The 72,089-nt window shown below is 35.1% G+C and overlaps 2 protein-coding genes and 1 non-coding gene across 6 annotated transcripts; 2 read left to right on the top strand and 1 right to left on the bottom strand.

The window, feature by feature from the left end:
• Positions 1-33,993: 33,993 nt before the first annotated feature.
• LOC121231310 (small nucleolar RNA R71) lies at positions 33,994-34,100 on the top strand. Its single transcript, XR_005929371.1, has one exon. It is a non-coding gene; the product is annotated as a small nucleolar RNA R71 (small nucleolar RNA).
• Positions 34,101-46,527: 12,427 nt separating this feature from the next.
• On the bottom strand, positions 46,528-48,564 carry LOC107897724 (glycylpeptide N-tetradecanoyltransferase 1). The gene is made up of 2 exons (XM_016823280.2): positions 48,313-48,564; positions 46,528-48,093 (listed from the first exon to the last, which is right to left on the bottom strand). Exon 2 carries the CDS (start codon positions 48,048-48,050, stop codon positions 46,746-46,748), a length of 1,305 nt encoding a protein of 434 aa, XP_016678769.2. The 5' UTR covers positions 48,051-48,093; positions 48,313-48,564; the 3' UTR covers positions 46,528-46,745.
• A 97-nt stretch (positions 48,565-48,661) lies between these two features.
• On the top strand, positions 48,662-52,410 carry LOC107895807 (THO complex subunit 6). 4 transcript variants are annotated; one of them, XR_005928482.1, is made up of 14 exons: positions 48,662-48,969; positions 49,073-49,104; positions 49,217-49,315; positions 49,548-49,624; positions 49,781-49,829; positions 49,939-50,001; positions 50,325-50,385; positions 50,468-50,521; positions 50,638-50,718; positions 51,072-51,111; positions 51,265-51,373; positions 51,751-51,861; positions 51,977-52,093; positions 52,169-52,189. XR_005928482.1 is itself a non-coding variant. In XM_041115278.1 (14 exons), exons 1-14 carry the CDS (start codon positions 48,775-48,777, stop codon positions 52,256-52,258), a joined length of 1,182 nt encoding a protein of 393 aa, XP_040971212.1. In that variant the 5' UTR covers positions 48,662-48,774; the 3' UTR covers positions 52,259-52,410. The 4 variants fall into 4 exon arrangements, 2 of the variants coding, with proteins under 2 accessions (XP_040971212.1, XP_016676520.2); XM_041115278.1 differs by having other exon boundaries at positions 51,265-51,377; positions 52,169-52,410; XR_005928483.1 differs by lacking the exon at positions 49,781-49,829 and having other exon boundaries at positions 49,956-50,001; positions 52,169-52,188.
• The last annotated feature ends 19,679 nt before the right edge of the window (positions 52,411-72,089 follow it).

Raw genomic sequence — 72,089 nt, 5'->3', positions numbered from 1 at the left:
GAAAAGCCTGAAGAAGAGTTGAAAGATACAAGGTAGACTTGTGAGAAATTTAATTTCATCACTGACAAATTGAATGTAATGATATTAGTTGGAAAAAGAGATCAGATGAGAGGAAGCCTAAACTTCATAGGTGAAGGGAAGGTTGTTATGAAAAATCCTAGAGTGTTTGCTAAAGCAGGAAGTAATAACTATCTAGGAGAATGCTCTAAACAAGTAAAAGCATAAGAGAAACTTAAACTCCAGAAGAAAATAACAAGATGTGCCTTTGACTATAGAATTTATTCAGAAAATAAATTGACTATATTTTGTCAGAATATCAACGTATGAGAGATATGTCTTTGACCTAGCTCTTAGTCTTTATATATAGAAAAAATAACAAGAGTCTCATTAGAAAGAGATTTAACTGAGTAATAATATTTTTATAGAAAACAAGACTCCTTCTAGGAGCATATGTATGAAGGGATGTGGCATACCCTCTTTGGGACTAGGGTTTGCCAACCCTCTCTATTAAACTAGACTTAGCTAGGCCTTGCCATTTATTGGGTCAATTATATGTGTTACCTGGTCTTCAAACCAACTCATATAATTTTTCCAACCCGATAAACATTTTTTCCTACACCCCAAAATATTATTTCTTCATTTAGTTAACTAAATTAATTAATTAAATTGATTAAATTATTTTCTCAACCCAATTCTAATTCATTTAAAGTCATGACAACTCTAGTGTACTAGAATCTATAAGTAAATCAATTTAATTAACTTGTTCTCATGAAACTACGATGGCTTTATTAATTTAAATTCCACTTTGAACATAATTTATTTAATTAACAATTAAATAATAATTCAAAGAAATTAATTTAATTCCCAAGTCATCTCTTGCTCATAGCGAGAAAATGCACTCAATACATATAGTGATACATGGGATCTATTTCTTTAGTTCGTCATTTCATATTTTCCATATTATTGATTAATGCAAAACATCTTATAAGCACTCATAATTCCTATATTTTTGAACCCCTGTTACTTTAATTTTTATTGTTCCTTGAGTGGATTATCATGTCTTAGCTTCGTTTGTGCATTTAGTGTCATTTCTGCATGTTTTTCTATTTTCTCTATTTTTCGTTTGATTTTATGTTAGGTAGTTGCAAGTGATTATTTCGAGTATTTCCATGACATAAATTAGGTATGTACGAGCTTGGAATGCAATGTTGCAAGTCATTGGGAATGAAAAAAAGCAAGTTCAAAAGAATGCCTGAACAAAGACGAGTGGATCGCGGCTCAGGGCTAGCCTAGCAAGCTACGCCCCAACCCAACAAGTTGCACCCCAAATCCTCACACCCTCGCATTGTAGCTTTATTCTTCCAAGCCATGGTGTCACTGTCTATATCATGTGGGTCCGATTACTATTTTAAACCCAGGATACAAGGCTAAATTATTATTTTCGAATATTTAATCCAAGCAAGTTTGTAACCCTAATTTTAAGTCAGATAAACTTTATAATTAGGATTTTTTAGGGGAGGCGAGATTGTCTCCTTTTCAACTTTATTTTGATTTTGTGTTTTTTTCCTTTATGGATTGCTAAACTTTTCTTTTCTAGTCAAAGTAATATTCAAAATTTTATTTTATGAAGTTTTTGAGATCGAATTGTTATTAATCTTTCTTTATTCTTTAGTATTTGCATGCCTTTTGGTTTAATTACAATTGTTTAGGTTTGTTAAATATTTGGTCGGTATTAATTGTAACAGCCCGGTTTAGACCCTAGTCAGAGCAGTGGTTTCGAAACCACAAATCCAAGGTCGTAAAATTATTTTAATATTATTTTTGGTAATTACAGCATGTTATTTGATATGTGTGAAAATTTCGTGATTTAATTTTACCGATTAGTTGTCTAATTTGATAAAATGACGTAATCACGTAAAATGTAAAAGTGGCATTCTAATTGTTAAAGTGCTTAATTGCTTTGATTAATTAAAGATGGGATCCTTATGTTGTAATTTGGCCATTATATCATGGGATGGACGGTTATGGGCTTATTTTATATGGTTTTCTAATTAAATTACAAAGGTTAAAATATTAAAAGGTATATTAATAAGAAATAAATAAAATAAATCAATAAGTTAGTGGGTGTTCATCTTTTATGACCGAATATGAAAAGAAAAGGGAGCCATTTACTTTGTTCAAGGGTTTGGCACTTTGAAGTTAAAATTGAGGTATGGATTTTGTTCGGTTTTTGATAATTTTTACGTTTTTGAGATTGTTGCTTCGTGTTTTAGCTAGCCCATGCCTTGATTTTCAAATTCGATGATGATTTTGAGATTTGCCATTGTTGATAGCTTGTTGTTTTTGTGGTTTGATGATGAAAAATAAATATGTTTTGATAGATTACCATGTTTAATTAAGTGATTTTTAGTAAAATTGTCTATTTGGGATTAAATTGTGAATTTTGTAAATTGAGTGGTCAAAATGTGAAATAATTGAAAGAAATGGGCTTCTATGAACCTTATTAAAATTCGGCTATACTAGAGTTTAATGAAATTATGTGTATTTTGTGTTTTGTGAAGTAAAGGCTAAATTGTGAAAAATGTGAAATGTTAGGGGCTAAAGTACAAATTTCCCTTGTATGTGTTTTTGGGTGAATTTGAGTACATGTGTGATTAAATAAGTTTAATTTATATTAATTTAGATCAAGAAAAGAGGAAATTAGAATTGGATCGGGGGAAATCTAAATTTGAGTACAAATTGCCCTTATTAAATAAGTTGTAAAATAGTCATCCCGGTTCATTCGTCTTTATCCGAGGTAAGTTCATAAGTAAATAAATGTTGTTAAATTGAAATTTAGGTGCATTATATGTGCCAAATTGAGTTGTAAATAAATATATATATGTTGCTGAATTGAATTGAGCTTTGGGGAATTTGTTCCGAGCGTGGATTGATTAAATATGTGAAATTCAGAAAGTTCCAATAAGGTGACGATGTTTGAAAAGCCCCGTACGAACCATAGGAATAGTTAGGATACATATGTCATGACATAGGATTTCGATATGTGTTATCGTGTAAGACCACGTCTGGGACGTTGGCATCGATTTATGATTTACGTGTAAGACCACGTCTTGGACATTGACATCGTATATGATTTCATGTAAGACCCTGTCTGGAACAGTGGCATCTATATTTGATTACATGTAAGACCACGTCTAGGACGTTGGCATTGTACGAGCTTATAAGCTATCCGAGTATCCTTATTGATTCTGAATGGTTCAACGAGTATTCGAAGAAATAAATAACTATGTGAAATATTATCCGATTCAGGTATGTGTGATTTGTTTATGAAATTCAGAAATGAAAGGTGAGTATGTTTCATATGATCTTACATGAAATATATTACAATGAATAATATAAATGTATACAAATGAATGATATGTTATATACGCTCATTATATGAAATTGTGGTTCTGTGTTTCAGACATGAGAATTATGAAACATGAAACATGGCTATGATGTATGATTGCTTGGTTCGAAAACTTTAACGGATAATGAAATTAAAATGATTGAGTTGGAGTATGCTTGGTATGTGATATATGATTAATAAAATAAAGTTGATCTTGGTTGGCTATATGAGTCATGTATACGAATTTGGAATATGTGAATAAGAGAATTATGGATGTTTGAGTTTGGAAGTGTTTATAAAGAAGTTGATATAACTTTATTTATGATATGTAATAAATGACCATGGTTGGTTGGCGATGTAATGAATATGTGCGAGCTTGATTTAAATGATTGAGCTAATGGTTATTATTCGAATTAGAAAGCATGATTATATGTTGATTGATAAATAAAATACGTGGAGTTACTTAATATGGTCATATGAATATACGAGTATGATGAATGTATATGTGGTTGAGATTTGCTAAATTCGACCTAATTAAATTGAATTATAAATATCATTGGGATCATTTATTTGCTTATGGCTTACTAAGGTTTCAAACCTTACTCTATGTGTTTTTCCTATGTTTATAGAGTTTCGAAGACTTGCTCAGGTTGGAAGTCGTTGGAGACCTCATCACACTATCCGGTTATCGCTTCGGTAAATAAAAGCTTTGATTTTTTGGTTATGTGGCATGTATAGGCTAGTTTCGATATGGTTTATTTTGATTTGTATATATGTAGCCTTGCAAAAATGGCTTGTTAATGTTGTTAAAGTTTGTGTATATTCGGGCATGGTATAAGCTCATTGTGGGACGTATGTTTCATGGTATGTATGTATGGTGTCTTAGTTACATGTTTTGGTTGAGTAATGATTTAGTTATGGATTTGGTATAATCTTGGTATGAGATTGATATGGTAATTTGAGATGTTGATCACGTACTAGTGAATGAATTTGTCATGTGATTTTGGTATGTTTTGGTATAGAGAGTGAACATGAAATTAATTGATGATATTATGGATTGATTAATACATGTTTGGAGTTGAATTTTGCTGAAAATGTTGCATATATGATGCTTGATGTTGGACTTGTAGGGAGGACTTAAATGGGTGGCAAATTAGCATTACAGATGTCTTATAATTGCTTACATGGTTAAGCACATTGGCGTGTGTCTCAACCGTGTCCTTAAATGTTTAGTTTCGATTCAAGTCAAGCTTGCACACGGGCTAGCCACACGAGCGTGTGATAGGCCATGTGACCCAAGTCATTGTTGAACATGGGCTAAGAAATTGTCTAAGGCACAGCAGTGTGAGGCACACGGCCTAGCCACACTGGCGTGTGCCCCTATTTGAAGAAAAATTTTCAAAGTTTCGTAAAAATTTTGTATGTGTTCGGTTTAGTTACGACCTCTTCCTAATGCATGTTTAAGGTCTTATTGACCTAAGAAATGGACTTTATGGTGATATTTGACTATGATATGACGATGTATATTTTATGATTGTGAAGTACTCGCGAAATGTTTTGATATGTCCGGTAATACCTCTTAACCCTTATCTGGCGACGAATAAGGGTTAGGTGTGTTACATTAATAGCTTAGAATGATTGTTTTGTCAATTAAATAATAAATGAATCAATTGATTTCTAATATTTGTGGCGACTGCATGATTATTTGTGTAGTGTGGACATGTGGTCTAACTTAAATAAACCCTTATTGTGCGTTTGTTGGTTAGAATCGAATCTCTTTCGTTCTTAAGGTTGTTGATAGAGTAAATTCCTAAGTGATCATTATAGGGTTATTTGCCAATAAGAGAAGTAATTAATGGCGATTGTCTTGATTATCGAGATGGTGAGAAGAGATTAGGTTATTAGGTGATCGTCGGCAGCTATAATCAATTTATTAAAGAACATTGAAATTCATCTTTGCATCAATGATCAAACCCTTGAAGTAAACGAAGAAATTACTTTAACTACAGTTTCATCTTATTGATTTTTCTTAAAATTTTAATCATTTCTTTCTTTTCCTTTTCCAAATCTTATTTGTAATTTTTAAGTTTTCCTTAAAAAAAACCCCCATTTTTTATTATATTTGTTTTAATTAAAGGAATAAAATTATTACCAATCTTTGTGGATTCAATCCTACTTGCCGTTTCTACTAATTATTCTTTTTCAAGGAGGTTTTATTTTTTTTGCGGCTTTGACAACTATACACCATCTAGGTTAAACCGAGCTAGAGGAGGGATCAATTGGACGTATATAATTAGGGCTCAAATAATTTGTAATTAAGTTCCAACTATTCTTCTATTAATTATAACATTATATAGTCACAGAATTATTGCACTAAAGTACCATGACTGAGCTCTCCATATTATGTATCATTACAAAAATTACTTTTTCAAGTGCTCATCCTATGGCGTAGTCATATGTGTGTTACCCTTGTAGGATATGTAACAACCCATACTCGTTCCGATTGCCGAGTCTGAGCTATAAGGTGCCACATTCATTTTCAGAGCAACTATAATCAAATTTAATATGATTCACATCATCAAGCATACAAACGTATTAATGTTAGATTTATAAAATAAATTTAAAATACAACTTAATAAACTAGGATCTGTCATGTCAAATCATCAAGAATAAATCAAGAACAAAACTAGATGTGGAAGCTTACCTGAATCCATGGATTCCTTGAAACTTTCTGGATCTTGGGGATTTGATCTTCCAAATTAGCATACAAGAAATTCAGAGAAATCTGCTCTCTCTTTTCTAATGATGGGATATTAGAAAAGATATCTTGTGTGGAATTTGGGGACCATAACCCTAATATTTATAACCTTGGTATATTAGTTCTAATCAAATTCTAATTAGCCCATCATTAATTAGAATTTGATTAGAAGAGTATCTACACATATTTGACCCATACTTTATTTAATAATTAAAAGCCCAATAAAATTCTAACCAAATTAGATCACTTTTAATTTGGGCTAACCTATCATGATAGTAAATAATAACATGTAATTATCCTTATTATATATGTGATGTCCAAATTTTCCAACAATTAATTATAAGCAAACAATAGAATAAATAATCATTCACGGATCTATTACAAGCTTACGAAAGCTTTAAGTTTAACACGAGATTGAATCAAGCTTAAATTGTAAAAAAATTCAAAGTTATAGGAACAACATCGAGACGTGAGGGAGTTCCTCGTCGTGATGTAATAGACTATTTTAGGTCACGTCGGGACGGTGGGTTCCTCATCGCACTGTGACATTATAGGTCATTTCTCATTGTGACGTGATACTTTGATGTCGCGATGTCACATACTATTTTTGCATTTTATATAGATCAGCAATATACAATTTACCAAATCCAAACACATACATACTACTCAACATTCAGCTATCATATGTCAACCTCAAACATCCAAAACATGGTTTACATTACCTTATTACAACAACAAATTAAGCCTTAACACGATCAAGTAGGCTATCTAATATATGTCACCTATGGTCATTTTCAACCATGCCAAATTCATCAAAATCATTTACCATTGCGACATCAAACACATCACAACCATAAGATTTATATATGAACATATAATAACTCAAGTAATTAGATTCACATTTATCAACCTCTATTCAAGTTCATATAGAGATAAAGCTATGCAAAAAGTGACTCAACTAGGTACATGCCAAATTAAAACCAAAATGGGATATACAAACTTTACTGAGTCCGAGATTGTTGACTGGATGCTGAAGTCGATGTTTGAGATCTCAAATTGAACCTAACCTGCGTATGAAAAACAATCTGGATGCTAAATGATAAAACTCGATGGTATTTCTATAATTCAAGTCAATATAACATAAATGTTATTCAACTTTAAATAATCAATTCAAGTCTATTGTTCAACTAATTCATACACAAAATTGTATTATGACTTAGTAATAATTTCTTTTGGTATTCGTATCTCTCTTTCTAACATCTGTTTAACCATTTTCCATACGTCTCACTTCATACATATTTGATCATTACATATCACCATTTATAACATATGCTCATATATGTACACATCAATTTACATATTTAATTTCATCTCATCAATTCAATCATTTACAAGTCTATTGGCTCATAAATACTCAATCGACCCTCGAGGCTCGTTCTAATTAATTTGCATGGTCTTTCACATGCTATCGACTATCACATTTCATATGTGAGCAATTATACCAATCCATTCATATTTCATTTTAGTCTACCATATAACCTAACCTAACCAAACCATGTCATATAATCCTATTGACCTGACCCAGATTTCAAATGAATTAACCAACTTACATTTCAATATCTCATTGTAATGCATCATCGGATAAACTGAAAGAAATATAATGGCACACGTAGTGCATCATCGGATAAATTGAAGGAAATATACTAGCACACGTAATGCATCATCGGATAAACCAAAGCAATTATACTGGCACACATAGTGCATCATTGGATATGTCGAAGCAATTATATTGACACACATAGTGCATCATTAGACAAGCCGAAGCAATTATACTAGAAAACATAGTCCATTTTTGGACAAGCCTAAGCAATTATAATGGTACACACATTGCATCACCAAACAAGCTGAAGTAATTATACCAGTACACATAGTGTATCATCAAATAAACCGAAGTATAACCTGTACATTTAATAGAAAACCAATTTCCAATTTCATTATATATTTATTTCAGATTCTATCAATCTCAATTCACCATTAATTCACCATTCCAGTACTGTATACAACATATCTCAATCCAATTTGAAATCAATTTCAAAAATCAGATAAACCATGCAACTCTTTACTCTGTTCAATTTAGTCCCCTATCTCAGTATACCATATCAAACATCTCACATTAACTCGTACAGACATTATATACTTACCTCATAACTAAATCATGTAATTTAAAATGAATAAGCAATATTAAATTAAATCGAATCACAGAAACATAAACCGAAAGCTTGCGTCACTTGTCATCAGTTATCGCATTTCCTTTCCCTCTTGATGGTCTTACATCATCTTTATCTACACATAATAATCCAAAAAAACATAATATTAAATTCTAACTCAAATCATAGTCAATTATAAAGCCATATGTAACACCCCTAACTCGTATCCGTCGTCGAAATAGGGTTACGGAGCATTACTAAAAGACCATAACATAAAAAAATTCATTTCCAAACATTTCATTAATCATATCATAGTCCATTCAAGCACATTCTTATCATTCCTTATTTGAGCCCTTAAGGCCTTAGAAACACTTTAAAAATGATTCAGGACTAAATTAGAAACATTTAGAACTTTATGGAAAAAGATAGAAAATTTCACGCTGTAGGGGTTACACGATCATGTAACTCACACGGCTGAGACACACACCCGTGTAACATTCAAAATAGGGACACACGACCGTGTCTAAGCTCGTGTCTATGCTCGTGTAACGCACTGACTTGGTCACATGACCAAGCTATACGCCCGTGTGCCAGGCTATGTGTTAGGTCATGTAACTTTCGAAATGCATTCTTTAAAACCTACAGGGACACATAATTGAGACACACGCCCGTGTCTTAGGTCGTGTAGACAAGAAAATGGTCAAAATCAAGCCATTTCTTTCACCATTTCAAACATGAACCTACAAGTAACTTGCACATAGCAATAAGACTTTAAAACATGCCCTGATCATGCATAAAATGACTAAATATCTATGCCAAATGTCCATACAACCAATATACCAAAAGGTACCTCAAACACAATTCATCAAACCTATTTAAACGTGCGTATTTTAACCAATCATCAACCATTCACACTTAACCTATTTTCATACCAAACTTGCCATATTTGACCATATTTATACCATTACAAATAAATCATATCTACCTCAAAGCATAACTCAACTTGGCCACTCAAACATGCATTAACACATGGTCAAAGTTACACACATCAGTAAGACATCAAAAGTACCAAGGTTACATCAACCAAAATGACATATACATGCCAAACTCATCAACTAATATAAACCACAAGTACACCTATACATGCCATTATAACCTTGATCAAGAAGGACTTAAATGGGTGGCAAATTAGCATTACAGATGTCTTATAATTGCTTACATGGTTAAGCACATTGGCGTGTGTCTCAACCGTGTCCTTAAATGTTTAGTTTCGATTCAAGTCAAGCTTGCACACGGGCTAGCCACACGAGCGTGTGATAGGCCATGTGACCCAAGTCATTGTTGAACATGGGCTAAGAAATTGTCTAAGGCACAGCAGTGTGAGGCACACGGCCTAGCCACACTGGCGTGTGCCCCTATTTGAAGAAAAATTTTCAAAGTTTCGTAAAAATTTTGTATGTGTTCGGTTTAGTTACGACCTCTTCCTAATGCATGTTTAAGGTCTTATTGACCTAAGAAATGGACTTTATGGTGATATTTGACTATGATATGACGATGTATATTTTATGATTGTGAAGTACTCGCGAAATGTTTTGATATGTCCGGTAATACCTCTTAACCCTTATCTGGCGACGAATAAGGGTTAGGTGTGTTACATTAATAGCTTAGAATGATTGTTTTGTCAATTAAATAATAAATGAATCAATTGATTTCTAATATTTGTGGCGACTGCATGATTATTTGTGTAGTGTGGACATGTGGTCTAACTTAAATAAACCCTTATTGTGCGTTTGTTGGTTAGAATCGAATCTCTTTCGTTCTTAAGGTTGTTGATAGAGTAAATTCCTAAGTGATCATTATAGGGTTATTTGCCAATAAGAGAAGTAATTAATGGCGATTGTCTTGATTATCGAGATGGTGAGAAGAGATTAGGTTATTAGGTGATCGTCGGCAGCTATAATCAATTTATTAAAGAACATTGAAATTCATCTTTGCATCAATGATCAAACCCTTGAAGTAAACGAAGAAATTACTTTAACTACAGTTTCATCTTATTGATTTTTCTTAAAATTTTAATCATTTCTTTCTTTTCCTTTTCCAAATCTTATTTGTAATTTTTAAGTTTTCCTTAAAAAAACCCCCATTTTTTATTATATTTGTTTTAATTAAAGGAATAAAATTATTACCAATCTTTGTGGATTCAATCCTACTTGCCGTTTCTACTAATTATTCTTTTTCAAGGAGGTTTTATTTTTTTTGCGGCTTTGACAACTATACACCATCTAGGTTAAACCGAGCTAGAGGAGGGATCAATTGGACGTATATAATTAGGGCTCAAATAATTTGTAATTAAGTTCCAACTATTCTTCTATTAATTATAACATTATATAGTCACAGAATTATTGCACTAAAGTACCATGACTGAGCTCTCCATATTATGTATCATTACAAAAATTACTTTTTCAAGTGCTCATCCTATGGCGTAGTCATATGTGTGTTACCCTTGTAGGATATGTAACAACCCATACTCGTTCCGATTGCCGAGTCTGAGCTATAAGGTGCCACATTCATTTTCAGAGCAACTATAATCAAATTTAATATGATTCACATCATCAAGCATACAAACGTATTAATGTTAGATTTATAAAATAAATTTAAAATACAACTTAATAAACTAGGATCTGTCATGTCAAATCATCAAGAATAAATCAAGAACAAAACTAGATGTGGAAGCTTACCTGAATCCATGGATTCCTTGAAACTTTCTGGATCTTGGGGATTTGATCTTCCAAATTAGCATACAAGAAATTCAGAGAAATCTGCTCTCTCTTTTCTAATGATGGGATATTAGAAAAGATATCTTGTGTGGAATTTGGGGACCATAACCCTAATATTTATAACCTTGGTATATTAGTTCTAATCAAATTCTAATTAGCCCATCATTAATTAGAATTTGATTAGAAGAGTATCTACACATATTTGACCCATACTTTATTTAATAATTAAAAGCCCAATAAAATTCTAACCAAATTAGATCACTTTTAATTTGGGCTAACCTATCATGATAGTAAATAATAACATGTAATTATCCTTATTATATATGTGATGTCCAAATTTTCCAACAATTAATTATAAGCAAACAATAGAATAAATAATCATTCACGGATCTATTACAAGCTTACGAAAGCTTTAAGTTTAACACGAGATTGAATCAAGCTTAAATTGTAAAAAAATTCAAAGTTATAGGAACAACATCGAGACGTGAGGGAGTTCCTCGTCGTGATGTAATAGACTATTTTAGGTCACGTCGGGACGGTGGGTTCCTCATCGCACTGTGACATTATAGGTCATTTCTCATTGTGACGTGATACTTTGATGTCGCGATGTCACATACTATTTTTGCATTTTATATAGATCAGCAATATACAATTTACCAAATCCAAACACATACATACTACTCAACATTCAGCTATCATATGTCAACCTCAAACATCCAAAACATGGTTTACATTACCTTATTACAACAACAAATTAAGCCTTAACACGATCAAGTAGGCTATCTAATATATGTCACCTATGGTCATTTTCAACCATGCCAAATTCATCAAAATCATTTACCATTGCGACATCAAACACATCACAACCATAAGATTTATATATGAACATATAATAACTCAAGTAATTAGATTCACATTTATCAACCTCTATTCAAGTTCATATAGAGATAAAGCTATGCAAAAAGTGACTCAACTAGGTACATGCCAAATTAAAACCAAAATGGGATATACAAACTTTACTGAGTCCGAGATTGTTGACTGGATGCTGAAGTCGATGTTTGAGATCTCAAATTGAACCTAACCTGCGTATGAAAAACAATCTGGATGCTAAATGATAAAACTCGATGGTATTTCTATAATTCAAGTCAATATAACATAAATGTTATTCAACTTTAAATAATCAATTCAAGTCTATTGTTCAACTAATTCATACACAAAATTGTATTATGACTTAGTAATAATTTCTTTTGGTATTCGTATCTCTCTTTCTAACATCTGTTTAACCATTTTCCATACGTCTCACTTCATACATATTTGATCATTACATATCACCATTTATAACATATGCTCATATATGTACACATCAATTTACATATTTAATTTCATCTCATCAATTCAATCATTTACAAGTCTATTGGCTCATAAATACTCAATCGACCCTCGAGGCTCGTTCTAATTAATTTGCATGGTCTTTCACATGCTATCGACTATCACATTTCATATGTGAGCAATTATACCAATCCATTCATATTTCATTTTAGTCTACCATATAACCTAACCTAACCAAACCATGTCATATAATCCTATTGACCTGACCCAGATTTCAAATGAATTAACCAACTTACATTTCAATATCTCATTGTAATGCATCATCGGATAAACTGAAAGAAATATAATGGCACACGTAGTGCATCATCGGATAAATTGAAGGAAATATACTAGCACACGTAATGCATCATCGGATAAACCAAAGCAATTATACTGGCACACATAGTGCATCATTGGATATGTCGAAGCAATTATATTGACACACATAGTGCATCATTAGACAAGCCGAAGCAATTATACTAGAAAACATAGTCCATTTTTGGACAAGCCTAAGCAATTATAATGGTACACACATTGCATCACCAAACAAGCTGAAGTAATTATACCAGTACACATAGTGTATCATCAAATAAACCGAAGTATAACCTGTACATTTAATAGAAAACCAATTTCCAATTTCATTATATATTTATTTCAGATTCTATCAATCTCAATTCACCATTAATTCACCATTCCAGTACTGTATACAACATATCTCAATCCAATTTGAAATCAATTTCAAAAATCAGATAAACCATGCAACTCTTTACTCTGTTCAATTTAGTCCCCTATCTCAGTATACCATATCAAACATCTCACATTAACTCGTACAGACATTATATACTTACCTCATAACTAAATCATGTAATTTAAAATGAATAAGCAATATTAAATTAAATCGAATCACAGAAACATAAACCGAAAGCTTGCGTCACTTGTCATCAGTTATCGCATTTCCTTTCCCTCTTGATGGTCTTACATCATCTTTATCTACACATAATAATCCAAAAAACATAATATTAAATTCTAACTCAAATCATAGTCAATTATAAAGCCATATGTAACACCCCTAACTCGTATCCGTCGTCGAAATAGGGTTACGGAGCATTACTAAAAGACCATAACATAAAAAAATTCATTTCCAAACATTTCATTAATCATATCATAGTCCATTCAAGCACATTCTTATCATTCCTTATTTGAGCCCTTAAGGCCTTAGAAACACTTTAAAAATGATTCAGGACTAAATTAGAAACATTTAGAACTTTATGGAAAAAGATAGAAAATTTCACGCTGTAGGGGTTACACGATCATGTAACTCACACGGCTGAGACACACACCCGTGTAACATTCAAAATAGGGACACACGACCGTGTCTAAGCTCGTGTCTATGCTCGTGTAACGCACTGACTTGGGTCACATGACCAAGCTATACGCCCGTGTGCCAGGCTATGTGTTAGGTCATGTAACTTTCGAAATGCATTCTTTAAAACCTACAGGGGACACATAATTGAGACACACGCCCGTGTCTTAGGTCGTGTAGACAAGAAAATGGTCAAAATCAAGCCATTTCTTTCACCATTTCAAACATGAACCTACAAGTAACTTGCACATAGCAATAAGACTTTAAAACATGCCCTGATCATGCATAAAATGACTAAATATCTATGCCAAATGTCCATACAACCAATATACCAAAAGGTACCTCAAACACAATTCATCAAACCTATTTAAACGTGCGTATTTTTAACCAATCATCAACCATTCACACTTAACCTATTTTCATACCAAACTTGCCATATTTGACCATATTTATACCATTACAAATAAATCATATCTACCTCAAAGCATAACTCAACTTGGCCACTCAAACATGCATTAACACATGGTCAAAGTTACACACATCAGTAAGACATCAAAAGTACCAAGGTTACATCAACCAAAATGACATATACATGCCAAACTCATCAACTAATATAAACCACAAGTACACCTATACATGCCATTATAACCTTGATCAAGACATCAAAATCTACCAAAATAATCGCTGGATAGTGTGATAGATCTCCGACAAGCTTCCAAATCGATCGAGCTTCCTATAATCTAAAAAGTAAAGGTAAATAACTATGTAAGCAATGAATGTTTAGTAAACTCGTATAAACTTTAAACATAACATACTATTTTAATAATAAACTTATGAGGTAATTATAAACCTATACCAATTCCACAAAGTTTATCAAACTTTATAACCATCAACTCATAAATGAGTAACTTCATTAATATCACATATATTTTTCATTCCTAACATAATAGGATTTATAAAACATATTATTCAATCATTAGCCTTTTCATAATACTATGAGCCACCATTTACTTTCACTATTCCATTTACTTACTTTCCATTTCATTTACTTAGCATAATCTTAAATAACAACATCAATTTACTAATTAGTATATTTATTCATGAACTAGGTAAATTCATCCATAGCATATGTAAGTTTTTTACATATAAGTACATCATTCAACTCATTAATCCCTTTTTCATCATATTACATCTCAACTCAGAACTTATCGTTTTGTTACCTTTTCTTACCTATTTCATTTGTATAATACAAGACATAAGTATAAACATCACCCACATGATAAACCATTTTATTAGAAGATAAATACTTTGTAACAGCTCGATTTTAGGCCTAGTCGGAACAGTGGTTTTAGAACCACTAATCCAAAGTCGGAGAAATTATTTTAATATTATTTTATGTGTTATAGCATGTTTATATGAATGTTTGGAAATTATGGTGAACTAATTTTAACGATTTCTTGCTTAATTTCGAAAAAGAACTAAATCGCATAAAGTGCAAAAGATTTGTTTTACTAGCTGAAAGTGTTAAATGGCTGATGGTCACTAAACTAACTAAAAATTCGACTAAGGCAAGCGCACCTATCGAATAGTGGTATAGTTATGGTGAAACCGGAAATATCGTATCCACAAGGACTAAAAGTACTAGTAATTACTATCTTTTTTTTATCTAGCCTAAAAATTAAAGGAATGTTTTTAACTAAAACTAATTATCTAATTAACTAAGATTACGACAGAGATTAAAGTTGGAAAATACTTTTTAGAAAACCGATGAAGAAGACAATACCCGAGGAAGAATCCACCTAGACTTTACTTATCACTTCTGAATAAGACGATTTATTTACTTGGCTTAATCCATAGAAATCCCTGATTTATGTTAATATGTCTTTCGAGACTAAAACAACTAACTCTAGGTTGATTAATCGAAATCTCTTTCTAATTAAAACCCCTATTGTCGGATTAACTCGGTCTATGGATTCCCTTGTTAGATTTGACTCTAATCCGGCAGATTTATGTCGTCCTATCTCTAGGATTACATGCAAATCTGCTTAATTATGAATGATCTACTCTTAAACAGGGACCTTTTCTCTACTGAATAAGCACATCAAAAACCTAAATTAATATCCTGGAATATTAAAGAAAGGGTTAAAACTCACAATTAAGAATAAGAATAAGTATTTATCATATAATTCAAATAGTAATAAGATTGGTCTTAGGTTCATCTCCCTTAGGTATTTTGGGAGTTTAGTTCATAATAATGGAAAACATCTCAAAATTGGGAAAACAACAAAACATAAAGAAACCCAAAGAACTTCTAAGGCAATTGAATGGAAATATTCAGTCTTGAAGTAGATCCTGCTTCCGAGCTTATTCCGATGACTGTCCTTGAGTATTTTCTATCTTCTTCTCTGCGTGTCCCCTTTAATCCTATTCTAGGGTGTTTATATAGACTTTGGAATGCTTCAAAACCCTCAAAATTAGCCTTTTGCGAGTAGAATTAGACTCGGGCTCGATAGGGGCACGGCCGTGTGCCACGTACATGTGAAGATGCTCAAGCCGTGTGTAATTCTGAGTTGGTTTTTAGTCGACATGGCCATGACACAAGGGCGTGTGGCCTACCCGTGTGCCTCACACGGACATGTGGTCTACTCGTGTGGAAGTGCCTAGGCCGTGTGAAACATTGAATTAGGGTCAATTTGTCAGCTTTTTGGCCTGTTTCTTGCTCTTTTTGCTATCCTAAGCTCTCCAGAGTATAAAACATGAAATTAAAGGATTAGAATTTCTCCCTTTTCATTGACTTCTTTTTATCGAGATTTGATATGATTAGCTACCTAACTAATGTTCGTTCATTCCAGTTGCTGAATTATTTCTTATTATGTACTTTCCATTATTGTACTTGTTCTTATTCTGAAAAAAAACGTAGATTTATATTCATATGATTACATATTGTTATTAAGAGCTTGGATAAGTTAAAGTTATTATTTCGAGAAAAGAAAGCTCATTTCATTAGTTTTGGATAGTCTTAATTCTGACAATAGTCTTAATTCTGACAATAAAGCTAATTACTGAATTACAAACAATTGTCAAAATTAAAACTATCCAAAACTAATGAAATGAGCTTTCTTTTCTCGAAATAATAACTTTAACTTATCCAAGCTCTTAATAACAATATGTAATCATATGAATATAAATATACGTTTTTTTAAGAATAAGAACAAGTACAATAATAGAAAGTACATAATAAGAAATAATTCAGCAACTGGAATGAACGAACATTAGTTAGGTAGCTAATCATATCAAATCTCGATAAAAAGAAGTCAATGAAAAGGGAGAAATTCTTAACGAATCAAAAAGGGCTAAGTTGTGGGTTAACATTAATGGAAAAATCAAGAAACAATGGTTAAGGCTCAAAGAGGTTCACTAAGTGTCAATTATGTGGGTAGGCTTTTTATGGGGTAAATGGGTTAAAACCTAAGTGCCTTTATCATCTCGGTATATCAAATCAATGGTGTAGTCCCGACATGTATGATCGAAGCAAGTTCTAGAATAACAAATCAGTATTGACACACTCATAAGCAACAATAAAAGTGAGCAAGAAAGGATATATGCTCTAAAGACTCAAGATCTCACAAAAATTATGGGTTTTTGATATCAACCCTATAAATTCAATACTTCAAGATAATACTTCAATTCAAGGAAACAACCTAGCAATTTTAATTCTCAAAAGTCAACTTATCATGATTGATTCTCTAATGCCTTTAAAGTTTAAACAATCAACGCACAATTTCCTATGATTAAATTCAAAACATATCAATAAAAATCATAAATCAATCAGAATTCACTCTAATAGTAATATGACAACATTATTTGAGAATGAGATAAAAATTCAGGGATAATAAAAATAACCTCCTTACACTTAAGATGTACATTGTCCTAAATGTACAAAGATAGATAATAACAATAGAAGCATAATATCATAAGAAAAGGGAGAGAAGCGAAACTGCCCTAAATTTTTGGATAGGATCCTTGGAATAATGGAAGCGAAAATTGTAGATATGGCTAATGATGTGCGTGAGTCTAAGCTACTATGAAAAACATAAACACAACTGTGAAGGGAATTAAAGGGTTACTCGATAATAGCCATAAAGATAAAAATAGTTTAAAAGTATAAATGATAAGTCTGTAAAATGAACATAAAATAAAAATAAAAGAAAAGATAAAAGAAAAGCGAAAAAGATAAAAATCAAAATAAAAATAAATGGACTCAAAAGTCTTCATCGGTGGATGGAACTTGAGGTGGTGGTGGTGGAGGTGAGATGTTGAAGTGCTGGCAAATCTACTACAGAGTCACCTTAATGCTGTCGAACCTCGCAAAAATACTTTTGCTCGAAGTGAGTAAGTCTCTCGGATATATCGATCACGATGGCAGCAGGAAGTCGGTGACTCGGTGGTGGCGGTGGGTGTGGGTCCTCTTGAGGGGGAGAGATATCGTCAGTAATGTCCTCTTGCTCATTCTGGTCATCAGAGTGAACAAGTCTGTATTGAAGGGGGTCGAATCTACGGCATCGCTCTATCATCCTCATGTGAATCATACTAGAAATTCCTTGAGGAGACATCTGGCCTACTAGTGTGAGTGTCGATGACATCTTTGGAGTGTCGAAGAGGCTAAAGTGCAGAGCGAGACGAGTCACGTAGGGGCCAAGGCATATGGGGCCCCTCCTATGGCGGTCTGTCTGGTGGTGAAAAGCAAGGGCAATAAAGTATGCCAAATCAAATACATAACCAGTCGCCATGCTCTATAAGAAGTAAGCATCGGTGGTGCTAATGACACCAATGCTCTCTCTCCTCCCAGTCAAGGTGTGAGCCAAGATAGCATGGATGTAGCGTAGTGCTGGGGGAAGAGAAGTCGCCTTTAAGCGACTTGCGTCATAGGGAACAGTACTTGTTGTAAGGTCAGTCCAACAGTAGGAGGGCGAGTAGTGTATGTGACAGTGAATATGTAGAAAAGCCTCGGAAGCCACAAACTCCTCCGTGTAGAGGCCCAAAGTAGCTCCAAACTCTGGTCCACTCATGTGTCTTACGAGTCCACCAAGTCTGAAAATGATAGTACTGGCCTCGTCGTGGGTATTCATCACGTGCTGAAGATGGAAAGTAGTGCAAAATTCCAAGGTACACTCCGAATAGGTGGGTCAATAATCCCAAAAAATCGATCCCACAAGGTAGTGGCGAGATGGAATCGAACAAGGTAGGCAAGTTGGACCTGCTCCAAGGCGATCCAATCTATGTAGCGGCCCACTCTTAATGGTCGTACTCGAAGAAGCTGAAACAAGTCGTCTTGTAGGCCTGACGAGAATCGAAGCAGAGGGTGACGAGCTTCGGTTAAGGCGCTCGAGGAGGTTGCGCTAGGACCCTTCCGTTTTTCGAAGCGAGGACGGTAATTTTCTTGCCTCATATGTTTGTCATAGTATTCCTGAAAATGATAGAAGTTAAAAACAGTACCAAATATTCAACCACAAGTCAAAGGAAAAAAATAAGAATCTAAATAGCAAAAATAAAACTATAGTCGTAAAAAGAATATGCCCTAACAGTAATCATAACAAAGACCAGAATAATAGAAAAATATATAGGAACATAAAAATAGCACTAAGGAATGAAAATTAAGAAAAAGATCATAGAGAAAACAATATAAATAAAGTAAAATATAGGAAAATATAAATACTAGAAATAATAAAATAGGAGAAAACAAATATCAAAAATGGAAGAATCAGAAAACTAAAATAAAACAAAACAAAGTAATAAAAATAATAATCATAATAAATAAAAAATATAATGAAGAATAACAGTAATAATAATGAAGAATAATAAATAAATAAATAAATAAATAAATAAAATTGACCAAAATTAAAATGGAATAACAATTAAGAAATAAAGAAAGAAATAAGTAAAACTGGAATAAAATAAATGTGAGGGTAAAAGAGGAAACCACAGGCAGTGATCTGAGGTGCGGACGGTGGCCGCTGGTTGGGGTGGTGTGGGCCAAACAGAGGTTGGCGTTTTGTGTAGGAGGTGAGGGGGTTGACGGGGTGGTGGGTGGTCGGTTGAAAAGGAAGAAGGGGGAAAAGGGAAAGGAAAATGTAACACCCCGAACCCGAGACCGACACCGGAGTCGGACACGAGATGTTAACAAACTTTGAAAAATTTTTCCAGACACTGCCCAGTCTGAGTACTAGTCGCTTCAAAAATCATATCTTGAGTTTCACAACTCAAAAATCAGTTTTGTGATTTTTCCCTGAAACTAGACTCATGTCCCCACCTATGGATTTTTTTCTAGAATTTTTGGTCTGGCCAATTAGTACAGTTTATTAGTCAAAGTCTCCCATGTTACAGGGGTCGACTACACTGACCTTTTCCCATTACGACTGGGATATCTCTCTGCACAGAGCTTCAATACTGATGCCGTTTGTTTCTATGGAAACTAGACTCAGAGAGGAATCCATACATATATGGTATGACCCCTAATTATCTCTGGTCAATTTATAGTGAATTTCCAAAGGCGGAACAGTGAATCCAGAAACTGTTCTGGCCCTGTTACACAAGAACCCGAATATCTCTTTCTGTACTGTTCCTATAATTGTTTCGTTACTTCCATATGAAAGTAGATTCATAAAGGTTCGATTACATAATTTATTCACTATTTAATTCCACTCCTACGAATTCTTGTGATTTTTCCAATCCACACCACTGCTGCTATCAGCTTCTGTTTTCAAAGTGAACCTTACCTAATTTGGGGTTTCATGGACCAACTAGGGCCTTGTCATACATAAGCCCACATATGATCATACTTAGCCATTCTAGTGGCTGATCATTTGCTCAACACTTCCATTCCAACATAGTTACATCATGAAACCATCTATACATTCATAAATACGAATGGTCTAATGCCATACTCCACTTCTACAAGCCATTTTCGCATGGCTGTACACTTATACATTTCATAAAGTACTCGAAAGACAACAATGGGTAGTCCTATACATGCCATATCAAAATTCAACCAAAATAGTACCCAAAAGAGCCTTTGATAGTGTGGGCGACTTCGACTTCAAGATCCCGAGTCCGATAGCTGGAGAACCAAAAATCTATAAAACAGAGGAGCAATGTAACGAGTAAGCAATTTATGCTTAGTAAGTTTGAGCAAGGAATTCCAGCATGCACAAAGAATAGCACACATTTAGCTAAACGGAATATTTCATAATACGCAATTTACCGATATCAAACTTGCTTCACAACATTAATAACCCTTATGTACATACACAATAAACTAACTTGGCCGAAGGCCGGTAGCTCGTTTATCAACTGAGCGAACATTTATTGTAAGGGCTCGATTAAATTCAACACATACGTAACATATCCCCATATTGGGATGTTTTTCGAGTATTCGCTGGAATTTTACAGCAAGCTCATTCATTACCAAATCACGTACCTTCGGGATTTAACCGGATATAGCTCCTCGTTCAAATGCCTTCGGGACATAGCCCGGTTTTAGTAACTCACACAATGCCTTCGGGACATAACCCGGATTTAACAACTCGCACGAATGCCTTCGGGACTTAACCCGGATTTAACAACTCGCACGAATGCCTTCGGGACTTAACCCGGATTTAATAACTCGCACGAATGCCTTCGGGACTTAACCCGGATTTAATAACTCGCACGAATGCCTTCGGGACTTAACCCGGATTTAGTATCTCGCACAAAGGCCTTCGGATCTTAATCCGGATATATTCACTTAGCACAAAGCCTTCGGGACTTAGCCCGGACAGCATTCAATTAATCATGCACATCTAACAATAATTCATAGCACATTCATATTTCATTTTCGTTTACGAAACTCAAACACAAGGCACATATTGTCCTTGCACATTCGGCTCAATAGCCACACATAGAGCATGATTTAATCACATCGAAATTTAAGATCTCTTACTCAAGAACTTACCTCGGGTGTTGTCGAACGATTCCGCTAGCTATTCAACCACTTTTTCCTTCCCTTTATCGGTTTTATTTCCCCTTTGCTCTTGAGCTTAATCAAACAAATAAATTGATTTCATCATTTTAGGCATCAAAAGATGAACACAAGGCACTTAGCCCATATTTATACATTAGACATTAAAGTCTCATACATGCAAAAATCATGCATCAACACAACATATTAGCTAATTTCTTTCCCCTTGGCCGAATATGCATGTCCATTTTTGGGGTCGATTTCAACACTTAATACACACATATACACACTAGTAAAGCATCCTCCCCCTTTTCATCGATTTAACACATGCATTGCTCATCAACATGCAAAGTTACATTCGGCCTTAGCACACATCTTGCTAGCCGATTCTTCTCCCTTTAGCAACCAATGCACATATGTGCTCACACAAAAATGCTAAAAAGGAGGTTCAAGAATCATCAAGCCATCATCACATGCATCATTAACAAGCTTCATATTTTGCATGCAATGGCATTAACACAACCTCCACCTAGGCCGAATCTTAACTTATCCTCATGCCTCATCACCACAACATCAAACACCAACCAAGAATGATGCATCCATGGTCAAGTGCCATTTCCATCACATAGCAAGATTTAGACCATGGGCTAGGTAGAACTCAAGCTAACAACTAAAACATGCATGCATCTCATGGAACATCATTAAACATACCTTGGCCTAGCTACATGCATGGCCGAATCTCTTCACCTTTCTTCTTCTTTCCTCCTTAAAATTTTTGGCCAAGGATGAACCAAAGGATGAGAAATTTTTTTCTTTGTTTTTCTTTCTAATTTAGGCTAAAATGGAGGTGAGAAAGGATGAACACAAACTTTTCTCCTTTCTTCTCTTGAGCTCACGGCAATGGGGGGAACAAACACCACACACACATTTTTTTTTCTTTTGTTTTCCATTTCTTTATTACCCATACTCCTTATTTTATTCTTCCACTAACAAAACATGTTTCATGACATGTTTTGCCCATCCTTCCTTGTCATGGCCGGCCACTACTCATTAGGGGGGGAAATTTGACATGCAAGTCCTCCCCTTTGTCCACATGCACTAGTAGGTCCTCACACATTGACCTATCACATTTTAGAATTTTCTCACATAAGTCCTATAGACTAAATTCACATGAAATCAACCCAATTGAAGCTTGAAATTTTCACACATTCATAATTACATATTCTACACAATAAGTATCACATTCAAACATTTCGGTGACTCGGTTTAGCGGTCCCGAAACCACTTCCCGACTAGGGTCAACTTTGGGCTGTCACAACTCTCCCCCACTTAAGAAATTTTTGTCCCCGAAAATCTTACCGGTAAATAGGTTTGGGTATCGTTCTTTCATCGAGCTCTCGGTCTCCCAAGTAGCTTCCTCGATCCCGAGTTTGAGCCATAACACCTTTACTAGCGGAACTCTTTTGTTTCGCAACTCCTTCACTTCACTAGCTAGGATACGCATCGGTTCTTCTTCATAGCTCATGTCGACTTGAATTTCAACCTCTGATGGGCTAATTATATGCGATGGATCAGATCGATAGCGTCGAAGCATCGAAACATGAAAGACATCATGAATCTTTTCAAGCTCCGGGGGCAAAATCAATCTATACGCAACCGGACCAACTCGTTCAGAGATTTCGTACGGCCCAATGAATCTTGGGCTCAACTTGCCCTTACGGCCGAACCTGAGTATCTTTTTCCAAGGTGAAACCTTAAGGAACACTTTGTCTCCCACCTGATACTCGATGTCTTTTCGTTTCAAATCTGCGTACGATTTCTGACGATCCGTGGATACCTTCAGACTTTCACGGATTACCTTTACTTTCTGTTCAGCATCTCTAATCAAATCAACTCCGAAAATTTTGCTTTCACCGAGCTCGGTCCAAAACAATGGTGTACGGCATTTACGACCGTACAAAGCCTCATAAGGTGCCATCTTAATACTTGATTGAAAACTATTGTTGTAAGCGAATTCAATCAAAGGTAAATACCGTTCCCATGAACTACTGAACTCGAGGATGCAACATCTCAACATATCCTCAAGTATCTGAATTATCCGCTCGGATTGACCATCGGTTTGGGGGTGAAAAGCAGTGCTAAAATGCAACTTGGTACCCAGAGCTTCTTGCAATTTCTTCCAAAATCGTGAGGTGAATCTCGGATCTCTATCCGACACGATAGAAACAGGTACCCCGTGTAATCTCACAATTTGATAAACGTACAATTCAGCTAGTTTATCCAATGAAAAATCCGTACGTACGGGGATGAAATGAGCCGACTTAGTCAGTCTATCAACAGTAACCCATATCGCATCCTTCTTACTTGCTGACAAAGGCAGTCCGGACACAAAGTCCATTGTGACTCGATCCCATTTCCACTCGGGTATCATGATCGGCTGGAGTAATCCTGAAGACACTTGATGTTCCGCGTTCACTTGTTGACATATTAAACATCTCGAAACAAAGTCAGAGATGTCCCGTTTCATACCATGCCACCAAAATTGACGTTTCAAATCGTTGTACATTTTCGTACTCCCCGGGTGAATTGACATTCGGCTACAATGGGCTTCGTTCAGAATCATCGAAATGAGTTCCGAATTCCTTGGAACACACAATTGATTTCTGAACCTCAAACAATCATCATCATCAATTTGAAACTCCGATTCCTCGTTCGGAAAACACTTAGACCGTTTTGCAACCAATTCATCATCGACTTTCTGAGCTTCACGAATTTGGTGAGTCAATAATGGTTTAGCTTTTAATTCAGCTACTAACACACTGTCTGGTAAAACAGACAAATGCACGTTCATCGCTCGTAAAGCAAACAATGACTTCCGGCTTAAGGCGTCCGCAACCACATTAGTCTTTCCCGGGTGGTAATCAATGACAAGCTCATAATCTTTCAACAACTCAAGCCAACGTCTTTGTCGCAGATTCAAGTCTAGTTGAGTCATCAAATATTTGAGACTTTTGTGATCCGAAAATACATGGCACTTCTCACCAAACAGATAATGTCGCCATATTTTTAAAGCAAACACGATGGCAGCTATTTCGAGATCATGGGTCGGATAATTCCTCTCGTGTGGCTTCAATTGTCTCGACGCATAGGCCACGACTCGACCTTCTTGCATCAATACGCGACCCAACCCAAGTAGGGATGCGTCACTATAAATGACAAACTCTTTACCTGATTCGGGTTGCACCAAAATTGGAGCTTCAGTCAAATGAGTTTTCAGTTGGTTGAAACTTTTCTGACATTTCTCCGTCCACTCGAACTTAACATCCTTTTGAAGTAGCTTCGTCATTGGTGTGGCTATCATCGAGAAACCTTTCACAAATCGTCGGTAATAACCGGCGAGCCCCAAAAAGCTCCGAACTTCAGTAATATTTCTCGGAGGTTTCCAGTCAAGTATGGCTGAAATTTTGTTCGGGTCAACTCGAATACCCGACGCGGATACCACATGACCCAAGAAGCTAACCTCTCTTAACCAGAACTCACACTTACTGAACTTAGCATATAACTGCTTATCCCGCAAAATTTGCAGCACTAGCCTCAGATGCTCAGCATGTTCGGTCTCATCTCTTGAATAGACCAAAATGTCATCAATGAACACAACTACGAACTGATCCGAATACGGTCTGAAGATCCGATTCATCAAATCCATAAATACCGCAGGGGCATTAGTGAGCCCAAACGGCATCACTAAGAATTCGTAGTGACCATATCTCGTTCTGAAGGCAGTTTTGGGAATATCTGGATCTCGAATTCGCAACTGATAATAGCCCGATCTCAAATCTATTTTTGAGAACACTGAGGCTCCCTTCAGTTGGTCGAACAAATCATCGATGCGCGGCAACAGATATTTGTTCTTTATCGTCACTTTATTCAGCTGACGATAGTCAATGCACAACCTCATGGTTCCGTCCTTCTTTTTCACGAACAATACTGGTGCACCCCAAGGTGAGAAACTTGGTCGAGCGAAACCTCTCTCCGTCAGTTCTTGCAACTGAGCTTTCAACTCCTTTAACTCGGTTGGTGCCATACGATACGGAGCTATCGAAATCGGCGTAGTCCCAGGTACAAGCTCAATACCAAACTCTACCTCCCGAACATGTGGTAAACCCGGTAATTCTTCCGGAAAAACATCCGGGTATTCACAAACCACCGGCACAGATTCGGGTTTCTTTTCTAATTCTTTGTCATCAAGCACATATGCAAGGTATGCTTCGCACCCTTTTCTTACATATTTCTGTGCCAACATTGCTGATATTACAGCTGGCATCCCCTCCAAGTCCTCAGACTCAATTCGGACTACTTCGTTATTTGCGCACCTCAAATCAATAGTCTTGCTCTTGCAATTCACAATCGCATCATGCGCAGTCAACCAATCCAACCCAAGGATAACATCAAATTCATCAAACGGCAAAAGCGTCAAGTCCGCTGGAAAATAGGAACCTCGAATTTTCCAGGGGACATTTCTTACACACTTTGTCGACAAGCACGTAACGACCCAAGGGATTTGACACCCGAATTACAAACTCAGTAGACTCAATAGATAAAGTCTTACTGGATGCTAAGGTTTCACATATGTAAGAATGGGTAGAACCGGGGTCAATCAAAGCAATTACATTAGTATCAAAGAGGGTGAATGTACCGGTAATAACATCAGGCGAAGAAGCATCCTCGCGGGCACGTATAGCATAAGCTCTAGCAGGCGCACGGGCTTCGGATCTGGTTATATCATCTCTAGATCCTCTCTGACCACCACCAGCATTGCCCATATTTCCAGATGGTCTACCTCGAGCAGTGGTAGCACCCGGTCTCCCACTCTGATTTACATTCTGTCCCGACAACCTCGGGCAATCTTTAATGAAGTGGTCCACTGATCCGCATTTGTAACAGGAGCGGTCAGGAAATCTACAACTCCCCGAATGCCATTTACCGCAATATCGGCATTTCGTCCTGTCTCGATGTTCATTCCCAACACTGGCGACCGAAGTGCCTCGTGTACCCACAGGGGGTCGATCACGATCTCGTCCAAAAAGGCCCGAAGTGCCTCTAAACTGGCCTGCATCATCTCGAAATCTCTTCGATGTCTGTTGAAGAGACCTCCCCGAGGATGTTTTACGAAACTCTCCAGTTCCCTCATCAACTCTTTGCTTTTCTTTTCTAAGCTCTTCGGCTTTACAAGCTCGTTCAACAAGTACCACGAACTCTTGTATTTCAAGAACGCCAACGAACATTTTTATGTCTTCATTCAGCCCATCCTCAAAGCGTTTACACATAACAGCTTCGGACGAAACACATTCCCGAGCGTATTTGCTAAGTCTAACAAATTTTCGCTCGTAATCAGTAACCGACATGGAGCCTTGCTTAAGCTCAAGAAATTCCTTCCGTTTTTGATCAACAAATCTCTGACTGATATACTTTTTCCGAAACTCAGTTTGGAAAAACTCCCAAGTTACTTGCTCTCGGGGCACAATAGAAGTCAGAGTACTCCACCAATAGTAGGCAGAATCACGTAGCAAGGAGATAGCACACTTTAGGCATTCATCGGGTGTACAAGATAGCTCATCGAGTACCCGGATAGTGTTGTCCAGCCAAAATTCAGCTTGCTCGGCATCATCGCTATCCATAGCCTTAAATTCAGTAGCCCCATGTTTTCGGATTCTGTCAACTGGGGCTTATGTGACCTTATTTGGTCCGTTACCGGCGGTATTGTAGGTGCGGGGGTAGTATTTGTTCGGGAATGGAGGTTGTGGAACAGCCATATTAGTTCGAATGTATTGGTTAAACCAATCATTCATCACGCTATAGAATGCTTGTCTAGCTTCATCATTCTGATTACTAGCATTAGGTTGAGAGTTTGCCGGCACTGTCCCTTGTACGGGAGCAGGCGCTACACTCTCAAGATCATCAGCTACCTCTCGGTCACGATCGGGATCCATTACTATAAATAAACACATTTACAATTGTCGGAAATCACCACACTATCAAGTAATCACATAAAATTGCATGTATAGCTAGACCCAAAACATTACGGTAGTCCTAGAATCGACTAAACCGTAGCTCTGATACCAATAAAATGTAACACCCCGAACCCGAGACCGACACCGGAGTCGGACACGAGATGTTAACAAACTTTGAAAAATTTTTCCAGACACTGCCCAGTCTGAGTACTAGTCGCTTCAAAAATCATATCTTGAGTTTCACAACTCAAAAATCAGTTTTGTGATTTTTCCCTGAAACTAGACTCATGTCCCCACCTATGGATTTTTTTCTAGAATTTTTGGTCTGGCCAATTAGTACAGTTTATTAGTCAAAGTCTCCCATGTTACAGGGGTCGACTACACTGACCTTTTCCCATTACGACTGGGATATCTCTCTGCACAGAGCTTCAATACTGATGCCGTTTGTTTCTATGGAAACTAGACTCAGAGAGGAATCCATACATATATGGTATGACCCCTAATTATCTCTGGTCAATTTATAGTGAATTTCCAAAGGCGGAACAGTGAATCCAGAAACTGTTCTGGCCCTGTTACACAAGAACCCGAATATCTCTTTCTGTACTGTTCCTATAATTGTTTCGTTACTTCCATATGAAAGTAGATTCATAAAGGTTCGATTACATAATTTATTCACTATTTAATTCCAATCATACGAATTCTTGTGATTTTTCCAATCCACACCACTGCTGCTATCAGCTTCTGTTTTCAAAGTGAACCTTACCTAATTTGGGGTTTCATGGACCAACTAGGGCCTTGTCATACATAAGCCCACATATGATCATACTTAGCCATTCTAGTGGCTGATCATTTGCTCAACACTTCCATTCCAACATAGTTACATCATGAAACCATCTATACATTCATAAATACGAATGGTCTAATGCCATACTCCACTTCTACAAGCCATTTTCGCATGGCTGTACACTTATACATTTCATAAAGTACTCGAAAGACAACAATGGGTAGTCCTATACATGCCATATCAAAATTCAACCAAAATAGTACCCAAAAGAGCCTTTGATAGTGTGGGCGACTTCGACTTCAAGATCCCGAGTCCGATAGCTGGAGAACCAAAAATCTATAAAACAGAGGAGCAATGTAACGAGTAAGCAATTTATGCTTAGTAAGTTTGAGCAAGGAATTCCAGCATGCACAAAGAATAGCACACATTTAGCTAAACGGAATATTTCATAATACGCAATTTACCGATATCAAACTTGCTTCACAACATTAATAACCCTTATGTACATACACAATAAACTAACTTGGCCGAAGGCCGGTAGCTCGTTTATCAACTGAGCGAACATTTATTGTAAGGGCTCGATTAAATTCAACACATACGTAACATATCCCCATATTGGGATGTTTTTCGAGTATTCGCTGGAATTTTACAGCAAGCTCATTCATTACCAAATCACGTACCTTCGGGATTTAACCGGATATAGCTCCTCGTTCAAATGCCTTCGGGACATAGCCCGGTTTTAGTAACTCACACAATGCCTTCGGGACATAACCCGGATTTAACAACTCGCACGAATGCCTTCGGGACTTAACCCGGATTTAACAACTCGCACGAATGCCTTCGGGACTTAACCCGGATTTAATAACTCGCACGAATGCCTTCGGGACTTAACCCGGATTTAATAACTCGCACGAATGCCTTCGGGACTTAACCCGGATTTAGTATCTCGCACAAAGGCCTTCGGATCTTAATCCGGATATATTCACTTAGCACAAAGCCTTCGGGACTTAGCCCGGACAGCATTCAATTAATCATGCACATCTAACAATAATTCATAGCACATTCATATTTCATTTTCGTTTACGAAACTCAAACACAAGGCACATATTGTCCTTGCACATTCGGCTCAATAGCCACACATAGAGCATGATTTAATCACATCGAAATTTAAGATCTCTTACTCAAGAACTTACCTCGGGTGTTGTCGAACGATTCCGCTAGCTATTCAACCACTTTTTCCTTCCCTTTATCGGTTTTATTTCCCCTTTGCTCTTGAGCTTAATCAAACAAATAAATTGATTTCATCATTTTAGGCATCAAAAGATGAACACAAGGCACTTAGCCCATATTTATACATTAGACATTAAAGTCTCATACATGCAAAAATCATGCATCAACACAACATATTAGCTAATTTCTTTCCCCTTGGCCGAATATGCATGTCCATTTTTGGGGTCGATTTCAACACTTAATACACACATATACACACTAGTAAAGCATCCTCCCCCTTTTCATCGATTTAACACATGCATTGCTCATCAACATGCAAAGTTACATTCGGCCTTAGCACACATCTTGCTAGCCGATTCTTCTCCCTTTAGCAACCAATGCACATATGTGCTCACACAAAAATGCTAAAAAGGAGGTTCAAGAATCATCAAGCCATCATCACATGCATCATTAACAAGCTTCATATTTTGCATGCAATGGCATTAACACAACCTCCACCTAGGCCGAATCTTAACTTATCCTCATGCCTCATCACCACAACATCAAACACCAACCAAGAATGATGCATCCATGGTCAAGTGCCATTTCCATCACATAGCAAGATTTAGACCATGGGCTAGGTAGAACTCAAGCTAACAACTAAAACATGCATGCATCTCATGGAACATCATTAAACATACCTTGGCCTAGCTACATGCATGGCCGAATCTCTTCACCTTTCTTCTTCTTTCCTCCTTAAAATTTTTGGCCAAGGATGAACCAAAGGATGAGAAATTTTTTTCTTTGTTTTTCTTTCTAATTTAGGCTAAAATGGAGGTGAGAAAGGATGAACACAAACTTTTCTCCTTTCTTCTCTTGAGCTCACGGCAATGGGGGGAACAAACACCACACACACATTTTTTTTTCTTTTGTTTTCCATTTCTTTATTACCCATACTCCTTATTTTATTCTTCCACTAACAAAACATGTTTCATGACATGTTTTGCCCATCCTTCCTTGTCATGGCCGGCCACTACTCATTAGGGGGGAAATTTGACATGCAAGTCCCCCCCTTTGTCCACATGCACTAGTAGGTCCTCACACATTGACCTATCACATTTTAGAATTTTCTCACATAAGTCCTATTGACTAAATTCACATGAAATCAACCCAATTGAAGCTTGAAATTTTCACACATTCATAATTACATATTCTACACAATAAGTATCACATTCAAACATTTCGGTGACTCGGTTTAGCGGTCCCGAAACCACTTCCCGACTAGGGTCAACTTTGGGCTGTCACAGAAAAGGGGAAGAAAAAAAGAAGAAGGAAGAGAAAGGGTGGGAGTAGGGAGGAAAGGAAGAAAAAGAAAAGGGAAGGGGAGTGTGGTGGCCGGCGGTTGGTTGAAGATGGAGGGGGAGGGACTTGTGGCGATGGCTAGTTGGGAAAATTTGGAGAAGAAGACAAAAAATAAAATTTTAGGGTTTTGGGGGGGTTAAACGGGACACGATCGTGTGAGGCCCGTGTGGCTCAAGAATTTCCCGTGTGCGTCGCGAGAATTTAATGACCATTCTTCATACAGCCACAGACACGCCCGTGTGTCCAAGCCGTGTGGTTCACACGGCCGTCTGCTATGTCCTTCGCTTCTCCCACACCCGTGTGGTATCCCATACGCCCGTGTGACTCATCCTCTAGCCCGTGTTTATCATGAATTTGATAGCTTAGTTTTCCACACAGCCGTGGCATACGGCCGTGTAGGAAATTCTTCATTTCTCCCATGCCCATGTAACCACCCACATGCCAGTGTGTTCCGGCCGTGTCTCACACAAGGTCGTGGCACTGTCCCATGTCGACCTCTGACTCTTTAAAATTTGAAAAATTAAGCTCCAGATTTCATACGGGCATGGACACGCTCGTGTATACTGACCGTGTGCTTCACACGACCATGTCGTTCGGCCATGTGGATTTATCGCAGGCCATGTGCATGTCGTTTTTTGGGAAATTTCAGCCCTGTTTCCACACGGCCAAGGACACGTTCGTGGGGGTTACTATGCCTGTAAAAAACAAAAAATAGATAAAAGGGTTAGTGGTGTTAGTGCTTGGGTTGCCTTCCGAGAAGCGCTTATTTAAAGTCTAAGCTCGACTCACATCATATTTGCACGGTCATGGTGGTTCGAGGAGTTGAAACTTCTCATTCCTGCTATCAGTTGTATCAAAAATAAGGTTTTAGACGAGTACTATTTAGCTTAAAAATGCCGATTTTAGAATGAGTTACCTCGACTATACCGTATGGGAAAACGTTGAGTACTGCAAAAGGGATTGCTCCATTAGGTTCAGAAGTGGCAACACGAGGGTCTGCTTCATCTAACAGTACTTTGTCTCCAACCTTTAGTTGATTCGATTCACCTCTAAGTTTATCGTGGCACTACTTTGGTTCATCATGTATTCTCGGTTTCTCCTTAATTCTTGTCCACCATTCATCTAGTTCTTCGATTTGTAATCTTCATTCCTCAAGAGTTGTTCGTGGCTCCATCACTTTATCCCTAGGGATTTCCTACACAGAAGTTTGAGCCAAGATGTTATTCTCATGGAAAGAATTCGTAATATCATCTCGATCACTAGATAGTCTGACAAAATCACGAACTTGAAGTTTAATCGTGTCATCGCCTACACGAAGCATTAGTTCTCCTGTACCAACATCACTAATAGTCCTAGCAGTTGCTAAAAAAGGTCGTCCTAAGATTAAAGGAACGTCACTGTCCTTTTCCATGTCTAAAACAACAAAGTCTACTGGCAATATGAATTTATCAATTTTAACGCGTACGTCCTCAACAATACCCCTAGGAAATCTAATAGTTTTATTTTCCAGTAGTATACTCATACTAGATTGTTTAGGTTTCCCAATACCTAGTTGTTTAAACATTTTATAGGGCATGACATTTATACTTGCCCCTAAATCGGCTAAAGCATTATCAACATTTAAACTACCGATTAAACAAGGAATAGTGAAACTCCTTAGATCCTTTAACTTGTTGGGTAGTTTATTTTGTAGAATTGCCGATCAAACTGCATTTAATTCTATATATGACGAATCATCTAACTTCCTTTTGTTTGCTAGAAGCTCTTTTAAAAATTTAACTGAGTTGGGCATCTGCGAAAGAGCTTCAATAAACAATAAGTTAATATGTAACTTTTTTAAAATGGTAAGAAATTTATTGAATTGTTCCTTTGTATGGTCTTTCTTTGTTTCTTTAGGGTATGGCACACGATGTGTGTATTCTCTGCTTACCGATTTTTGTTTGTTCTGGCTTCCATCCACCTTATCTTGGCTTACCATAGTTTCTTGCCTTAGTTCTGGTGTAGACTCAACTAACCCTTCCTCATATTGAACCGTGATCGCATGGAGCTGCTCTTTTGGGTTAGTTTCCGTATTGCTGGGCAAGCTACCTTCTGGTCTTTCTGAGATCAGCTTAGCAAGTTAACCTTTTAGAGTCTCTAAACCTTGAATCAGTGCCTACTGATTTTTAAGCATTGTTTTAGTGTTTTGGAAATGTGTTTCTGACACCGAGATGAATTTTGTTAACATCTCCTCGAGGTTTGGCCTCTTTTCCTACTGGTAAGGTGGTTGAAAACCTAGAGGAGGTTGTGGTCTTTGATTGCCTTGACCACCCCAAGAGAAGTTGGGATAGTTCCTCTAACCTGCATTGTAAGTGTTTCTATAGGGGTTATTCTGAGGTCTAGAATTGTTACCCATATAACTAACTTGTTCATTTGTAGTGCTAGGGTCGTAGGCTAGGCATTCTGTATTATTCATTCCTCTTCTATTTGTACTGCATTGCATCACCAAATGTACCTGCGTCGAGACACATAACCATCAATCTTTTTATTTAAGAGCTCTACCTGGTTTGATAACATGGTGATCGCGTCGAGGTTGAAAACACCAGCTGCTTTATTAGGCTTTGTCCTCATGACTTGCCATTGATAATTATTCAGTGACATCTCTTCAATGAACTCATAAGCTTCCTCAGGTGTTTTATTATTTAAGGTTCCACCGACCGCTGCATCGACCATCTGTCTCGTTGAGGGGTTCAAACCATTGTGGAAAGTTTGAACCTGTAGCTATAAAGGTAAGCCATGGTGAGGGCACCTTCTCAATAAATCCTTGTATCTTTCTCATGCATCATATAGTGTTTCTAAATCCATCTGCACAAAAGAAGATATATCATTCCTCAATTTAGCTGTTTTAGCCGGCGAAAAATATTTGAGTAAAATTTTTTCGGTCATTTGCTCCCAAGTAGTGATTGATCCCCGTGGTAACGAATTCAACCACTGTTTAGTCTTATTCCTTAATGAAAAGGGAAATAACCGAAGGCGAATGGTATCATCAGAAACGCCATTTATTTTGAAAGTATCACAGAACTCTAAGAAGTTGGCCAAATGAGTATTTGGGTCTTCATCCTGCAAACCATCAAACTGAAAAAACTGTTGAATCATTTGTATAGTGTTACGTTTCAGTTCAAAATTATTTGCAGCAATTGTAGGTCTAACAATGCTTGATTCAGCCCCCGTTAAATTAGGCTTAGCATAGTCGTACATAGTATGAGGAGCAGGATTCTGATTCACTAGATTTGCAGCAACCACAGGAGGCAGCAGATTATTTTGATTTTTAGCAATCTCTTCGGTTGTAGTATGGATATCGTCCTTTCGCTCTTCCTTTATGTATTGTAGACTTCACCTTATTTCTCTTCGATTTCTGCAAGCTGTACTCTCGATCTCACTGTCAAAAAGCAAAGATCCTGACGGGTTCCTCCTAGTCATAAACTAGAGATACCTGCCAGAAGCAATTAAAAAGAAAAATTTAGAAAAGAAAAATTAAACTAAAAACAAAAAGTAAATTGCAATAAAAGTAAAAAATGACTAAAGTAATAAAAATCAAGTGTTCCTAATACCTTAGTCCCTTGCAACGGTGCCAAAAACTTGATGGTCGCTCAACTGACTAAAAATTCGACCAAAGCAAGCGCACCTATCGAACAGTAGTATAGTTATGGTGAAACCGGAAATATCGTATCCACAAGGACTAAAAGTACTAGTAATTACTATCTTTTTTTTATCTAGCTTAAAAATTAAAGGAATGTTTTTAACAAAACTAATTATCTAATTAACTAAGATTACGATAGAGATTAAAGTTGGAAAATACTTTTTAGAAAACCGATGGAGAAGACAATACCCAAGGAAGAATCCACCTAGACTTTACTTATCACTTCTGAATTAGACGATTTATTTACTTGACTTAATCTGTAGAAATCCCTGATTTATGTTAATATCTCTTTCGAGACTAAAACAACTGACTCTAGGTTGATTAATCGAAATCTCTTTCTAATTAAAACCCCTATTGTCTCATTAACTTAGTCTATGGATTCCCTTGTTAGATTTGACTCTAATCCGACAGATTTATATCGTCCTATCTCTAGGATTACATGCAACTCTGCTTAATTATGAATGATCTACTCTTAAACAGGGACCTTTTCTCTACTGAATAAGCATATCAAAAACCTAAATTAATATCCTGGAATATTAAAGAAAGGGTTAAAACTCACAATTAAGAATAAGAATAAGTATTTATCATATAATTCAAATAGTAATAAGATTCGTCTTAGGTTCATCTCCCTTAGGTATTTTGGGAGTTTAGTTCATAATAATGGAAAACATCTCAAAATTGGGAAAACAACAAAACATAAAGAAACCCAAAGAACTTCTAAGGCAATTGAATGGAAATATTCAGTCTTGAAGTAGATCCTGCTTCCGAGCTTATTCCGATGACTGTCCTTGAGTATTTTCTATCTTCTTCTCTGCGTGTCCCCTTTAATCCTATTCTAGGGTGTTTATATAGACTTTGGAATGCTTCAAAACCCTCAAAATTAGCCTTTTTCGAGTAGAATTAGACTCGGGCTCGATAGGGGCACGGCCGTGTGCCACGCTCGTGTGAAGGTGCTCAAGCCGTGTGTAATTCTGAGTTGGTTTGTAGTCGACACGGCCATGATACATGGGCGTGTGGCCTGCCCGTGTACCTTACACGAGTGTGTGGTCTACCCGTGTGGAAGTGCCTAGGTCGTGTGAAACACTAAATTAGGCCCAATTTGTCTGTTTTGGCCCGTTTCTTGCTCTTTTTGCTATTCTAAGCTCTCCTGAGTATAAAACATGAAATTCAAGGATTAGGAGCATCAAATTCATCAAATCTTATGACAATCCTTCCAAAAAAATGCCAAGCATGGGGTAAAAATATGTATATATTTTGGTTTATCAATGGCTATGAAGAATTAAATTAGAGGTCCTTAGTGAGTAAATAGGCTATAAAATATTAGTGGTTGGACATAAAGCCTTAATTCATGGAATGTTCAGATGTTAGGTGACTTAATTGGTAATAAAATATTAACCTAAAAGGCTAGCTATCATCTTTTTCATTTTCCTTTCTTCTCCACCGAAAATTTCAACAAAGAAGGGGTTTTGAGAGCTCAAAATCTCAACAACTTCTATCCATTGCAAGTAAGTGATTTTGATGGTCATTTTTGTTGATTTTTGTGTTTTTAGAACCCTTATAGCTTAATCTAGCTAATGAGGGGACTATTTTGCATAATGGTTGAAAGTATAGGGTTTTTCCATGGGAGTATTCATGTTGTTTTCTGAATTTTTATAGAAGAACTGAATCATGATTGTTAAATAAACAACTTTTGTAAAGTGGTTTTCATAAAAACACCTAAAAGGACCATTTTGTGAAGCTTATAAAATAGGTTGTAAATGTGTGAAATAATTGAAAATTGTGAGTTGCTATAAGAGTAATAAAGGTTCGGATAGGCTTGTTAAAGGATGAAATTTTCTTAAAATCGTTTTATGAACATAGGGGCAAAATCGTAATTATGTAAAAGTTTAGGGGCAAATTGATAATTTTTCCCAGGTATGAATTATAGATTGTCTTGATTTATGTAGTGATTAAATAAACAATTTTTTTCATTTTAGATCAAGAAATACGGAATCCAGACTTAAACTTGAGGAAGACCAAGCTAGTAGACTAATTCAATCTAGTCGCCCACTTTTTGTTTACCGTGGTAAGTTGTCCGTAAATAATACAACCTTATTTTTATTATGTATTGAATAATTAATATGGCATAAAGTGTTTGATTATTTTTGTGAATATGCATGATGAAAACTAATGTAGTAAAAACTCCCGGTTGAACCTTAGGAATAGATTGGATATCTATGTCATGACATTTGAGTGATAGGTGTGCTAGTGTAAAGCCATGTCTGGGACATGGCATCGGCCATATTATGAGAGCCAGTGTAAGACCATGTCTCGGACATGGCATCGGTCACATTATTAGAGCCAGTGTAAGACCATGTCTGGGACATGACATCGGCGTTGTTTTGTGCTAGTGCAAGACCATGTCTGGGACATGGCATCAGCCACATTATGAGAGCCAGTGTAAGACCATGTCTGGGACATGGCATCAGCCTCGACACGTGAGCCAGTGTAAGACCATGTCTGAGACATGGCATCAGTAATTTACCCTTTTGTGTGGGCTTACCAAATATCTTTTAGTATTCCAAATGGTTCCATAGGTTATTTTAAGCTTACGATAAAGATATGAAAGGATATAATCATGTTGTGAGTGGTACAGGTTCTTACTCGAAACTCATGAGATATGAGCTTAGTTATTATGCCTTAATAGTAAGGATGAAATTGAGTAAGTTCTATCTATGAGAATGATTTCAGGACGATCTTGAAATCTTTGGCTTATACTTCTAATGTGTAAATATGTAATAAATCTACCATTGTTAAATCAAGAATTTTGTGCTGGTTTATAATATGCTATATGTTTAAAGATGCATGGTTGATGTTGTTACTTATTTACATACAACTTATTAAGCTTTATGCTTACTCCCTTTCCTTTCAATTTTCTTATAGCATCGCTAAGCTAACTCGGGGATCAAAGGATTTCGGAGGCCCGATCACACTATCAATCAGAATATTTGGTATAGTTAGATTTATCATTTTGAGTATGGCATGTATAGGGACTTGGTCTTTTTGCTAAGTGTCATATTGTTTTAGCCAAATATGTTGGCTTGCCATGAAGGTTGATTCATTTTGTATAAGGCCATGGATGATGGCTAATATTTATTATTGCTAAATGCTTTTAATGAGGATTTTCATGGATGTGGTTATTGCATGGTTTGTATTGATAAGTAGGAGATGTTGTATGTGATAAAATAGCTTAGAATCGATGTGTGGATGTTTGTTTCTGGCTATTTTACTTATGTGTTTATGCTTGGATTGAAGATGTTTGATGTTGTGTAGGTTGGTGCAAGTAAGGGTGGCAAAAAGGCTTGGTCGATAGCCTTGTTTTTGTCCACACGGGCGTGTGTCTAAGCCGTGTGTGACATACGGTCTGCCCCATGGGCATGTAGTCAGGCCGTGTGTCCCCTGTACCTAAATTTGGCAAAACAGAATGCCCAATAGTAACCACACGGGAGGAGACACGGTCGTGTGTCTCAATCATGTGGAGGACACGGCCATAGTACATGGGCATATGCCCAGGCCGTATGAAGTCTGCACATTAAATGCAAAATTAAATTCATCATACGGCCTAGCACACGGGTGTGTGCCTTAGCCTTGTGCCCCTAAATGGTTAATGATGTCAGAAACAAAATGTCAAGGTTTTAGTACACGGGCTAAGACACGGGTGTGTCATGGCCGTGTGAGGGACACGGGCTATGGATACAGGCATGTGCCAGGCCGTATGAAAACCCCTGTAGGTTTAAATTGAGAAAATAAACCCACACGTGATAGGGACACGGGTGTGTCCCATTAGGTTTAGGCCGTGTAAGCTACACAGGCCTTCGACATGTCTAAGTTAAGAGGACACACGGGTGTATCGCCCTTCCACACGGGCATGTGCCCCTAGTTGCATTGAAATTTTTCAAAGTTTTCAAAAGTGTTTAGTTTATTCCCGAACCATTTCCAAAGCGTGTTTTGGGCCTTGTAGGTCCATATTAAGGACGTTAAAAGGAAGTTTGAAATCTTTAAATTTGGGCAAATTTTTATGACCCAAAAATGTTTTTATGCATGTGTTTAAGTCTAGTAGCGCCTCATACCCTGTCCTAGTGTGAGATACTGGTAAGGGGTGTTACATACTTTGATTCTTACCACCCTTTCATGAATATAAGCATATTTCCATTTAGGCACTTACCATTTCAATGCATAACTTTAAAAGTAAAAATAATACAATCCAACCAATAGCTTGGTATAAGCCTAAGCATCACCAACAACAAATGTTATTGCATCAATTCATAATTCACTTGAATTAACATAAAATAAGTCATTAAACATGAAATACCTCACTTGAAATAATCAATTTCATGAACATAAACATACCTTTATTTAACATTTTCTTTTCATTCCTTTTTCATAGTTTCATGATATAAGTCATTTGAATACTTACTGTTCCTTTCTTTTTCTTACTCATTTCATTTGCATAGTACAAAGTATAAACATAAAAATCAAACATATGTGTTCCTGTGATCCACCATCTCAATCAAACATTTGTATTTTGGTGTATGATGGTATTGGAAGGAGACAACGACATTCTTCCTAAGTAAACTGAGGTTTAGCATGTGTTGTGAACTCTCGTGTTCTAATTTCTATTCAGCTCTTACGAGCTTCTGTTCAGGTTTGAGCTTTTGTTGGTGTATTCGGGAGGACGAGCTCTTATGAGCTTCTGTTGACGATGTACTCTTATCGATAAGTCATTCTTCGAATGGAAAATTTCAGTAAAGTGATTTATTTAATGAATTTGAAAGACATGTTATGTATTTTTGTATTGATTTGAATACGGAGGTATTTATCAATTGAAGTTATGAATAACAGGGAGTTGACATGGATGATTTTATTTATTTGACTTGTTATAGTAGGTTCGGTAAGATTTATGTTTAACCCATCGAACTTACTAAGCTTCATTAAGCTTATTTGTATTGTTTAATGTCTTTGTAGATTTTCAGAAGGTTGGACAATTGGATCAGCACTCAAGTCACACTATCCAGCTTATCTCGGTAGTTTTTGAAACATTAAATACAGTTTATCTGGCATGTATAGGCTTTTGTATGAACTTAGTCAAAGTTTAGCTTATGTAAATATTATGAATAATTTTTTGTTTATATAACCAACATACATATTGATATGAAATTAAGGTATAAGTGTGATGTTAGTATAAGATATATATGTATATATATAATTGAGTTAAAGTGAACTTTGGTAACTTGGTTAGATAGGTTAATTAGGTAAGTTTGGAGACTTGGTTGACATTTTTCTAAGTTTTCATTTGAGGTATCTAAGGGTTTATTAGTTGTATGTGGTGATAATACATGTTTAAGACTTGACTTTAGCTTGTGTTGAATGCCTTGTTATGGCTTGTTGATGTGCAAATTGTTGAGGCTAGGTTAGTATTAATTTGGGTGAGAAATGTGGCTTAGAAAATAGCCTATTTTCGTCCACATGGGCAAAGACACAGGCATGTGTCTCAACTGTGTGTGACACACGGCCAGGAGACATGGTCATGTGTCCCCTGTATCTTTTAGGAATGCAAGTCAGTATGCTCACACAGCCTAACACACCGGCGTGTGACCCAAGTTAGAGAGTTAAATAGGTATGGACATGGGAGAGACATGATCGTGTGTCTCTATTTCGAATGCCCACACGACCTAAGACAAGAGCGTGTCTCTTGAACATGTGAGTCACACGGCCTGGCCAGACGGTCGTGTGACCCCTGCAGTGTTGAAAATTTTAAGCATTTCTAAAAAAATCTCTGAGTTTCCGGTTTAGTCCTGACTTGTTTCTAATATGTATTTCGGGTCTTGAGGGCTCGTTTAAGGGACAATATATATGATTTTGATTTGTTTTATTATGAGTATTGATATGAAATGAAATGTTTGAAATTTTTGTCTGATTGATCCGTAAACCCCAGTAATGTTTTGTAACCCTGTTTCGGTGAAGGATATCATTTTAAATCTAAATTCACAAAGATTCATCAATAGAAACATTCAAAATCTTTAACAGTTTTAAAAACGAAGGCACGTGTTAGTTGGACCTAATTGCAACAATCTCAAAAATATAAAAATTATTAGAAATAAGTGAAAAGAGTTTACCATGCAAGGATTTAAGCATAGCCGAACTTTGAATATACTTCCATGGAGGTTTGGTGAAGAACAAAGCAAAAATGGAGAAGAAACATTATGTTTTCATATTTTAATCTTTTGTTTTCTTTATTTTAATAATAAAAATAACATATAAACATATAAATTTAAAAGAATTTGAATTTAAAGCTTTAACCATCCACCATTTTAAAAATGGTTAATTTACCCATTAAGGCCATCCAATTATAATTATTTAATCAATTTAACACCTTTAAACTAATAGTGATCAACTCTTTCAACTTTTATAATTTAATATTTTATACTTAATTAACTATTGAAACGCTAAAATTTCTTAACAAAACTTTAATACAACCTTAATAGAACTCTGTAAATATTTATAAAAAATTTTATGACTCGATTTTTAGAAACGAGGTCTCGATACCTAATTTTCTAAAACTACTTGACCTTAGGCTCAAACCACTTGGCCTTAGGGTCAAATCACCTGAACTTATTTGTTCTTCCGTTTAACCAAAAATCATTAAATCAAATTTTATTGTCACACCATATATTATTCGTAAATATTAAATAATAATATTTGTGGACTCACGTCGAATTTGTAGCCTCGAAACCACTATTTTGACACCACTGAAAAATAGGTTGTTACACCATCATATTTTACAATTTACTCAATTTAGTCCCTAAAATTGGGACTAGCATAACTTTCAATTTAAAGTTTCAGACTGAAATCCATTTCATATTTATTCATTAAGGACTTCTTATTTCTCATTCCTACTATCAATTTTATATTTTATTCAGTTTAGTCCGTAATGTACAAATCTATCAATTAAAGTTTACAATTTAGTTCTTTTTCACATTTAAGCTTAAAACCTATTAGCACCTAAAACTTCAAAAAATCATCAATGAAAACTTTCCAAAACTTTAATAGTTTTACAAATTGGTACATAGGCTAGCTAAATAAAGCTCCCATGACCTCAAAAACATAAGAATTACAAGAAAATGACTTAATTGCACTAACCAATTGATAATGAAAGATTGAAACCCTAATGTTGAATTCTTGGTTCCTTCTTATTCTACATTTAGCTGTGGATGAATGAAGGAAACAAAATCTCTTTCTTTCCTATTGGTTTTGTAATTTTATAAATATTATAATTTTAACCATTTAATTTTAATTTTAATGATATAACTTAATATTCTTCATCTGTCAAGTATAATCACATCAATATGGTTTATTTGCCTAATTAGACTTTGGGTTAATTACAATTTGAATCCCTAAACCTTTGGTCAATTAAAAACCTATGGCGATAAACTTTTACAATTTAGCCCTTGTGCCTTAATTAAATAATTAATAAACAAAATTAAAGGACCAAAATTTAATATTCTTTTGCACTAACTTTGTAAATATTTTAATTTAATATATATGGACCCAATTTATAGAAACAAGGTCCCGAAATCGTATTTTCGACACCATTGACTTTCGGGTCGTTATAAGATATCTTTAATCTCTTTGGGATAAATTAGTTTTCCCAATATGATCTTATTTTATCACATGATAACCATTCATCTTCTTCCATGAAAAATCAGTTACTAACAAATAATAATTAAATCATTCGTCTTAAGACAAATGACACATAATCACACTATTTTTCATCTATCATCTAGTGTTAATGAGAGGATATCATTTAACTTTATTGGGCTATGCTGTAAGTGAAGCTATGTTGTGCAATATTGTATACCTAACGACTTCATTTAAGAGTGGTTTTCATCTTGCCTTTCCAATTGGAGTGGTTTTCTTCATTTAGGAGTGGGGGACACATGATGGAATGATCTTCTTGCATTGTTGTTGATCTTGACTCAAATGCCATCTAAACTCGGTATCTTTTGCCTCGAATCTTTGCTCCTGGGGGTTAAACCTTTAATGGAGATCAAGCTCTAATACCAGATGTTATGTCCACAAATACTAAAAGGGGGGTGAATTAATATTTTAAAAATCTCTACAAAATTTTCTAAAATATAAAGAAATGGAAGAAAAGCTTGCACAGTTTGATTTATAATGGTTCAACTAAATTGCCTACCCCACTATCTTAGCTTTACACCACCAAGGATTTTCAAATTCACTATTAGAATTAATATTTTTCAAGGAGAAGGTATAACATTTACAACTTTATCTTTTTCTTAAGCCATAGATAAAATCTTCCTCCTAGTTTTTATGGCTTAACTAGAACCTTTTCTTAATTTTAGTGGCTTTACTAAAACCCTCTCAATTTGCAATTAGTGAAATGAAGAATAAAAAATAACAACTGCTAGGAAGGTGGATGTTTATAAATTTGAGCTCTAAGTACAAAGATATGTGAATGATAAAAGGCCTGACACTAATCTCTTAGAGAATATTTACAAGAAAAATGAAAGAATGAGGATTTGAAGCTTTTCTCTCGGTGTTGATGCTTGGATACGTGCCTCTTGAATCTAAAAATATTTTTGATGAGTATTTATACCAAGAAATAAGTTAGTGAACATTTATAACTGTTGAGGATGATTGAATCATTAGAAGCATTAATTTCGAAATGAAAAATGTTTCTACAATTCAAATCTCTATACCTCCTAAAAGGGGTATCAATACTTTGCTAAAAAAATGGCCATTATTGACGGTTCTGACACTCATGCATTGATACATACAAGCATATAAAAAATATCAATAAATAATAAAAACATATCCATGCCAATATATACCAATATAAAAACAAAACATATACAGATATGATACTGATTACTTTTTATTTTTGTTATTGTAGTTATAATAAATCTTTGCGGATGGTATTTTGGAGAAGTTCAACCTAACATGTTTCAAGCAAAATTAGTGCATTTTTATTATTAATTACCTTATTGATAAATGCAAACGATAATAATAATATTATTATTGTGGTATCGGCTTATAATAAGATTTTGAATGATAATTCGACAATGAGAAATGTATAGCACAAGTATAAGATGGATTTGTTAAATAGAATAATGTAATTCATCCGTAAAGTTTTGAGAAGCATTGATTAAGGAATATGTTTTAAGTAATGGCTGTCTATGTTAGATCATAAAAAAATTGAAGAAGAATATGTTATAAAAAAAAAATTCATCCTTTTACAAAGGGATCAACCAATGTGAGCACGACAAAATCTAAACTTACCTAAAGATTTATAATGGCACAAAACAAAAGTAGCATAAAGTAGATATGCTTTATGTTAATTAAACAAAAATTATGGGTTCTAATAACCATTGAATTTGCTAATAATTCATGCTAATTGATAGTAGGATCATTTTTACACGAATATAATGATTAACATGATATGTTTCATGTATGCATTATATTCATATTAAAAATTTTAACATACTATACAACATGCGAACATGTGGAGGCTGGGAGGTGATATCATTTACTACATTCTTGCTATTATCTTTCAATAAATATAAGCTATGATGCTCTATCAAAGGTTTAAAGATAAAAAAGCGTTTTTCAAGCATATGCTAATGCTGCAACCTCATATTTGCTCATATAAACAATACCCAATACATCTTCAGTGGGAAGGATACCACCTTTTTTTTTTTTTGGTCAGAATTGTCTCACTTCAAGTTCAATTGTAGTCTTATCTTACTTGATGTGGTGTTATTTGGATTTTGGTCTTACTGTTTAGGAACTGTTCTTCAATTTTTTTTCTTTGGGTATAAATATAATATAGGGAAAGGGACAATAATATCAGAATTTGAACCGTAATTCTTGAGGTGCCAATAAGAAAAGCTCAATTATTGTTCTAAAGAAGTGTTCGCAAAAGAAGTGTTTGCAGTGTTCGCAATTTTTTTTACATATAAAGAGTGATGATCATACTTGTTAGTGGCAAATGAGAAAGAACACTCGAAGAGATGAGTGCCAAGAACAGTTTAGTTTGTTAGAAAGTGCGTAACTCAATTAATTGATATGAGAGATTAATTGCATTCCTAGTTACATACAAGGTCTCGAGATAATTTAGGAATACAAATTTGAGATAAGACTTGTGCATGATGAAATTTAGAGACTCACACATATTGTGCGCATGTGAAATATTGAACTTGGGTACTCAAAATGTAAGACCTCTACCTTTGTTAATTGCGTCGACACCTCATTAATTGATTTGTTGCAATTTTCTATGATAAAAATAATCTCAGTTGATATGATTAATGAATTAAATTTTTTTTTTCATATTTTGAGTTGAGTGTGCATGAATTAAAGATGTTGATATTGGGGTTAAGTTAATCCAAATGCTGAAAAGCATCTAAAAAGCTTGCAAGATTCTTGGATTTGTGGACAAAAAGCTAAAATAATAAATGTCATCACTCATCACCATCTTGAGTGGAAGGGGAACAACTCCTCCAAGTCTTTCGATAGTACTCTGAATTTGTCCCCCTTCCTTGTTTGTTTAATCTAAGAAACAAGATAGCCATACTTAAGGATTGAAACATGGGGCCCTGCGGTTGCCGTGGGCTTCTAGAAATATTACTTGGGGGATATAAAATTTGGGTATAAAACAGGGTTTGGTTTTTTCATCTTTGCCACTCTGACAGGATAGAATAGAATGTCCCCTTTAAGGATGCAGTATGGACCATCATTTTGCCACTTACATAACAGCCAATCAGCCATCATCATCACTCATTCCCAGTGATTCTTTGCCATACACTCAAATTCCTTTTAATGATGCTGGAAATTTGCCAAACTACTCATTCTTTTAAGTGATAATTAAATTATTTTCAGTAAAAAAAGAAAAAAAGGAAATTGAACCCAATGACTTATATTCCATTTCCCGTTCATCTTGCTCAAGCCCTGAAATCAATTCACCTCTCTTTTCCTTTCAGTTTATTTTAGCTCACCAGTGATCAAGTTTATCTGATATATCCGCGCACATCTTCAGACAGGAAAAAACATTTAAAGAAATAAATATATTCACATTTAACATATAAACAACCTGTAGGAGTCATGATATGTGCTGAGCTTATGATGGGGTGCAACAATGAAAGTGAAAACCATGGGTAAAACGCTAAATGATGATGGGAATAAAGAGTAGACAGGGTCATCATCCCATGGGCCGTAGCTTACCACCTCCCGGGTCAGAAATATTCAATGAGGACGACCTCACAGTTGAACAAAGGAACTTTCCGTGCAATTTGCAAATCTGGCAGTTCTGATGAAATGGTTGGGACAGTTATAATTTGCTATGAGAAAGATACACTGATGAGCAGAGCCAACATGAAAAAGCTATAAAAAACCATTTGGATAACTTATGTTAATTATCTGGGCAATAAATGCTTCACTCCCCTTCAGCTCAAGGTCAGGTTGATCAAGCAAAAGCTTCATTACCAGATACATTAATGAAATCTTTAAAGGAATTAATCAAGTGAAAACAAGGACAATGAGTAGATAAAGCAATTGGAAACAGTGAGAGAATTGTAAAACATTGAAACAAACCACATGCATAATCTCAACATTATTGGTGTCCATGGAACAATATGGATTGTCAACCCAAAAGCAATATTGCATTTGTCAACGCAATAAGGTTGCTCTTTCATGCACTGCAAACCAGATCCTTGACCGTGGATGCAGCGGAACAAGAAATATGATGCAACCCAGACCTAACTGCAGGATCAAAGCTGAAACATACCAGCCTATAAGAGTACAAGACCGAGCTCTGATGTTCTCAAGGCATTTCGTATCCGATAATTATACAGGTAGTAGTGAAGTTGACCATCACCTGGCCCAAATTTCAATTCCTTGAGGAAAGACTCATTATGCATCACATCCAGTGCGTTGAATACATCAAAATCCTTCTTCTTAGCAACAATAAGTGCATCATTCATCAACTGAAGCAGTGGAGTCTTGGTGGACACATTGTAGTAAGAGTAGGCAGCTTTCAAAATTGAATAGTTCTGGTTGCCAAGAATTGATGACGGAAGTGTGTAGAAACTACAGAAGTCAGTTATGTCATGCGTCTTTGGGCTCTCGACCAAGTAACTGTCAACGACATCCTCAGTAGGAAGAAGCCAGTGCTCCACATCATTCTCATCAAAATCTGGAGAAACAACAAACTGGCTCAAGTAATTTCTAAGCAACCTAGTGACAGCAGGGACATCACGAAGCTCCATCTTTCTGAATCCAGGGGTGGCTGGTTGATCAGGTAACTTGTAGAGTTTAATGGTTCGGCTCATTGTCATCCTAGGCCCAAGCCTAGAAAAGCCAACATCAATAAGCTTCTTGGGGTTTAGTGACCTATGCCAGTATTGGCAAGTAGTAATTGGTGTTGGAAGAACAACTCCAGCAGTATAAGCTGCTTGCCAAATATTCTCCAAATGAACTCTCCTAGTAACCTCCTTAATCATCACGGGAGCAAGTCTCTTTGATCTCAGCTTCTTATGAACACATAAGAAATTGATCTCTGCCATTTTCACAACTTCATCACGCACCCTTATTCTAGCAGGCACACCAGTAATGAAGGCAACAAGCTTCTTTGATGTCTTAGCACGGACCCCAATATGCCAGCTCTTGCAATAACCAGGAGGGCGCAAAGCCCACCTAAGAAACTCCTTGGAATAATTGAACCTAAACATATTCTCATCATCCTCAACATAATTGTTCTTCAAAAGATTGTAAACCTCATTACAAGTCTCTTCCGAATCCATATCACATGTGGTCCATTCATACGGACTCGGAAGGTTATAAGGTTCCTGTTTGACTTCAGACAATGGGGTTGGGGGCTCAATCGGACCTTCAGGCAAACTTGTGTCCCCAGCATCCTTAAATTGACCAACAGGCTGAGTTTCCCAAAATTTGTGTTTCTTTGCTAAGGACATTGAATCCTGAAACCTTCGAACTATGTTTTCAAGTGAGCTATCATCTTTGGGCAACGGGTTAGCCTCAGAATTATGATCTGGGTTTACTTTGGGAGACCCAGGGGGTGAATTGTTATCAGTCATTTCAGGCAATCAACTAACCTAAGCTATTTTCTCAATTATCTACCTGAATCAATAGAAAAAAATGTCACGAAGATCCAAGTTAAAAAAACTAAGCAAATAAAGCACATCAACTAGCAAAAACATCGACTCTTAAATCAATCGGAAGTATTAAAATAAAATAAATATGTAACAACAACATTAGCAAATGAATTAAAAGATAATATAATGAGCAAAGAGATCTGCAAGATGAAGATGAAAAGATTATGAGAAATGCATAACTTACTCGATTTCAAAAGGCAAAACTTTAGCAGAATTTGAATCTGGGGAAGCAGGGATTTTTAGATAAGAAATTTTAAAATTCAGATCTCCACAGCTTCAAGTAATATAAATATTAATTTTCTTTCTCGGATTTATTTAGGCAAAGAGGGAATGTTTAGGGTTTTCTCCAAGGCAGCGGCTTTGAAGATGCCGAAACTCTTTGATCTTGGTGAATGTTTTTGCTCTGACACCGAAGAAAACAGTGTATTTTCTTTGTTAACCAAATAAACGGCATCGTTTCCTTTTGTTTTAAACCCAAAAGGCCCATAATAATATTGGGCCATTTTTGAGGCTACGACATCAACGCTACTTCCGTTTAAAAGCTATCCTTCGAGCTCTGGGAGTTTTCAGTGAGGTGAACCGAAGGCAGAGCTGCTCGGAGCTCCATACACGATCCGAAACCGATAGAGATTCAAATTAAAGGAGAATGTGCGGGGACGTTACAAACTGGGACGAAGAAGCATATAGGGAGAGTATATTAAGGGAAAGAGAGATCCAAACTCGAACCGTATTCCGAACCGTTTGGGCTCCTTCCTTTAACCCTAACCCCGAATGCGTCGTGGTCGCCTCCAGCGACGGTTCCATCGCTTCTTACTCCATTTCTTCCTGTGTTTCCAAACACGTTAGTATTTCTCTTCCTACTTTTTCATATTATCACCCCCCAAAAAAGAATGTAATTGAAAGAATAGAAAAGATTTTCACCTGCATTTCGCGTTTGTTTGCAGCCGATTGGTTTCTGCAGTGCTAGGGCTCAACGGTAAAATAACTGTTTATTCGGTGCACTATTAAGTTAATTAATGAATTGATTACTGTTTCCAGTTTGAGTGAAAGTAACCGGTTGTGCTTCCGGTTGTGGTGGAATTTGATAGGTTGTTACCGGCTGAGCCGGAGGGTTTCCTTGAAGGGCATGATGGACCTGCGTATGACGTGAAATTCTACGGCAATGGCGAAGATTCTTTGTTGTTAAGGTTTAATACAATATCTTGCAATTGATATTTTTCTCCATTTTTGTTGCATTTAATCGTGTACATGAAATGTAGGAAATTGGTTTATTTAGCATTGTTGAGCTTATTTGAAGCTTAAGCTGAATCCTGCCATTGTTCATTAACTTGACGGAGTTTGACTAGAGCAGGAGCTAATTGCTACTTGTTGGTGAACCCTCAATTATTATACATTACAGTATAGACTTCATTTTTGCAGTTGTGGTGACGATGGTAAAATTAAAGGATGGCGGTGGAAGGAATTTACTGAATCTGAGGTGCCTATTACCTTTCAAGGTACCAGATTTTGGAACTGTATAGTTTGTTTTTTTTAACTAGTTAGAGTTTGTGTGAGACCACCACTTAATGCATGAATTTAACGTGGAAGGGATGAGCATAGTATCTTTGGTCTTTACCTTTTTTTTCTTTTAGTAATCTGAATCTTTCTTTTAGCTTTAAATGTTGGCCATCTGGTTTTTCAGTCATGGTCTCTGACACTCAGGTAAGCAAAGACAAATGGTATTTCCTGTCATTTAAATGCTCTGGGTTGGAAACACAATTTTGTGTGTATTTTGGCCTAGTTGTCTACATGTCATAATTTGCCAATTCAGTTTTGATGTTTTTGCAGGAAACCATATGAAGCCAGTGCTTGATTTGATCAATCCACAAGATAAGTGCGTAATCACAGCTTATCGTGGATGCTCTTGTTCGCTTTAATGCATATCCTTTGACTTCTTCATTAATAGTTAATCGTAGATTCTCATTCCATTAGCTCTTTTCACTCTTGTATCATGTGAGTGATCTTTCTTGAGTCCAAAAATTAGTTGTAATTTCTATCATAGAGTTAAGCTGACCAAATGTTATTTTCAGATCTGTTGTTTTTTGTTTTGGAAAACAATTAGGTCCCGGAAAAGGAATTACTTGTTATTGTTCTATTCTTTAAAATCAACTTAACTTCCCCTTTTTTTGGTGTGTAACATCTAATTGCTATTCCCAGAGGTCCATGGGGTGCTCTCTCTCCAATTCCTGAGAATAATGCCATTGCTGTTGATCCTCAGGTTTTTAATACCTTTCCTACATTTGCTTATATTTATGGAGAATTATGAATTTATTTCTTCTTTCCACTCTCTGCTAAAATAGGGGGGATCCATCTTTTCTGCTGCTGGTGATTCTTATGCATATTGCTGGGATGTGGTATGTTTTTGTTCAAATGAATCTGTTCCTCATGTTCTCTCTGAGAAGTGGCTGGTTAATATTTTCCTTTTCCATTAGATGTATCTTTAAGTTCTGTTTCTGATGGAACTTTTCAGGAGAAGGGTGAAATCAAAATGGTATTTAAGGGACACACAGACTATTTGCATTGTATTCTATCACGTGCCTCTTCGAGTCAGGTCCACTTTTCCTCTCTTCATGATTCTTTATTTTGGTGGTAAATTTAATTTTGCATTTAGATAGCAGGATTAGGTATCCTTACTGCCCTAGCTTAATCCTTTTAGCTTCAGTTTGGGTTTCTTTTTGACAACAAGACTGAAAGGAACTTGTTTTTGGGTTGCCATTTTATTGATTCAATCAAGCAAAGGATATTTATCCTATAACAATAATAGTACTCTTAAAAAGAGGTCATGATGTGCTGATGGTATATGGTTTATGCTTACTGTAGCCATCTATGCATCTAAGGTTGAGAAATGAGAATTTGAGATACAGAGCAACCTTCTTAATATATCTCATCTTTTTTCTTTTTCAGATTATAACTGGATCAGAGGATGGGACTGCACGAATATGGGGTAACAGCGTGTGTTCTTATTTAAAAGTGTTACAGAGCTATTTTGTTGTTACGTTTCTACTAACGACTCTGTTATCTTGTTCTAGTTCTAGCTTCATTTTAACAGAGTGCTGTGTCACCTATTGCAACCTGACTAATATATGGTTTTACATAGATTGCAAAAGTGGTAAGTGCATTAAAGTAATTGACCCACTAAAGGACAAGAAGTTGAAGGGGCTTATCTCTTGTGTTAGTTGCATTGCTCTAGATGCAAGTGAGAGCTGGTTGGTAAGACCTTAAGTGGTGAAAAATCTTTATATGATTTTGTATTACTTCGGACTAAAAATATCATGCAATTATGATACTGCTAGACACACTAAGATTTGGCCTTCCTTTAAGTTGGACGAAAATCCTGTTTTTAACCGGGGGTTGTGACCAGTTAAATCGCTTAGAACTCAGTTACCTGAGTATTTTCTCTTAGACTTCAGCAAATGAAGTCTACTATTATTTTTCTTTTCAGGAGGGATTCTTATTCTGGGTCTTATGAGCACTTATTTTTGCCCATGCTAGTGAAAGATCTTTCGAGTACCTATCAATTATATTGATTCCGATTTATTGTTTCTGAGTGAACATGTTTTTAATCAAGATTTGAACTGGACAGGCATGTGGCAGTGGCCAAAGTTTGTCAGTTTGGAATCTCACTGCTTCTGAATGCATTTCAAGTATTTCCAACGGTGCATCCATACAGGACGTGGTTTTTGATAACAATCAAGTAGGTGGTAGATGGTTTTCTCAAGCAGACCAAGTTCACACAATGTTATTCTTAGACTTGTTCATCCGTTATTTCCACCTAATAATTGTTAATAATGTTGATGTTGCCATTTCAGATATTAGCTGTTGGTGCAGACCCTGTGTTGAACCGTTTTGATATGAATGGAATGATACTTTCCCAGATACAATGTGCTCCTCAATCAGCGTTTTCGGTCTCTTTGCACCCGTCTGGTGTATGTTCGGTCTCCATTTTTAGTTAATGTATTAATGCTTTTTCACATTCTGATCTTAAGCTTTGTTGTGGTCAGGTCACTGCAATCGGGGGTTACGGGGGTCTTGTAGATGTGATATCACAGTTTGGAAGCCATTTGTGCACTTTCCGTAGCCATTGTGTTTGAACTATAATGAAATTGGAGATGGAGATGTAAAAGAACATAACATATTATTGTTAAATTTGAGATGTAGGGCTTCACTATAATCATTTTTAATTTTCATATTTGTATGATAAATTTACATAGAAATGGATGGAAATGGTTTTGGTTTTTTGGTATAATTGTGATTTGAAATCAAGTCACAACTTGGGTTCGCTTTTAAATATTTTTTAACTTTTCTTTAAGTTTCCTACAATATTGTATGCAACTTTAATTAAAAGTTATCCTTCACTAAGAATTTGTTAGCCGAAAATTAATATTCACCATGATTTATTTTTTATTTAATTTTTTAAAAATCATTTGATAATCCATAATAAGAAGTAAATGATAGAAAGTTACTGTGAAAATAATATAAATACAGCTATTTATCTCTTGATGTTGAATTTTTTTAACACTATTATCTTCTAGGTATTTTTTATTTTAATATTATTATATCTTTTAAAGACTTTTATCTTTATCTTTAAATTTTGATTTTGTTTAAAATAACGTGAAATATTTTTTTAAAAAAAATAAGAATATACATATAAATCATACTCCTCACTTACTTTTAAGTTATATATCAAACAAATTTTATAAAATTACATGTTTAATTATGTAAAATTGCCATAGAACTTTTCTTTAATTTAATGTCATATTAATTTTGTTTTTACCCTAATTCTAATATATATATTATTGTAAGGTTTAAGAATTCAAAGTTGGTATGGACAACTTACTTATAATTATTATTTTTAATAAATTTAAATAATTATAATTTAAAATCATAAGTAAAATTTGAAAGGGTTAAGATAATTAAAATATAAAGATAAATAATATTATCATAAATATAAATATTATTTATCTTAATATTTATATTTGTTATCATTAGATCTTTTAAAAGATATTATTATAATTTAATTTAAATTTAAATTTTGTTAAAAATTTTACTTTTAATTATTTTATTAAATTAAAATTTATCATAAAATATGTATTATTTAATTTAAATTTAAATGTAAAATAACTAGATATATAGTTTTTTTTTAATTTTTAAAAATTCTAAAACAATCTATATAAATGTCCACAACTATTATATAAACTTATTTTAAAGAATAGTGTTTAATTTTTTTTTTCTATGTTCTTACTTTCAATTTTTTTTATGTTCTTACTTTCAATTTTTTTATGTGTCATAAACTATTTTAAATTTTTAGTATTAAATTTAAAATAAATTATATTTTAGTTAATATATACAATTAATTTGTGCATAGCATCGAAAAAAAAAACTAATATATATTATGGGTCAAAATTGAAAATTAAAATAAAAAGTATAGTACTTTAATATTTTCAATTTACAAGTGATCCTAACACAAAAAATGGATAAAATTTTCATTTAGGTCTTTTAAATTTTTAAAATTTTAAATTAATAAAAGTAAAATTACACTTTGTCCCTCTAAAAATGATAAAAATTTTATTTAATTCTTTAAAAATTATAAATATATAGGTTATTAAAATGATAAAATTACATTTTTACAATCGTAAACGTTACAATTTAATTTCGGCCCCTTAAAAAAATTTTATGCCTTCGCCCCTGTATATATATTTTAAGCATGTGTTAAGTTATTTTTGTTTAATATTATACCTATAATATTTTATACATTTATAATTCAATATTTAGAGCATTATTTTATGCATTATACTTAGATTTTAACAGATTTATGTATATGTTTGTCATATTAATTATTGTTTTTCATGTCATGATGTGTTTTACAAGTGTACTATTATAATTCAATTTAAACTTCAAAAAATAATTTAATTTGTTATATTGGTTTAATTAAAGAAAAAAAATTAGGTTAGATGAAGTGTTAATCATTTTTTATGAGTAAAATTATACAAATTTTTATAAAATTTACACGCTAATAATTTATATTATATATTTTAACTTGAGACATTTCTAGTTATTTTCAATCTTTTTTTCTTTTTTCATGTTTGAATTTATTTCACAATTTTGCATTGTTTTGTAACAATGATTCAAGTTTTAATTTATTTTAAATTTACAAAAATATGAAAAAACTCTTCAAAAAAAAAAATAGAAACTTCAACATTAAATTACTTGCGTAAGTAGTATTAAATATATCAATGATTCTTCATTCCTTAAAAATATTTTTCATAAAAAAATACATTTTAATTTTTTTTCTAATTTTAAAATTTTGGATACTTTTTTATTTTCTAAAATTTTATGAATTTTTTGCTTTTTTTTAAATTTTTTTAAAGATTCTTTTAAAATTATTTTTTATTTTAAAAAATTATTGGAATTTTGAAAAAAAATGCGTTATTATATTTTTATTAATTTTTTTAAAAAAAAGCATATTTTTGGAAATTTTAAGGAGGCATTTGAGCACTTTTAGATTTTTTTTAACTTTACATATATTGCGTTTTTTAAAATTATTTTTAAAAATTTTTGAAAAATTTTAAAAGTTATTAAAAATTCATTTTATAAGTTATTTGCTGAAACAAAGTAGTTACATGGTATAAACAAAGTCATGCACCGTAACATCTGCTGTAGTTTTTAATAGTCACTAAATTGTATAGTTAATTTTCAGTCATTGTTATAAATTTATAACATAATTCATATAGTAAATTTTCAGTACCAAATTAACAAAATTAAAAGACATATAGGATATGTATTTTTACATTATTAATTACAAATTTCATAAATCTAAGTTTATGATATATTTAAATCATAATTAATAAAATATATAATTAGGGAATTTAATATTTAGTTTATTAAATTGGTATCTTTAATTCCATAGGTGAAAGATTATTATTTTTATTTAAGAAAATATTATTGATATATTTTTATTTGAAATTCAAACATTTTATTCAAATAATATTTTTTATTTAATAAATTATAATCAAACTGTTTCAATATTTTAAAGAAGATGGCGTACTGAAGCTTACAGTGCAAAAGAAAACATGTTATTCATTCGTGAAGAATAGGTAGATTTATCATAAACCGACCATGGATTTGAAACCTTTTCAATGGAATTACTACCTCAAAAGATACAACACCCCAAAATTTCTTTCTTTTTATTGGAAGAAACAAAAAGAAAGAGTGCTGAAATAGTTGTTAAAGATTGAACTCCCAAGGCAGGCAGCAGCATTTTATGGATTGAAGAAAGTGGAGTGACATTTGCATTTCCATCCTTCAGGCTCGTAATTGGTATACTGAGTTCGGAGCTTCTTAGAAGTTGCCGGGATTTGAGTGGCGATACAGGGCGTGCACCCTCCGCATTTGCGTTGACAGTTTGGCGGCATTGACCCTAATCTTCCCATAATTCTTCTATTTGTCTTTTCACCCAAGTAACCTACTCCACCACTGCTTTCAACAACCTGAAAATCATATATATATATAGCATTATTCGTTCCAAAAACGACTCCGACACCATTATTCAAGACTTAGAAGAGCAGAAGAAAGAGTGATGAACCTGTTTAGAGTTAAAGCCATCTCCCAACAACTCTGGAACTGATGAACTTTGGATAGTTAGTAAAACACCAGAAAAAGAAAAAGGAAATAGAGAAGCTTTCAAGTTCAAGGGAACAGTAGTAATTTTGTGACTTATAATCTATTATTAGAATATATATAATTCGGCACATTATAGAAAAAAGATTCAGGGCTGAGCGGCCATTGCTTTTATTGCTCAAGCGATACTATTTCTAGCAAAAGAAGATGGGAATCAAACAAATGTATAAATTACTAGAAGAACAAAAAAATAAAACAGCAAACCTTGTTGAGGAGCAATATGATGAGAGGCAAGAAACCTGGTTGATACATGAACCCACATTATTAGCTGCACAGCAATGAGAAAAAAACGCATTCTTTGCTTCATATTCTTTTATGAAAATGGCCAAATAATGATGAGATGATGATGGTAATCTTTCTTATATTAGAGAGAGAGAGCGAGGTGGGAGTTTCTTGAGTTCAAGAGAACGAAGGAATCGAGAATAAAAGATTTGGAAAGGGAAGCTTGTTGAAACAAGCACCAGAAACATTTTAAAACAAATTGTGAAAATACTGCTTCTATTCAATTTTCTGTTAATTTTATCAAATATTTTAAAAATAATCGATGTGTTTTTTTTTATGAATATTATATATTTTAATCCTCCATTTTAACTTTTTTTTTCCTTTTTAACTCTTAAACTTATTTTATTTATCAAATCACCTCAAAATATATAAAAATATTAACATTTGTTAATTTTGTTGATATTGAATATGGATGTCACGCCAGCATTTAATTAAAATTTTAATTTAAAAAATTATTTTTAAAAATGATTAAGATTATTAAAGAAGTATAAAAATTATAAAAACATATTTGTAATATTTTTAAATTTTAAAAAATTAATTAATTGTTGACGTTGTGTATGCCACACCAACAAAATTAACAAGAATTAACTTTCACATCCATTTTGGGCGGCTTGATAAATAATGCAAATTTAAGAATTAAAGGAAGTGAATTAAATTTAGGGTTAAAATGACATTTTTTTAATAAAGTTGAAGGATAAAAAAAGTTATTATGGCCTTTTAATATGTCAATATATATATCTTGGAGTTATACATCTATAAAATGATTAAATATAATAAAAAAACTAAATTCTTAAAGTATGGAACACCTCCGATCTAATTTAGGAGTTTTGGCTAAGTCGAAGGCGTTACATTCGATCACTGAAGTAATCCTATAAATCTCTCTCTAAATTTGTGAAAAGATTTATCTAAATCTTTATGAATTAAAAATAAAACAGAAATCATTTATTAAAGTTGGTAGTTTTCTAAATCAAAATAGCATACAAATATAAGAGTATTGACTAAGTGTCATGCTTTAAAATATATAACTAAACAATCCCAAACTTTAAGATATAAAAGTAAGAAATTAATAATTACAATCCCGAAAATAAATGATAAATGAAAACTTTTTAATAATAAAATAAGCTGCTAATCCGAGGGTCCTCTGATGCCATACCGAGTCCTAATTTTCTGCGTTACATGAGAGGTAAAGGAAAAGGACGAACGAGCTTACAATGGCTTAGTGTGAGACTAACTTATAAATCATTATATATAATTGCACAAACAAAAAAACATAGAATTGATAGCTTAATAGTGAGTTAAACATAACATATGGAACATATTGTAAATCAATGTATATACAATTTATGTATGATGTAATGCAAATGCAAATTTTCCACCAGTCCATCCTATCCGCTCTCGAGCATCACTCGACACACCAAGAACACATATAAAAAACTAATCATCCCGGATATCCCGGTGAAGATGGTTGTTCACTTGTCATTGGTGACGATGACTTTTACTACAATAACTTACCATTACAGTTGCCCGATTTTGATGGCTTTTTACTACAATAAACTACCATCCTGGTCTACCCGGTTTTGATAGCCTTTTAAACTAACATATCAGCTTATCCAGTTTTGATTATATTGTCACCTACTTTATGCATTATTGACTTTCGGTGTGGACTTAAATTGCCACTATCTCCTACGGAACTCCTTCGTCCTCCGTACCCAATTCCATGTAATTATACACATATAATTTAGCATATCATGTTGTTTTTCAACATTTGATGCTACATTTGATATATTAAACTTATCATATAACAACATGTGTTTATGCACTGATTTACATCAATTTCACATAAATTCTTAATTTATGCGAATTAAAACAGTAAGGTAGGGTTTGGCTAACACATACATAGGTAGGGTTTGCACTTAGTTTGGCTAACACATACATAAGTAGGGTTTGCACTTACAGGGGTAGCACCTAGGGGTTCGCACACCTACTCACTCTAAGGTTTGCATATTTAATCTATAGTGTTCGTATACTACAGTTCGCACGAGCATGGTCCACATATAACAACATGAAGGGTTCGCATGTTTCAATATGTAGGGTTTGCATGTAACGATATTTAGGGTTTGCATGCAATATAGGGTATGCATAATAAACATTAACGGTTCGCATGCAATGTATAGTTTGCATAAATAATCACCTAGGGTTCGCATGTACATGTATATAGGGTTCACATAAATAATCATGTAGGGTTCACAAATATATAAACTAAGAGTTCGCATAATACACGACTCGCATATAACACATACAGAGTTCGATATAATAACATAAAGGCTCGTATGTAATAACACATAAGCTTGCATGTACAACAGTTTAGGGTTCGCATATAATAACCTAGGGGTTCACATGTTCATTCAGTGTGCTTGCGTACTTATTCCTATATATTTTTGCGTAGAGGTTCGCAACTAGGGGGTTCACCTATAGGGGGTTGCATACAAAGGCTTGCACACAGGTTCACATACATAGGGTTTTCATGTTAAGGGTTCGCCTATTCAGGGGTTAGCACATGCTAAGGTTCAGTCACAGAGCTTGCATTTCAAGGGCTCGTTCATACATACTCACACATACAGGGGGTTCGCACACAGGCTCGCATTTGTAAGGGGTTCGCACATGGCTCACACATGCAGGAGGGTCACACACGGGCTCGCAGATAGGGTTTACACTTTATAGTTCACATGTACAGTTCTTCATACAGTAACTTATGTAAGGGTTTGCATGAATATTAGGCTCGTTTACACTATAGGGCTCACCTAGCATCTACTTAAAGGTTTACATACAATTCTCTAAGGCTTCGCCTATATACATGTTTTCTTCCTAGGGTTCACCTAACAATTCATGTGGTTCGTACAGTAAATCACATAGGATTTGCAAGTGTATTTACAAAAGAGGGGCTCACATGTTTATACTTTACGTATTTTAACCTTAATTTCTCAATGATTCAACATAATTAATCATACATAATGATTTTAAATTAGATCCTACACCTGATTTGAAGACACAAAAACTTTAATTTGGAAGAGGAGATTGACGATCCACTTGGGAGGAAATGGGTGATTTTGAAAACTTTGAATCCTATTTCTTGAAAATTGGTTTAGTGATGGAGAGGAAGAACTTGAGAGTTTTTTTCTTCAAAAATTTCTTAGGTACCAATTCTAGGGTTTGCATAAAATTGGCTATTTATAAAACTTTCTTTCCCTAATTGAATAGATTTTAAACATTCATGTAGAATTAGAATTCTTTTAAAATAAGGACTAAATTGAAAAAAAATTGGCTAAACTATTTTGAAAATTAGCACTTTTATGGGGTAAAAATAGAAAGATAAAATATTTTGGCTAAATGCACACAAGGGGATTCAAACTTAAGACCTAAGAGTAAGCTAAAGTCTTATCACTAAACCAACAAACTTATTCTTACTAATTTCTTAACAAAAAATAATTTTTAAGGCATCCTAAATTCTCTTACCCCATGCTTAAAAAAATCTTAATTTTATCATTATTTCTTCTAACCCTATTTTTGAGATGTGACAAAATATATGGAATAATAGTTTATGTCTTGATTTGCATGGAGCAATAGTTAAAGTTCTTGTCACACATTTGTTTTGTACAAGTTCAAACTATGTTAACCCCACCCCATATTATATAAAAAATAGTTTATGTATCGTTGGTGCATAAGTCTCATGTACCGTTAGTGAATAATAATATGACAATTCATCATTAAATAAAACAAAATATTGTGGTGTTATAAATAAAATGATTTTATTTAATATAATTAACTATTAATTATAAATTTTATAAATAAATATCAATAATTCTTGAATTTAAAATTTTTGGTTTCGCGTTTAGGGTTTTAGTATTTATTTATAATTAATTATATTTAAATAAAGTTATTAGCATTTATTTTTAAGTTCTCCACAATTTTTTTATTTAAATAAAGTTATAATTTTATTTTAAGTTCATATGGAACTTATACTTGAATGATATTTTATAATTTTTTTTTAGGTATGAATGATATTTGAATTTATACTTGTATATATTGTAACAGCCCGTTTTAGGGCCAAATCGGATAGTGGTTTCAGGACCACGAATCCAACGTAGAAAGATATATTTTTATGGTCTACTCATGAGAGTTTCATTCGAAAATTTTATCAATTGGGCACTTAATTTAGCTAAAAGGACTAAATTGCAGTAGATGCAAAATGTGTATTCTAGAAGCTAGATGTGTTTAATTGCTACGAGATTTTAAATTGGAGGTCCTTAAATGGTAATTAGACCATTATACTTTAAGTTGGACAAAAATGGACATGCTTAGATAAAATTTTAAAGTTTTAAGTGAAGGGTGTCGAAACCATTTTTTTGAAAAAGAGGGTTGACTTGGTTTTGAAAATGAAAACGAAAAAACAGGAGTCGCCACCTATCTATTTTGATGACGTGTGATTGGGTCACCTCGTAAAAGTGGTTGTTTTTAACAAATGGTTTTATTTATTTAAACAACGATTTTGGTACACGAAATTCAAAAAGAAGGGTTCGAGAGTTGGTTGTACACAAGGAAGGATTAGCACTCTCGTAACGCCCAAAATTGGTACCTAGTTGATTAATTAGTTTCTTAGTGTCGAAAATTGAGAACTTTAAAAAAAGATATGATCCATCGTTAAATTATTTCTTAATTGAAATTTTTTTGAGAAAAAGGTGTTTCACGTTAATCGAGAAAAAAAATTATGTCCCGTAAGTTAGGATACAATATTTTAAATCCCCGAAATGAGAATAAACACCAAAAATTATTTATTTTAGAAAGATATTTGATTATCTCGGTTTTAGAAAGAAATCATATTCCGTAAGTTAGAATACGATCTTTTCTTAATACCCGAGAATATTTAAAATTCGTGCTTCAAAAACATTCGTTTATTTGGATTTATCGAGAAAATTGAAACCCCGTAAGTTAGGGAACGACCTTTTGAATTCCAAAATACGAAAGCTTGTTTATTTTAAAATTATAGTTTTGTACATCGAGTAAACATTATTGCAGTACGATTTATAGTAAAAATGTGAAAGCAAATCACAGTGTTAACACACGTAACAACATAATAATAGATGAGATAATATGAGCGACAATAATAAAGCGAAAATAAATGACAATAAGGTAAATGAATAAATGAAAAGCAAGCTAATAGTAAAATAAATAAATAAATAAAAATAAAACAAAATAAAAATATTAAATAAAACAAAATAATAATAATAATAATATTAATTAATTTAATAATAATGTAGCTAAAATAACAAAAAGGGACTAAAATTGAACTTAAAACAAAAAATTGGGGCAAATCTGGAATGAAAATAAGGCGAATGACCAAATTGAAACATACGAATAACAAGGAGGGGTCAAAAGGACAATTTTCCCTTCTCCTCTAAAACGCACAGCATCAAGAGGGGCCAATTTGAAATCAAAACAAATTGCAGAGTAAAAATTAGAAATAATGAAAGATTTAATTGCAAAACTATAAAAAAGTGGAAGGGTTAAAAGCGAAAATAGCCCATCCGCTTAAAAACACACAGATCTTTACGTGGAGCGGGTCAGATCTCGAGTCAAGGCCAAAATGACTCCGTTTTACGCTTGGTGTTTTAAATCAAAATGATGCCGTTTTGATAAGCTTTATAAATCAAATTTTTTACTAAAAATTCATTCTACCTCTCTTAAAAAAATTTTCAAATACCTCTCAAAACACTCTCCCCACCTCTCCAAGTCCGGTCGAGTCTTCGGCACCTCCACCGCCTTCCGCTACCGTCAGCGTCGTCGTGTGCGGCGGCCAGAACTCAAAAACTCGAGTCTTTTCCCTTTTTTTATATATTAGATATCTATATAAAAGAAAAAAAATCGAAAAATGAGAAAGAAAATAAAAAAAATGAAATCACCTCTTGAGGTACTGACTGGATTTTTGTTTTTGGTTCTCTTTTTTTTTTTAATATTCACTCTTTGTTTTGTATTTGAAAATCTATTGTTTTTGTATTGATTCTAAAAAAAAACCCTTCTACATTGATAGATTTTTGGGGCTTTTTATAGCCAACATACATTTTGATTTTATTTCTACTGTTTGCATGTCTTCTTTTTCTCTATTTGCAGGTGGCAAAGTCAACAACGGCGGTGGCAAGTGGCCGACGTGACGAAGTGGTGGCGGTGGTAGACTGGCAGAGGCTAGGGCGGCTGACCTAGGGTTTCTAGGGTTTGTTTTGTTTTTTTGTTTATTATGGGTTTGGGCTGTCTGGATTGGGTTTAATTTGGTTTTCGGTTGTGTTTGTATTGGGCATTGGGTTAGTTGTTTAGTTTGGGGTTTTTTGGGTTTAGTTTAGTTGTTTTGGTTTGGTTTGGGGTTCTGGTTTTGGGGTCTTATTGGGCCCCGGGCTAAATTGGGCTTGTACAGCTGCCCCTCTTTGCTTATTGTAATGAAACGAGAACAGAGCAAAGACTTTACAAAAAGACCAATTTTGCGCGGTCTCATCGAGTCTTGACTTCCTTGGTGCTCCTCTTCTTCAGGTGGCCTCGTTCCAGTCAACCACATCTTGTTGCTTCGATCCATTCCATTGCAACTTCAGAGAAATAAGACTTGTAGTTTTAATCTTCTCCTTTACAAATTCAGGGATTTGTAACTTGTAGCTTTAAACTGCTCCACTACCACTTTAGAGAGATAAGACTTGTAACTTCAATCTACTCCGCTGCAACTTTAAAGAGATGAGATTTGCTATCTTCAGTCTTCTGCAACTTCAGGGATATGAGATTTGTGTTTTAGTCTGCTCCATTACAACTTTAGAGAGATAAGACTTGTAACTTCAATCTACTCTGTTGCAACTTCAAGGAGATGAGATTTGCCATCTTCAGTCTTCTGCAACTTCAGGGATATGAGATTTGTGTTTTAGTCTGCTCCACTACAACTTTAGGGAGATAAGACTGGTGGCTTCAATCTGCTCCACTGCAACTTCAGGAAGATAAGTCCGCCATAATTTGTAGCTTTAATCTGTTCCACTGCAACGTCAGGAAAATAAGATCCACTATCTTTAGTCTACTCCGCTGCAACTTCAGGGAGATAAGGTTGGTGGCTTCAATCTGCTCCATTGCAACTTCAGGATGATAAGATTCGCCATAATTTGTAGCTTCAATCTGTTCCACTGCAATGTCAGGGAAATAAGATTCGCTGTCTTCAGTCTGCTCCGCTATAACTTCAGGGAGATAAGGCTGGTGGCTTCAATCTACTCCACTGCAACTTCAGGAAGATAAGATTCACCATAATTTGTAGCTTCAATCTATTCCATTACAACTTCAGGGAAATAAGATTCGTTGTCTTCAGTCTGCTCCACTACAACTTCAGGAAGATAAGGCTGGTGGCTTCAATTTGGTCCACTGTAACTTCAGGAAGATAAGATCTGCCATCTTCGATCTACTCCACTGTAACTTCAAGAAGATAAGATCTACAACTTCAATTTACTCCACTGGTACTTTAGGGAGATGAGATTTGTGGATTCACTGATCTTGCTACACCGTCCTTTGTGGGACATGACTTGTAGAATCGGTTTCATGGGCTTATGCTTATGCCAAATGATTAGGATGTCATGATCAAAATGAATCAAATGTTCCTAACTAGATGTGTATGAAAAATGTCATGAGAATGAGCCCTTTTTAATGTCTGGGTTGTCATTGCTCGTTGTTCATCAATGTTGTATCACTGACGAAATATCCTGTCTTCTTGTTCAGCTGATATCTTTGATAGAAAACCTGAATAAATAGTCACAATTTAGACTCTTCTTTCTCAAATATTTCTAACCTTTAGGTTTAGTTAGTTCTAAATAATAGTCATGTTTCAGGTTCCTGTACTATTTAGAAGCTTTCAGAGTAATATGCAGAACTCCTTTTATGAAAGTTTTATTAGTCCAATAATCTTTATTTCAATGCAGAATGCTTGAAAAAGATCATAATGACAGACGGAACTAAAAATCAGGAACAGAGAATAGATTAATCCAAGAAAGCAAACATTGCTAAAATACAAAATGAATAAAAGGAAAATAGGTGCCCTAAATATCGCAGTATGAGCTTCTCTGCACGAACTTCTTTGAGGACTATTTTGAGGTCAACATGTGTCTAGGAGATCTAGAGTAATCTGTTGATGCCCCAAGACACAACATCTATCTCTCCTTCTTGTTAACTCGGAGAAAGCGAGACTACCTCATGCCCCATTTGATCAAAATTTGAATTGCCCTTTACGGGTTTTCAATTCAAAACCCTTTTGATCTCAAGGCGCCATTTGCAAGTTTTTGCCTTGACCTCTCCTCTTTTTTTTAAGTGAAGTATTTCTTGACTAAGTCTGAATTCACTGGATTAGGCAGAGTCTTGTCATCCATTTCAGTTAAAATCAACGCTCCTCTATAAAATGCCTTATTTACCACATAAGGTCCTTCCCATTTTGGCATCCATTTGCCTTTGAAATCCTTTTGTATGGGCAAAATCTTCTTCAATACTAAGTCCCCCGTATGGAATTATCTGGGATAAAATTTTTTGTTGTAAGCTCGCATCATTCGCTTTTGGTACATCTGACCATGACGGATGGCTTTCAAGCTTTTTTCTTCGATCAAGTTTAGCTGATCATATCAAGATTGGATCCATTCTGCTTTATCCAATTTCAGTTCTGACAAGACTCGAAGGGAAGGAATCTTGACTTCAATGGGAAAAATCGCCTCTATTCCATAAACCAATGAGAAAGGTGTTGCCCCGGTGGAGGTCCTGACAGATGGTCGATGAGCATAGAGGGCAAATGGTAACTTCTTATGCCAGTCTTTATAAGTCTCAGTCATTTTCCCCACAATCTTCTTAATGTTTTTATTGGCTGGCTCGACTGCACCGTTCATCTTTGAGCGATACGGTGGCGAGTTGTGGTGTCTGATCTTGAATTGACTGTAGACCTCTGCTATCGTGCTGTTGTTCAAATTCAATGCATTGTCAGATATGATCCTTTCTGGCATTCCATATAGACAAATGATTTCCTTCTTTAGGAATTTGCTAACTGCTGACTTTGTAACATTGGCATATGAAGCGACTTCTACCCACTTAGTGAAGTAGTCAATGACCACAAAGATGAATCGATGCCCATTTGAGGCTTTTGGCGAAATTGGCTCAATGACATCCATGCCCCACATAGTGAAAGGCCATGGGGAAGTCATAACATGCAGAGGTGAAAGAGGTACATGAATTTTATCTCCATAAATTTGGCACTTATGGCATTTCCTGGCATAATTGATGCAATCTCCTTCCATGGTGGACTAATAATACCCGAATCTCACGATTTGCCTGGCCATTGTAAAACCATTGGCATGTGTTCCGCAGACACCTTCATGTACTTCTTCCAAAAATTTCTTAGCCTCGATGGCGTCTACACATCTTATTAGCACCTGATCCTTTCCCCTTTTATATAGGATTTCCCATTTAAGACGTATTCACTGGCCAGTGTTCTTAGCGTCCTTTTATTATTCTCAGTTGCTTAGTCAGGGTATTTACGACCCTTCACGTATCGCAGTATATCGTGGTACCAAGGGTCATCATCCTTCTCTTCTTCCTCTTTGATGTTGTAGTAATGAGATGAAGTCTCATAAATACTCATCTAGATAGGTCTTACTTCTTCTTATTTGTTCACTTTGACCATCAAAGCCAAGGTAGCCAAAGAGTCAATCATCTGATTTTCGTCTCATGAAAGATAGCAGAAGGTGATGTCATCAAACTCCTCAATTAACTCCAGAACCAGCCTTCAGTAATTGATTAACTTGGGGTCTCTCGTCTCTCATTCACCTTTGAGTTGATAGATCACTAGTGTAGAATCTCTATATACCTCTAGCACTTTGATTTTACGTTCAATAGCTGTGCGGATGCCCATGATGGATGCTTCGTATTCTACCATATTGTTCGTGCAATCAAAATCTAATTTGCTAGTAAAGGGATAATGATCTCCGTTTGGGGATACTAGGACTGCCCCGATTCCGTTACCCACAGCGTTTGAGGTTCCATCAAAGTTTAGTTTCCAAGGATGACCTTTTTGAGAGTCTTCTTCAGTTGTTGCAATATACATTAGATCTTCATTCGGGAAATCAAAGTTCAAAGGCATGTAATCTTCTAGAGCTCTACTGGCCAAAAAATCTGCTATTGCACTCCCTTTTATAGCCTTTTGATTCACACAAACTATGTCAAATTCGGAAAGTAGGATTTGTCACCGGGCCATTCTTCCATTCAAAGCGGTCGACTCTATCATGTACTTTAGGGGATCGAGTTTTGAGATGAGCTAAGTTGTATGGTACAACATATACTGTCTTAATATTTGAGTTGTCTAGATTAAGGCACAATACAATTTCTCAATCAGTAAGTACCTTGTCTCACATTCAGTGAACTTCTTACTAAGGTAGTATATCGTCCTTTCTTTCCTTCTTGACTCATCGTATTGGCCCATCACACATTCCATAGAATTATCAAATACTGTCAAATACAATATCAATGGCTTATCTAAGACTAGGTGGCGTCAGCACTGGGGCATGTGTTGTTTAACCTTGTCAAAAGTTTTCTAGCACTCTTCATCCCAAACACCTGGATTGTGTTTCTTGAGAAGACAGAATATGGGGTCGCATTTCTCGGTTAGTTGTGAAATGAATCGGGCAATGTAATTTAACCTCCCCTAGAAACCTTTAACTTCTCTTTGAATACGCGGCAAAGGTAGCTCATGTATAGCTTTGACTTTATCTGGTCAATCTTAGTCCGCTGTTCACTGACTACGAATCCTAACAGTTTCTTTGACCTAGCCTCGAAGGTACATTTTGTTGGATTGAGATTTAGTTGGAATTTTATCAATCTTAATAACAATTTCTTCAAGACTTGTACATGTTCCTTTTTTGTTCGGGATTTGGCAATCATATCGTCGGCATAAACTTCAATTATATCATAAAACAGGGTTATCATGGCTTTTTGATACGTCGCTCCCACATTTCAAACCAAATGGCATCACTTTATAGCAAAATGTTCCCTACATGGTTACGAATGACGTTTTTTCCATATCTTCAGGATGCATCTTAATTTGGTTGTGTCCGGAGAAACTATCCATAAAGGAGAACAGTGAGTGACCTTTTCATCTTTTAGGGACGGGGACGATATTGGCTACCTATTTTGAGTATTGCTTCTTGACCTCTTCTTTTATTTTTAATAAGACATCAGGCCTCATCTTTCGGAGTTTCTGTTGAACTGGCTTGCATTCTTCTTTTACGTAGAGTCGGTGTAACATGATATCAGTACTTAACCCGGGCATATCTTGATACGACTATGTGAAGATATCTTTGAATTGAAGTAACTAAATGAGGTCTAACTTTGTTTCTTCGGCGATGCAAGCTCCAATCATCACTTCTTTCTTTTCTTGTCTGTCTCCCAAGTTCATAATCTCTACTAACTCTTTGTGAGATAGAATCTATTACTCTTCTTGTTCTACCATCCCTAACAAATCTAGAGATAAATTACAGTCTCTGTCATCTTCAAAGTCCTGAGATTCCTCTAGACACATTTCTTACTCAAAAGGAGATTCTAGGTCAGTACCAGCGTCATCATATCGTTCATATCTGGAGACCTATTGTAGGCACGAAGGAATATCCAAAGAACAAATAAATCTAAGAGTAACTATTTGTATGGTATGAATATGAATAAAATGAAAGAATAGAAGAATATTTTCCAAGTAGGGCATGAAGATGCATTATTTTTTTTGAAATAAAAATAGTGGACATTTTCCTTTTTCACAAAAAGATTCCTATTGCTCTCAGGCTTAGAGTAACAGGTGTGTTCTGAATATTACTTTGAAATGGTCCTAAAAACTACAGTGATCTCTTCCATGGTCCAGTTGTTCAGAACACTTCAGGGATATAGGAACAAAAATTTTTAGTTCTCTTTTCAACTCTTTGTTATTCATCAAGCTCTGTACGAGAGTTTTGAACTCGACGCACTTTTGGATTTCATAAAAATTATTGCATGCGATGAAATGAAATGTTAATGAATCAAAAAGATGAATGCAAAAAGGCGTTGATTTTAGTTCAATTCCATTAGAACAACTTTACTAGTAAACAAATTTCTTTGCATAAAACAAATTACATATATGGCCTTGCCCTGATACTTAAAGACTTAACCTGCCTAAGAAGCCAAGCTAGCTCTTGGCCTCGATTTGATTCTAACTCGTATTTTAAACTCAGTACATCGGCCTAGACTGCTAGGGTTTGTCAATGATCAGCCACCTCTAGCACTTGAGCCAAGGCTGCACCCATGACGTAATCCTTATCCCTGACCTGATTTTATGGTTGATGAAGTTGTTTTTTCCACTGCTCATTATTCTCCTTAAGGAGTTCAACTTGTAGTTCACATTTTGCAGCACGGTTTCAAGTTCTTCTATCTTCCTTTTTAGCTCTTCAATTTTGCTCAAGCTAGCCTTCAACTCGATTATAAGTTACGATTAGGATACTGATACAAAGATCTTTCTAACTCTGACACCCGAGTCTTTAATCCCTTATTCTCGTTTTGACTTTCTACCAAAGGACATTGGCTGCTCTAGAATATGCCTTGTCAGTTTGAATCTTCGGGCAATGAAGCAAAGACGTATATTTCCTGTCAGATTACCAGCCTTCTTTCGTTGCGTTTTCTCGGACCATATTCGGATGACCACATTGACTTCCACTTTATCAAGAAATCCATTTTCCATGACAAACTCTTTAGTTAGTAATTGAACATAAGCCTACACCTTTTTTTCATGATGAAAGTGTAATGCAAAAAATGAAACAGCTTAGTACAAAGCAAAAACAAGCAAGGAAAAAAAATAAAAAATAAAGCACCTATTCGGGTGACCACTAGGGTTTGGAGTGGTTCTACCTAGGGTGGGCCTTTAAGGTTCGCTATATGTGATTTGGTTCTAAAGTAAAGGTATCCGAACCGGCAGATTCCTCGATCCTCACCCATTATAGGCTCATATGGACCGAGTTCAGTTTAGGGGAATACATTTCCCTATGGCTGCACGGAGATGAAAATCTCACGAAGACATAGGTATGGATGTATCCCGAAAGCGATCCACTATCCTATGGGGAGGTGAAAACCTCACGAAAGAATAGTTTCTTGATAAACCATAATTTATACATATTTTTATCCCATGCTTATCACATTTATGGATGGTTTCTCCTTAGATTTGGTGAATTCAATGCTCCTAATTATTTAATTTCATGTTTTATACTTAGGTGAGCATAGGAGAGTAAAAAGAGCGAGAAACGGGCCGAAAATGGAGAAAATAGACCTATATAGGAAATTAACACGGCCTGGAGGTAAGCCACACGGCCTGGAGGTAAGCCACACGGCCATGTCCATTTGGTAGGATTGAAGCACGACTTACATGGGTAGAATACACAGCCGTGCCTATTTAACAACCTTGACCACGGGCAGGAGCAATTGCACACGGGCGTGTCCCTGTCAAGCCCAAGTATAGTCCTATTCGGAAAAGGCCACTTTTGAAGGCTCTTAGGCATTCAAAAGCCTATTTCAACACCTGATGAGGCACTTAGAAGAGACACACGGAGTAGAAGGCAAGGAATTACTCAAGAAAAGCCGATTGATCCATCTCAGAAGCCGGATTCATCGTCAAGACTGAAGATCTCCCTTCAATTTCCATTCAGGGGTTTTGGGTTTTCTTTATGTTTTGTTATCTTTATTCTTTTGAAATGTTTTCTTTCATAATTATGAACTAAACCCCCTAAATACCTAAGAGGAATGAAACTTAAGACAGATCTTGTTATTATTATCTGAATTGTATGATAAATATTTGACTTGTTCTTAATTATGTGTTCTTAATTCTTGTTTTAATATTCCAGGATATTGATTCAAGTTAATGCTCTTATTTAGAGGAGGAAAAGACCCTGTCTAAGAGTAAATTTATCGTAATTAAGAGGAGTTGATTGCATGCCTAGAGATAGGGTGATATGATTTTGCCGGATTAAGGTGAAACCTAATAAGAGGATCCATAGATCGAGTTAATGCAACACTAGGGCGTTAATTAGAAAGAGATTTCAATTAATCAACCAAGGGTTAGACATTATTAGTCTCAAAAGAGATAATAATATAACTTAGGGATTTCTACGGATCAAGTCAAATGAATAAATCGTCTGATTCAGAGTCAAATAACAAGTGAAGTCTAGGTGGATTTTCCCTTAGGTATTGTCTTAATAAATAGAATTTTCCCTAAAGATTTTCCCTAATTTTCTCTCTGTGCACCCTTAGTGTAGTTAATTAGTTTAGATAGACAAATCCCTTAATTTTTAGGCTAGATAATAAAAAGGAAGTAATTACTAGTACTCTTGGTTCCTTTGGGTTCGATAATCTGGTCTTGCTAAAGCTATACTACTGTTCGATAGGTACACTTGCCTTCATCATGATAATAGTTAGTTTCAAGAATGATTAATTATAAATTTTTAAAACCTGTCGTGAATATCACGTATCAAGTTTTTGATGCCGTTGCCGGGGAACTAAGATGTTAGGAACACTCAATTTTTATTACTTTAGCCATTTTACTTTATTTGCAATTTAAATTTTTATTTTCTTTTCTAATTTTTCTTTTATTCGTTCCTGGCAGGTTTTTATAGTGTATGACTAGAAGAAACCCATCGGGACCATTACTGTTTGATAGTGAGATCGATCGCACAATTCCTAGAAACCGAAGAGAAATAAGGCGAAGCTGATGATACACAGAGGAAGAGCAAAAGGACGATACTTCAACCACAACCGAGGAGATGGCTGAAAACCAGGAAAATCCGCTACCTCCTGCGATTTTCGCTGATCCAGTAAATCAAAATCCTACTCCGCGTACTATGTATGATTATGCTAAACCTTCTTTAGCAGAAACTGAATCGTGCATAGTTAGGCCTGCTGTTGCTGTGAATAATTTTGAACTGAAACCTAACACCATTCAAATGATCCAACAGTTTGTTTAGTTTGATGGTTTGCAGGACAAGGACCCAAACGCTTATTTGGCGAATTTCTTAGAATTCTGTGACACTTTTAAAATCAATGGCGTTTCTGACGACTCCGTTCGCATTCGGTTATTCCCTTTTTCATTGAGGAACAAAGCTAAATAGCGGTTGAACTCGTTACCACAAAGTTCAATCACTACTTGGGAACAAATGACCGAAAAGTTTTAATTAAAATATTTTTCGCTGGTTAAAATGACTAAATTACGTAATGATATCTTTTCTTTTGTGTAGATGGATTTAGAAACACTCTACAATGCATGGGAGAGATACAAGGACATTTTACGAAGATGCCCTCACAATGGGTTACCACTCTAGCTACAGGTTCAAACGTTTGACAATGGCCTAAATCCTTCTACTAAACAGATGATTGACGTAGCTGCTGGTGGAACTATTAATAATAAGACACCTGAGGATGCTTATGAATTTATAGAAGAAATGTCACTGAATAATTATCAGTGGCAAATCATGAGGACAAAGCAAATGAAAACAGCCGGCGTTTTTAACGTCGATTCAGTCACCATGCTCTTTAATCAGGTAGAACTTTTGAATAGAAAAATTGACGGTTTTCTTTGGTCTTCACAAGTTCACCCAGTAGTGCAGTGCGAAGCAAGTGGAAGTGGATCAAGCAAGTTAGAATACCCACCCTATGGCCACAACATGGAGAATGAGAAGTTAAATTACATGGGTAATAATCCTCGATCTCAAAATAATCCTTATAGTAATACTTACAATGCAGGTCGGAGGAACCACCCAAATTTCTCATGGGGAGGCCAAGGGAATCAGAGACCACCACCTCTAAGCTTTTAACAACCACCCTACCAACAAGAGAAAAAGTCGATCCTTGAGGAGATACTAACAA

This window comes from Gossypium hirsutum, chromosome A06, assembly GCF_007990345.1.
Source record: "Gossypium hirsutum isolate 1008001.06 chromosome A06, Gossypium_hirsutum_v2.1, whole genome shotgun sequence".
Classification (NCBI taxonomy): domain Eukaryota; kingdom Viridiplantae; phylum Streptophyta; class Magnoliopsida; order Malvales; family Malvaceae; genus Gossypium; species Gossypium hirsutum.
The sequence above is the reverse complement of the archived record's forward strand: the minus strand, read 5'-3'. Positions and strand labels throughout refer to the sequence as shown.

What these genes read in the sequence shown, in the direction of transcription:
- LOC107897724 (XM_016823280.2), bottom strand. Translation starts at nt 48,050, where the DNA reads ATGACTGATAACAATTCACCCCCTGGGTCTCCCAAAGTAAACCCAGAT.
- LOC107895807 (XM_041115278.1), top strand. Translation starts at nt 48,775, where the DNA reads ATGTGCGGGGACGTTACAAACTGGGACGAAGAAGCATATAGGGAGAGT. An exon ending in CTTCCTGTGTTTCCAAACAC is followed by an intron (nt 48,970 to 49,072) that starts GTTAGTATTTCT and finishes GTTTGTTTGCAG; the next exon opens with CCGATTGGTTTCTGCAGTGC. An exon ending in TGCAGTGCTAGGGCTCAACG is followed by an intron (nt 49,105 to 49,216) that starts GTAAAATAACTG and finishes GGAATTTGATAG; the next exon opens with GTTGTTACCGGCTGAGCCGG.